Below are 72,089 nucleotides of genomic sequence, written 5' to 3'. Positions count from 1 at the left end.
TTCTGCAAACCATGAGGGCAGGATCTGTTCCCAGGCCCCTCTCCGTGGCTTTATCGGTGGATGTCTTCTCCCTGTGTCTTCATATCATTTTGCTTCTATAGGTGTCTCTTTCTTCTTTCCACGTGGCATTCTTTTTAGGAGGACACCAGTTGTATTGGGTTAGGGGACCATCCATTACAGTATGACATCATCTTAACTAATTACATGACCCTATTTCTAAGTAAGGTCACATTTTGAGGTACTGAGGTTTAGAACTTCAACATATGGACTTTGAGGAGATAAAATTCAACTCATAGAAATGTATATGAAGTGCTTAATTCATAATTAAGCCCCATTAAAAATTAAGTATTTAAGTTTTTAATATCTATCTCTAGCCCTTGGTTCTACAAAATCTGGGTTATAAAAGATATCAAAATGGATGGCTTCTTTCTTACTCTTCTTTGAGGTCCCCAGGACATTGATTCTTTTCTCCAACAGATTCTTAGTCAGCAATTTAGAAAATAAGAACTAGAACAGTTTGAATCGAATTGTAATATTTTATCAGTTGCGTTAAAGTCACACCATTGAGAGAAAAGTGCAGTGGCACTGTATTATATATCTGTGTGCTATGGATGTATGTATATAGACATACATATAGTGACTTGTGCATTCATGTTATATGGACAGACACATTAACTAGTCTGTGAGGTTCAGCATCAGACGGACCTGTGTTCAAATCCTGGCTACCTGATTATTCACTTTGGTCAGTGTCCAATTCATTATCTGTTAAATGATCAACAATCCCCATCTCACAGTATTAATGTAAGTGTTAAATGAAATAAAATACATTGAATTAATAAAAAAGCATCAGCAAAGTTCTGGTGAAGATAAAGCCACTCATTAAATGGAAGCCATAATAAAATAGTTATTAATATTATTTCAGTGGAGTCACATCATTTGCTTGGAAAAGGAGTAAGGGAGGAAGTATGCAAATAGTGATAAGGATTGTCCCGCATATTAATATTCTTTATTACATATTTCTATACTCATTATATGTATGTATTGCCCCATATTGTTGTATACACAAAACCTCAAATACTGTGCTTCAGAGGTGGTATGTCACTTTGTCAGGATAACTCCCTCATTGCCATACGTGCCGACTTCAGAAACTAACAGCTCTTGAGAAGCCACCCATTCATGTTATTATCATCGTGATATCAGACGGTCATTGTTTGTCAGGTCTCTGAGCTTTCCCCCAGCCATCTGAGAATAAACACTTTAAGAAATAAGAAACAATCCTGAACTTGGTTTACACTTTGCTCATTCCTGCCTTTCACTGCAGTCTTAAACATCGTAAAACTTGGTGAAAACCCCTGGATAAACATAGTCTCGAAACTGGTTGAGGTAAGGTGCTCTCCCTAACTGTGCAAGTCCTATTTCTCTTACCTTCATTAATTTGTGCTGATGGGAGTGTCCTCATCACTCCTGCCAGGCCCCAGATTATCCTCCCAGAGAACAGATAGGTTGAAGAGTTTAATCTGTTGGGTTGGAGGACTCTTCCACGTACTTGAATTTGATACATTTCTGTGTCAATTTCAGAAAGAGCTCCAGTTCTAGCTTTGCAGACACAGGATGCTAAAGCATAATTTATGATTTAGTAAACATTCATGTTTACCAAAGCAGGTTGCGACAGTTGACCTAATCTGTTAAATAGTTATTATTGTTTACTTTTTATTTATTTTATCAATGCACAAGACTGCCGGTTTATAAATAAAAAACACACTTCAAATGGATCTGCTGCCTTCATTTCCACTTTTAAGATTTTCCACATTGATTTCTAAAGTTCTCAGTATAATATTTTTCACCTAGTGAGTTCCTTAATGCACTGTGATGATTAACTGACATGAAAGAGGTACACACCAACAAGATTGGGTTCATTTTATTAGTGATTAAGGTACTTGATTACTCTGTAGAGGTAGGCCTGCTGGGTATTTATAAAACTTCTTTAAAATATCATATGCATAGTCAATATCTCAAAAATATCAACAATTTTGATTCCAAGAATATATTACTGAAGCATTTAAGAGATGAGCGGCCACTGATTAAAAACCTTTAGCAAATGATCATCCATAATGGGTTGTATTTAGGCAATTCTAGGATGCCAGTAAGAAAACAATCTTTTGTTTGCTAAAAGCATTTAATAAAATCAATTGCTTAACAAGCTAATGATAAAACCTGTTTAAGACCAAAGCAGATCTTCTTGGAATATTACTTGGAGGATAAATAAGCTGTAAAAGCAGAAGAAATAACAGTTTAGCCACTCAACTCACTTTGTTTCTTTCTTCTACCAACCTACATTATCTGAAAATTGTACCAAGATTTTTTTTTTTTTTAAAAAGGGAATTTTAGGGAAAATTAAGAGGGAATCAAAAAAGGAAAGATACAAAAGGAGATCAAGGAAGCACTTTTGTTTTTCTTCTAAACTAGGAGGAGGTGGAAAAAGCAGAAAGGCAGACGAAGGTCATCAGGGCAGGGCCCTTTACCTGAATTCTTGCAGCTCAGGTCAGATAGGTCAGGCCAAAAGATGCAGTCAATCTCACTGCAGCCCAGCCTCAATCCAGGAAGTTCACAAAGCTGGAATTTTTCTCATCCTTTGTTTTTACTTTACCTGCTATTCCATCCACCCTCTTACTTCACTGGTTTTTCTAGTATCTTTGACAACTGTCAGATTTTTTCCCCCTAAAACTATGAATATCTTTTAAATGCTGTATTTGATTACTGTGAATTTTTTTTTGTAAATATGTTGCCCATATTCTTTCTAGAAAAAGAAAAAGTATAGTATCAGTTTACTGTCTAGATTTTCTAATCTTCTTGTAAATCTGTGTAAATATCTTTGCCTAGCTACCTACTGCCCTGATCTTCGCACAGACACTTTGGTTCACACTCTGTGGGATGCATGGGAACATGATACCTAATCACATTTCCGGGAGAGTTCTGAAATCTTAATTCAGAATCTTTCATTCCATGGAGGACTAACTTGTGGTTTAGCCAAGACGCATTGCCCCTGCCACTTCTCCCTTGCAAATTCAGGTGACTAACAACACAATGCAAAATCACTACTCTAGTCTCACTGCACTTTACTAACCAGACATGAAACTATTTGAAATCTGTTTGAAATACAAGTTAAGTTGTGTTTTAAAATGCTGTCATGAGTCAATAAATTCACTATTCCTTCAAACCTTCTCTGTGACTCTCGGACTGAGCAATAGCAGTGTGGAAGGTAAGCTATGGAATTCTTGGTAGATGTACCACAACTGCAAAGAGAAATACCATTGTCATTCAGTCCCAAGAAACCTACTCTGATAGCTGATGGAGATTTCCCACTGGGTAGGGAAAATTTTTCCTCACCTTCAACAGTCATCGGACAACTGACCGACTTCTGAAACTCAGTCCCATGGATTCACCCATCAGTGACCACAACATTGTATCCATTTCCACTTTCTCTTTCTGGAGAAGAGTCAATGGAAGTCAGAAACAGGAGTAGCCAATTCTAAGAAACATTGCAGAACATCCTTCAAAAACCTCAAGTGAGGGGTGCCTGGGTGGTTCAGTCAGTTCAGCATTTGACTTTTGGTTTTGGCTCAGGTCATGATCTCACAGTTCATGGGTTTGAGCCCTACCTTACGCTCTGTGCTGACAGCACGGAACCTGCTTGAGATTTTCTCTCTCCTTTTCTCTCTGCCCCTCCCCACTCATGCTCTCTCTTCCTCTCAAAATAAATTTTAAAAAAATAATTTTTTAAATAAAAATAAAACCTCAAGTTGTAACACTTGGCTCAAATCAGTCATTCTACTGCTCCAAGTAACTGATAGCAGTAACATGGCAAAATTAACAATCAAGGTAGAGATTTTCTTTTGTCTGGCCTAGATTATTTTCATTCATTTTGTAAAATTTATTCTGCAATATTTCCAGGGGTTCATACCCTGAAAGAAATCAAACAGGCATATAAGAGAAACAAACTAGTTAGCCTGAGTTAGTTAGCCTAACAAACTAGTTGGTTAGCCTGAGAAAGTATTTTACTCAAAATACTTTCTCCATTTTCTTTGTCCTACTTTCTATTTTATTGGTTAAAGACACATTTAATACACTGTGCCTTTCCACTGGGCTATCCTTGGTTATGACTACTCCTGGGAACCTGATTTCATGGACTAAGCCTATATTTCTCACTATTAACGAATGCTTGCATTTACTTACTTTGCTGTAGGAAGAGCACTGACAAAATTAGGAATGGCTAAGAGTAGACCATGAATAGTACAAATTTGGTACTGGATAAAAGTATTCTGAAGGCCAGAAACAATTTCTGAAATCCATGTCAAAGTTTTCTTTCTCAGCTAGTTTCCATTTAACACCTTCTCACTTAGTTAATAACTGTCTCAGACATTCAAGGATGAAACCACATCAAGCATTGCTTTGGAATGTGAGAGCAGAAGTATCTCTATTTAGGAACAAGCAAGTAAACCCTGGAAAATAAGGCAACAATGTAAGCATTACTTCATCTAGCCCCCTAAGTGACTTTATTTGATCCTGGTTATCCTCCCTTATGGTTAAGATGAATGCTCAGAAGTCAGTAAGCCGTCTGTTTTATTCTCTCAAAGATCAAGGATGCATACTAATATTGATAATTCTTGGCATTTTTTATTTGATGGCTTTCTGCTCTAGAATTTTCCTTGTGTAATTAGTATCTAAGATAGTAGTACTCAGAGAAAAACCACAAATTATAGCTAAGAGCAGCAAGAAATGATGTCCTGTTTATCAAGAATGGTGTTTTCCAAAAATGGTTTTAAAGGATTATAGTAAGTATACAAGGCAAACAGTTTTTGCCCTAGCTAATACATTTTTAAAACCATTAAACAAACTAAACAGGTTTTTAACCCTGTTGTAGACTTTGGCACACCTTGGGAAAGATTTAGACTGAGTTTCTCAAATATGTTTGACCAAGAAAAACTTTGTTTAAACAACATCAATTAACAGTTTATCTTTCATGCATTACAATTTTGAAAGAAGCTAGTATAGGAATACGGAAATCCTGAAGACATGAAATACCCAAGTCCAAGAGGAAACATGAACATTGTACCATAGCCCCTTCTAATGTGCCAAAAAGTTCCCGAATGTATCGTATCCAGTGGTACCTGCAACTGTGTCTTCTGTTGCCTGCCCCATGTGCTGAACTAATCCATTCTTTGTGATCTTTCTTTAGATGACCTTCTTCATCTACACCAGTGAAAGAAAGTGGCACAGATAATTTTTAGAACTGAAGATCTGCAAACATCTAGCATCACCTTTGTGTGCCACAGTCTGGTACTTCACAAAGTTAACATCCCCATGACAACAATTAAACTTAGATGTCACTGGAGTGATTGACTACCTTCGATTTTCTCTTGTCCTGCCAACCCACACCTGGTATCAGTGCAGTTGTCCTAACAGGTTGTTTTTTTTTTTTCAGATTTCAGGGGTTTTTTTCTAACATGATCCTCTACAACATTTAATATTTAATAGTATGGTTGTGATGTGATAAATACATAAAGCCTCTTAGAAATCTACAAAGTCCTTCTTCTTTACTTCAGTTTCCTTGTAAAATAATGATAATAATACATGTTTCTTGGGGTTTCTTGAGGATTCAGAAATGTGCGTCAAGTACAATGACTGAGATAGAGCATACTCAAAAAATGTATTTCCCACCTTTCTTCCCTATTCACACTATATTCCCCCTTTTCCAACCAGGCTTTTGCAACTGGTGCAGAAATACATGAGCGTCAGTAATGCCAAATGACTTTATTGCCCCCAATTTTTATAAAGCCAATTATCAACTATAAATAATACTTCTTTTTAAAATTTACATTCATCCTGATTGTTCATTTATTAAATATACTTACAATAAATATTAGAAATGGTTAGGCATAATTCTGGAAAAACAAAAATTTCATGAGTCATATTTGAGGTAGATCTACTAAACATAGAATTTATTTTTTTTTTACTATTTTTAAATTTTCTTGCTGTTTATTTATTTTTGAGAAAGAAAGAGAGCAAGCTGGAGTGGGTCAGAGAGAGAGGGAGACAGAGTATCTGAAGCAGGCTCCGCACTGTCAGCACAGAGCCCAATGTGGGGCTCAAACTCACAAGCCATGAGATCATAAGTCAGACACTTAACCAATTGAGCCACCCAGGGGCCCCTTTACTGGTTTTCAAATGTTTTTCTTTTTTCTTTTAAGTTTTTAATTCCAGTTAGTTCACACACAATGTTATATTAGTTTCAGGTGTACAATACAGTAAAACTTTGGTTTTGTGAACATCATTCATTCCAGAAACATGCTTGTAATCCAAAGCACTTGTATATCAAAGAGAATTTCAAGAACCATTGGGCTCAGTTGTGATCACGTCACATTCGGTATCAGGCACTATTCGTTTTGCAAGACACTGCTCATTTATCAACTCAAAATTTATTAGAAATGTTTACTCATCTCGTGGAACACTCACAGAACAAGTTACCCACAACCCAAGGTTTTACTGTATAGTGATTCAGCAAGTCCATACATCACCCAGAACTCATCACAAGTCCGCTTCTTAATCCCTGTCACCTATTTAACCCATCCCCCTACCCACCTCCCCTCTGGTAACCATCAGTTTGTTGTCAATAGTTAAGAGTCTATTTCTTGACTTGTCTCTCTTTTTTCCCTTTGCTCATTTGTTTTGTTTATTTATTAAATTTACATTAAAGTGAAATCATATAGTATTTGTCTTTCTCTGACTGACTTATTTTACTTAGCATTGTACTATCTATCTCCATCCATGTCATTTCAAATGGCTAGATTTCATTCTGTTTATGGCTAAATATATTCCATTGTGTGTGTGTGTATACATAGTGTGTGGTGTGTGCACGCGTGCGTGCTTCCATATCTTGACTACTGTAAATAATGCTGCTATAAGCATAGGAAAGCATGTACCCCTTTGAATTAGTGATTTTATATTCTTTGAGTAAATACCCAGCAGTGCAATTACTGGATCATGGAGTTGATCTATTTTTAATTTTTTGAGGGGCCTCCACTCTCTTTCCATAGTGGCTACACCAGTCTGCATTCCCACCCACAATGTAAGAGGGTTCCTTTTTCTCTACATCCTTGCCAACATTTGTTTTCTTGTGTTGTTGATTTTAGCCATTCTGACAGGTGTGAGGTGATATCTCATTGTGGTTTTGATTTGCATTTCCCTGATAATGAGTGATGTTGAGCATCTTTTCATGTGTCTGTTGACCATCTGGATGTCTTCTTTTGAGAAATTGTCTGTTCATGTTCCTTTAATCACTATTAAATGACATTAGACAAATGGAATTCTTGCTAATGATTCTGATGTCCAGTCTTACAAATTAGGTAATTCATGTGGAATTATACTTTAATTATAAAACCACATTTAAAAATTTTTTTCATGGCAGCAATGTAACCTGGATTCTAAGAGACTGGTGTTTTAAACCTCTCTATGTGCTTCTAAGCAAATAGCTTCTTCAAGCTATAGATTCTATTTAAAATAATATGATAATATAACGGAATAATATTACCACAGTAAGATCAAATTAGATAATCAATGTACTCCATGAATCTAAAATCCCACTCAGGAGAATCTGAGTTTCACAACTTGATAAAGAGGCCTACTCACCTACTCATGGTCAGATCCAGTGAGTCTCAAGGTACAAGCATAGTTATTGGTAAATAAATACCCCTGATAATGATAGAAGGAGACTCAGAAATCTCAGAGAAGGGAGGATAGAAGGCTGCTTAGACTCCTCAGAAAAGATCCACTATAAACAAGATAATGAAGAGCTGTTGTCATGCTAAATAGTTTGACCTGACGTTGAAGGCAGTGAGGAAAGAAATGATTTGAAAGCAGGTAGATAAAACAGTCATAGTTATTTTTTAGGAAGGAAATTATAAGTTCAATATGAAGAGGCAAAGTGGTGACCCTTTCGGAAACAAAGTGGTGACAAAGAAAACAGCTAGGCAGCTACACATTAGGAAAAACATGATGAAACTTAACCTACAGTGGCAATTGCAATGAAGAGCAAAATCAAGAAACTTGTATGTTGGGACTCAACAGCCAGGTATCATCTCTTAATCATCAGAGCAAAGAATGACTTGTATTCCATAAAGAAATATGTTGTTATGCAAGTGAAGTCTAAATCACAGGCCTTTGCTAAGAGGGTAGTAATAGTTACGAATTTAATAATGACACTCTTACCCACTAGCAAAATTTACTCAGAATTACAGCTGAAATGTTAAATTGCGGAGGGTGGCTATGATCTTGAAAAGAATTACTGGTAAGGCTTATGAGAGTTGAAGTATTTCCAAGAGCAATGTTGTAATGGTAGAATATCTTCCTTTCTTGAAATCTGCAGAGATTTTTCTTCTGAGGCTAGAGACACTAAAATCATCTCCCTCTTGATCCTACTCCATGACTACTCCTCACAAAGCAGAAATGTGGAAGCTCCTAAACACAAGTACAAGTGAATGACAAAAATGCCAGACCCAATGCTTCATTAGGTCAAAATGAACTGCTGCCTCCATTCTGAATTGAATCACAATCCACAATAGGTTCTCCTGACATGTGAAGGCAAGCTGGTCCAAAATATACTGATACTTTAGTTGGATATAAGTGGTAATGGGCTGAAATCAGTATTGGACAAATCACCTATCTTCACAGGCCTGAAGGGTGGGCTAACATGTTTAGGGAATGTAGGAGACAGAAGTCAGTTGATGCTTCTTTATTATAGCGTAAAACTATAGCCACCAAACAAATCCAAGCTCCCTTTCATCCCGAGGCCTTGGCACATGGAGTTCTTCTTAGAAAATTCTTCCCAATGATTACAAGTTACTGATTGGTGCAACTAAGAAGGGCTAGGAGATGTGTACCACAAATCTTATGTTTTGGGTAAGATTCACAGGAGCCATAGCTAGATCTTCTGGAGAATTCTGCCTCATGGGAAATGTCATTATTATTTTTTTAAGGCACCACCAGAAACAATCATTAAAGGACAACTTTAATAGCTGCCTCACCACAATTAAGAAAGCAAATAGCTATGTAGTACTTCTAATTTTAGCTTCTTTAATTCTCAAAACAGTTTTTGAGCTCTCTGTTTGCATTTTCGTTTGAGTATTGCTCTGAGGAAATCACTAATTCCTATAAAGCCATAATCATAAGTGATGACAAATGCCACAATCATCAGGAAACTATATCCTATTGCTGTTTTCAACTCTTCTAATAGTTCAAATTTTACAGACTGTATACTTGGCTCTGAGATTTCAGAATGATATATTTAAATAATTGACTACTTCAAACATTTTCTCTCTGTGCTTAGGTTGATATCTCCCAGAGACCAATGACATATTCTTCTTAAGAGGGAGAGGAATTTTCCTGAGTGGAACATTGTCTTGAAAAATCTCGGCCTGGGTTTTTTCTTCTGTAGTTTTTTTTTCTTCTTCTTACCTTAGAAATGCCACTTACTTGGACTTATATAAAAGACACTGTATTTTTAATGCCTTCAGAATGAGATTTTGAGTTCAAGCATTTTTGTTTAGTTTTGGGTCCATTTATTCTCTACTGTCATTCTAATTGTCTTCAACCAAAATCCACTATATAATTTACTTGTCCCAAAGTATTAGTATTATTTTATTTGGAAACTGAAAAAGTTTCAGTACTACCCCCCAACCTTGAAGCCCAACAACTGACTCAAGATTTATTTACTAGAGTAGAAAAGTATTTTAAACCAACTGGAACTCAAATAAGAATGGAAAATGTAAGAATCAAACAAGAGTATAAACATTGGAAGTGTAAGGGAGGAAAATGTAAAATTAATCCAAATAGCCTTGTTCTTTTCTTTAAAAACAACAAAAAAGAGAGTTTGGGTTGCTGATAAAACATACCAATATAGCACAATTTCCAGGCTACTATGGGAATCTTGCCAGTCTACGTGGCAACAAAAGTCTTTTTGACACCAGTAAGAAATACGTGAGCAGCTAAACCATGGTCTCATTTTTGTCTGCTTTGTCTTTTTATATGTGACTCTTACTGTCAATCTCTAGTATCCTGTGTTCTTCTAGCCCCTTCCTGCATAGCTTTGATATTTTTCAAGTCCAATTTGTTTCAGGTTGGAGCAAACACAGTCCTTAGGAAAGGAATTAAATTGCCAGTACTAAAATAGTGGTACAATTTTGCATTGACAGAAAGCTTCACGGTTCTTTATATGTTTCATATCATGCCATCTGTGGCTGCTTAGCATATTTGATTAAGCCAGTGGTTCTCAAAGTGTATTCCTCAGATCAGCAGTGCCCTGGGACCTTCCCCAGGACCTTGTTAGAAATATAAGTTTTCTGGCCCTACTTAAGACCAACTGAATCAGTCACTGGGGTGGGGCCCAGCAATTTAGCAAGTCTTTCATGTAAAACAGATGCATGCTAATATTTGAGAACCACTGGGTAATAAATCAGTGATAACAAGCTCAATCCCTGTGTGGGTCAGTTTCTGTAACTTTATCTCAATATCACAGACTATATCCCTGTTATGAGCTGAATTGTGTCCCTCCAAAATTAGCATGTTCAAGTCCTAATCCCCCAGTTCCACAGGAGGTGCCTGGATTTAAAGATATGGTCTTTAAAGGTGTAATTCAGGTTAAATGAGGTCACTAGGTCTACTATAACTAGTAACCATATAAGAAGAGGAGATTATATACTGATGAAAGGCCATGTGAAGACACAGGAAGAAGACAGCCACCTACAAGACAGAGAGGTCTCAGAAGAAAAAAACCTTACCGACATCTTGCTCTCAGACTTCCAGCCTCCAGAATTGTGAAGATATAAATCTCTGTTGTTTAAGCCACCCAGTGTGTGGTACTTGTTATGGTGGCTCTAGCACACTAATACAACTCCTAATTAACCCACTTAACCATCTGGAAACTACTGGCCACAGCAGACATCTGGCAAAAAGGGAAAATAGCATTACATAAAATTATGTGGCATATACCTAAAATTCCTTGACTAAAAAGCAATTTAAAGACCATATTCTACTGGTGATAGGTCTTAGGGTCATTGTTGAATCCTAAGGGTAGTATTACTTTTATTATTGTGTATGTCTAGACTAGTATTCCCAACCTGAATTAGTAAGAGAGGCCAGATGAGCTAAGCTCAATATTTCAAAATCCCTAATAAAAGTCTATCCCAGATAAGAGTCCAAGAATACAACTAGAAAAAAAAATGTTTTTTCTAAAATTGTTATCATGGTGTTGGGTCTATTATTTATACATTTGGTATTTAAAAAAAAAAAAGGCAGGGGCGCCTGGGTGGCTCAGTCGGTTGAGCGTCCGACTTCGGCTCAGGTCATGATCTCGCAGTCTGTGAGTTCGAGCCCCGGGTCGGGCTCTGTGCTGACACCTCAGAGCCTGGAGCCTGCTTCGGATTCTGTGTCTCCCCTCTCTCTGCCCCTCCCCTGCTCATGCTCTGTCTCTCTCTCTGTAAAAATAAATAAACATTAAAAAAAATTTTTTAAAAAGGTCCCTATATTACATGGCACAAAAGAAATAAATAAGTGAATTCCATGAAAACTACAAAATCTAAAGATAAAAAACAAAACTCTAACTGTAGAAAATGACATATGGGGATATGTTTATAATCTTTGAGGACAGAATGTCTTTTTTTTTAAGGTTTATTCATTTTTCAGAGAGAGAGAGAATGGAGGGGCAGAGAGAGAGAGGGAGACACAGAATCTGAAGCAGGCTCCAGGCTCTGAGCTGTCAGCACAGAGCGCTATGCAGGGATCGAACTCATGAACCATGAGATCATGACCTGAGCTGAAGTCAGACCCCCGAGCCACCCAGGCACCCCAAGAACAGAACGTCTTTCTAAACAAGAAACAAAACAATGAATCCATGAAAGGTTAGTTCTGCCTAAGTAAATATGTAGAACTCTAGTATGGTGAAAGCTACCTTCAAGTCAGAAGAAAATAGCAGCCTGGGAGAAAAGTTTGTAACACTGGTAAAAAAAATAGGGGCACCTGGGTGGCTCAGTCAGTTAAGTGTCCAACTTCGCTCAGGTCATGATCTCGCAGTTCATGAATTTGAGCCTTGCATCAGGCTCTGTGCTGACAGCTCAGAGCCTGGAGCCTGCTTCAGATCCTGTGTCTCCCTCTCTCTCTGTCCCTCCCCCACTTGCACTGTTTCTCTCAAAATAATAAACATTTTAAAAATTAAAAAAAAAGATAAAGTCTGGTATGGACTGAATGGTGTCCACCCCCACCCCCAAATTCATGATATTAAAGCCTATTCCTCAGTGTGATGGTATTTGAAGATGGGCCTTTGGGAACTAACTAGGTTTAGATGAGGTCATGAGGGTGGGATCTTCATGATGGGATTTGTACCTTTGAGACCTCTCTCTCTGTCTATTCTCTCTCTTTGCCTCTCTCTCTCTCTTCTCTCTCTCTCTCTCCTTCCCCCTCAACTTCCCCCCTTTCTCCACTGTGTGAGGATACAGCAAGAAGATGGCTAGGAAGACAGCTGTCACCAGGTACCTCACTGACTGGCACCTTGATCGTGGACTTCTCAGCCTCCAGAACTGTGAGGAATCAATTTCTCTTGTTTAAGCAGTCTATGGTACTTTGTGATAGCAGCCCAGGCTGTCTAAAACAATATCCTTAAAAACACAGCCCTCCTCCAAGTCAGTAAGAAAAAATAATAGTAACATATTGAAAAGAAAGGTCAGGAACAGAAAATTTACAGAGGAAGTGGAAATGACTAATAAAGGTATGAAAAGATGCTCAGCCTCATTCGCAATGGGAAATACAAGTAACATAACAAAGTATTAAATATGATTTACTTTTGCTAATCACATGGGTGACATAAAAAGATTGCTGAAATAAACAGTAGGTGGTGTCAAGAATAGGGCCTTTTCTTAAGAAAAGAATGGGAGGGAGCGCCTGGGTAGTTCAGGTCACGATCTCAAGGTTTATGAGTTCAAGCCCTGCATTGGGCTCCTCACTGATGGTGTGAAGTCTGCTTGGGATCCTTCTCTCTCTTTGCCCCTTCCATGTGCTCTCTCTCTCTCTCTCTCCCTCTCTTTCAATAAATAAATAAACTTTTAAAAGAAGAAGAAGAAGAAGAAGAGGAGGAGAGGAGGAGAATGGGAGTACATATGTTGCAATATGGCAGTTTCCATGGACATGGAAAATACACATGCCCTTTACCTAGCGATCCCACAGAACATAACAAAGGGTAAGGATATGTGTTGAAATAGCGTTATTTGAAAGAGGCAAATAACCAAAAACAAAACAGCTCTCCTTCAACAGAAAAATTGTTATCTACATCACGGAACACTTGCATTATGTAAGAGTAGTTAGTTGTTAAGAAGAATACTCTGTATGTAACAACCAAAATGGGTTGTTGAAATCCACAAGTTTTACAACACAAGAGTATATCTAGTAGAATCTCATTATTTAGGTGTAGACAAGGATAGGATTGCCTTATTTAACATGGGAAAGTCAGTACTACAACAACAGAAGTCATTTTGTTAGTTTGGGGTTTTACCAATCAGATTTTTTTAAAAATAACTCAAATGTTATTAAATACCTAAGAGTTTCCATGCTTTTGTAAGTGGAAATGTAAAGTGCACTTCAAATCCAAAATATGGTTCCTTTAATTTCAATAATTCTGCCCCTACTGTACTATAAGATGTACAGTATATATAAAATGACATTTTCACTTTTCTTTCATAAACTATCTAGATTGCTAACTAAAAATATGTTTAATGGATGTGAGATTTTTGACAGCATAAAAATCTTCACACTTCTCCTATTGTATAGCGTATCTTCATCATATTGTGTTCAGGTGGTATTTTTGCAGGCAGAAAGGCAGCTCTCCCAGAAATTCTTTATAATTGCAATCTTTGCAATTCTTCCCCTCTGGCAGCTTTGAACAAAATACTTGGTAAATATGAACGTACATCTCAAGATTATGATTTAATTTTAGCCAGGTTTCTGATTTGTTTCTTTTTAATTTTTTTCTTTAATCTTTATGTATTTTTGAGAGAGAGAGAGAGACACACAGACCGTGAGTGGGGGTGGGGCAGAGACAGAGGGAGACACGGAATCTGAAGCAGGCTCCAGGCTCTGAGCTGTCAGCAGAGAGCCTGACGGGGCTCCAACTCACAAAGATCATGACCTGAGCTGAAGTCAGATGCTTAACCAACTAAGCCACCCAGGCACCCCTGATTTGTTTTCTATACTTCATGTTTAGGTTGGAAATGAAGGGACTGTTCTTACTTGGAGAAAAAGAACAGTTTAATCTCTCTCTAGGGCTATTATACTACTTGAGATTTTCTGACCATTTGATAGAATTCAATGGCATGGGATATACAAAGGTAAATATATTCTATCATAAGGAAACTGAAAGTACAAAGAGAAAAATGTATTTCAAGCATCCTCATTTATTGGAAAAGCAGCCATTCCAGACTGAGCTGCAATTTAGGCAATGTTTGGGCAGTGCACAGAAGTGTCTCACTTCCTGCCTTTTTTTAAAACCAAGTTTTTTTCACTTTTTATTCTATAGTGGTTTTTTATCTTCTAACGTTTCTATTAATTGCCAACAACATATGTAGCATTCATTCTCCCTTATCTTTATAGATTATAAGCTACTCAGAGGACTGAATCCTAAATGCTTTCATCCCATGATACTCTTAAATTAAAAAAAAAAATTTAAGTTCAGGTTCGAATTATATTAGGAAGGCAAGAATGAAAATATATAACCTGATATGGAAATCATTTGTGCTGTCTACCAATTATTTTCAGTTCTCCTCCTGGGCATATCATAGTATTGTACTAACCTGCTTCCCTTAAAGGTCGCAGGGCCATCACTTGCTTTGGCCAGAGATGCGTGAACAAAAGTATTATGTCTTACTCTAGGTGGAAGCTCTAAGAGCCAGTTCGCGATTCGCCGTGTTTTCTCCCCTGTAGCATGGCGAACAACATGTAGGATGGTGGTTGCTCTGTCACCTAAGGTCTCTGAGTCATTACAATGAAAAGAGCTCCCTTTCTGAATGGACAGGAACCATAGGTGAGAATTTGGGGGGTTATTTGTTATCACAGACATTTCTCTGCTATTCTGATGCATTTGGAAATTTTCAGATTTCCATCAAAATTACTACTGCTGGGATGCCTGGCTGGATCCATCGGTAAAGTGTCTGACTTCAGCTCAGACACTTGTTAGCTCTGTGCTAACATCTCAGAGCCCGGAGCCTGCTTCAGATTCTCTGGGTCTCTCTCTCTCTCTCTCTGCCCCTCCCCCGCTCACTGTCTGTCTCTATGTCTCTCAAAAATCAATAAACATAGAAAAAAATTTTTAATATGACCTGCTTAGATGAAACACAAAAGAAGAAAGAAAGAAAGAAAGAAAGAAAGAAAGGAAAGAAAGAAAAGAAAGAAAGGAAAAGAACAAAAAAAAGAAAGAAAGCCAATGTCACAGAAAAGTGGAAGGAAGAGAGACATACCAAAGATAATAAAGAAAACAAGTTGAAATTCTTCCCACCGAATAGATAAAAATAGAAGTTTAGATTCAAGAGTTCCAAGCTTTATAGACCTTCCCAAAAATAGATTCTTGATAAACACTAGTCCAGTTTATTATAAATCATTTGTTTGAAGCTTTAAGCTAAAACACTAAATTACATGAGTTGCATACTGATACAGCAACAAAATATACACATCTTAATCTCATACAGTGCAGCACATATGAAGAACACAAAATATATTTATTCACATCACACGTTGCGTCTACTGTTAAAATGCATCAGTAACAAGTCGAAGTCCAACATTATTTACCAGGTGGTAAAATATTCTGGCACCAGTTGAAGAAGCAAGAAATGTCCATTCCCATCCTTCATCTTCTGACCTTAGTTTATTAATTTGGAGCAATGATGGCAATACAGGTGAAGCTAGCAGCAAGTTTCAAAAAAGTTCATCTATGTATTTAGCAGGTGCTTATCTGGGTTCTAAATCAGAACAGACACAATACTAAAGCAGCTCTTTCTTTTACAGACTGAAAATGAGCAAACAAGACCATTTATTCCATAAGACGTGTGTGTGTGTGTATGTGTGTGTGCACGCTGCATTGTTAGCTTTTGGGGTTAAATTCAGCAATACAAACTGTATTGCACTTCAGCAATACAAACAAGTAAAAGCAACTTTGGCCTTTAGGAAAAAATTTAGAAATTTAGAAATTTCTAACCTAGTTAAAGCCTCAGTAAACGTGTGATGCGTTGAGATGCACCTACAACTAATTATGAGTCAGTATTATCTGTCTTTGTATCATAATCATAAAAAACCCACATGCCATTGGCTTTTTTGGCCTTTTTAAAGTCACTTAAAAAAGAAAAAGCCTGTCATTTGCAAGCCATTTCCCCAGAATAAAATAATTTCCCAAAAATAATAAAATCAAATATTATGTGAAGTTGCTCGATACTACTTTACCAATGAGAAGGGAAAGTCAGTTATTCTGGTAATCTAATTATACATTTTAAGTTATACATTTTATAAGTTTAAACAGAGCTTAAAATTTCAAAATTGGTTAACCTGTTGACCACTATTTGTGCTATTTATTTCCACTCATCTTAATAAATGTACTTTCACATTAAACTTTATATGAAAGTTATCGATGGATGCTACACTCTATTATTCAACTTAGGATGCCAAACTCCACTGAAATATATTAATAACAGGGATAAAATTCTGAAATCAGATATATGCATAATCGTGTTCACTTTATTTCATTTTCCTTGAACAAAAAGCCTAAAACAATGTAAATGCATATTCTTTTATTTTTTTCTTTTTCAGTTTTTGGTGTCTATTTCTTGGGTTTAAACATATAAAACCAACTTAGTTGCCCTAAACCTACACTCAGATAATACACATAATCCTTCCAGGATATGCAGAGAGTGACTCACCTGTCATTTCTAACACCTTCCACACCCATGCATTCCCACATATGGTAATGTCACAAATTCTCTTCAATACAGATACACATGGCCAGGGTACATCATGGCAATAGAGCAACCATTATGCCATTTACTTAGAAGCCTTAAGGAGAGAGGCCTGGAATCCTGAGTCACAACACATGGATGTGTTTGCTACAGCATCCTATCCAGCATGAGGAGGAAGGATGAAATTTTGCTTCCTCGTGCCTCAGTTCCCAGGATTGTGTTTCTTGTTCTCTGATACAAAAATGAGAGCTCAAAGTAGAGCTCCTTTGCCAACATTCTTTGTACTTCACTGGGCAGAGTTTCTTAGGATCTGCTACACTGCAAATTACCTGTTTATGTGCTGACATAGAGCCTTTGTTTCTCTAAAAACTACTTACTGTGCACTAGAATTTTCAGAGAAAAAGGAGATTGCTTGAAAACCGTGCAAATCTATAGCTTGCCAAAAAAAAAAAAAACCCAGAAAACAAAAAACAAAACAAAACAAAACAAAAACCTTCAAACAACAATTTACCTCCATAGTAAAACATGCAAGCAGTCATGTTTGTCAAGGATAGGTCATTCTATAGAGGCTCGCCAAGTCAGGCAACCTGACAGCCACACCTGGTGTAAGAGAGGTCATTATAACTATAAGCCACAGTGACTCCCATGTGACATGACCATACATATATAGATAGAAGCAACATAATGAGGGGTGTAACAGACCAGATCAAACAGCGAGGGTGCTCCCCTTCATTGAGCCTCGTTTATAAGGAACAGTTGCAGAGCAGTGACCCCCAAATCAGCCATTTCACTGTGAAGGTAAGTATTGAGATGTTCTTTGTCAGATAGGCTGAGTCAATGCTTTAGGTTTCAACACAGTCACTCATTCCAAAGTGTAAAATAACATAAATAAGCTCAATTTTTTTTCAATTTGACTCCCCCATGGAATTATCCCATCGTGTTTACCTCCAGTTGACAAAAACAAGTGGAAAGATGTAATTATACAGTTCATTTAACAAATTTCAAAAGCCAAGCCTGACAAAAGTGCCCCCAAACTAACTGCTGAGGTCTGAATTTCCCAGTTAGGCTTTCTATTTCTAGCCAATTAACTGAAATACTGACGACGCTTTTAATTTTGTCTAGACCTACACTGACTTACTGTTCTATTAACTAGGTGCTCGCTGATTTGTTTTCTCTGCAACTGGTGACTCAGAAATAGCAGCAACCTTTAAGGAATTTTTAATGGAGCTGAGCTCCCAAACATGCAGGCTGATGATATGCACTCCACAGCAGCGTCTGGCAGTTTGTAGAGGTTCCTAGGACTGCCTTCCGTAGCAGAATATACACCCAGGGATCTAAAATTTGATTCACGTTGCCATTCGAAGAGCAAAAAGCGTGGTTTCACAAGGTCTCCAGAGAATGTATTTCCATTTATTCCAATGTTGGCCATTGTCACCTGAGAAACAAACAAAATAACAAAATCAGTTGATACAGGCATTTTCTTAGTCATATAGTTGTTTAGCCTTAACTAGCTAGGCTACAGGGCATCATTTCATTTTCCACAAAGTGACGTTATTTTGCAAAATACTGACAGAAAGAAATGAACAGTAGCAAAAACACCTGATGTAGACATCTGGATCCTTTGAGTTCAAATTGACATTAGAACTACAACAATGATAACTTATTTGGCAAGTCAAATGTACACAAATAGAATGACCCAAGAGAGGACAAAAAAATGAGACCAGGAACAGACCTTTTCTTACTTTTGGGAATAGTAAGTTCAAAGCCAACATACATTTGGAAGTTTCAATGAAAAAAACTAAAGTTTATTTATGTAAACCATAAAGTTCAGATAAACTAAAGTGTAGATAAACTATAGATAAGAGGTTCTTAAAATTAATTTAGAGCATCTGATACAATTTGCACATGGAAATGGTATTGTTCTGGAATGTACTTTTAGAATTTTCTGCTTTTGTAACCACAATACCGGTAGCTTTCTTCTTATTTCTTATTCCCTTCTCTGATTCCTCACCCTCGCTTTTAACTTGGCTAAAATATTCCAAAAATGCAATGGAATTTTCTAAGGGTTCTGAGGAAATGAGTCCCCTCTATACTACCACTTGGTCAACAATAACAATGTAGATTTTGGCCTCATGTATCATTTCCTGACCTCCGTGATATAAAGAGATCATTTTGTGGAATAAGTTCCATAAATGGCCCCAGCTACATGTCAGAACTGGTCCAATCACTGAGCCCAGCTTTGACTTCCAAATAAACAGTTGCAGAACAGACAAACAAGAGGGCTTTGAAAAACCTTGGCTATAAGAAAGAAAAAGAAGAAAGAAAAAGAGAAAGAAAAGAAAAAAGAAAGAAAAAAAGAAAAAAGAAGAAAGAAAAGAAAAGAAGAAAAGAAAGAAAAAAAAGAAAGAAGAAAGGAAATGAAGCAAAGGTGAAACTGAAAAATTAAGGGAGGGTCAGACCACTATACCACCAGCATTAAGAGAGGGTATAACAAAGTCTAAAATCCAAATGAAAAGAAAATCATCTTTCTTGTCTTCATAATGGACCATTATCAGAAAGAAATGTCTTAATTTGGCCTGATATGAATGGTTGAAGGATGAACATCCCTCATCCAAACCTTCATCTACCTACACAACAAAGTACAAACTCCTTATCTGGCTGGCTCCATCAGATACATCTGAAGTCTGCTGCCAATTTTATATGCTATGCTCCAACTGCTGTGAAGTCTCACCTGTCCCAGGAGCACCCTGCCCTTCTGAGCTTGGCTTGTGCAACTCTATTTTAAACTCCTATGTCCCTTTCTCTGCCTGATAAACCCCAATCCATCCTTCAAGCCCCATGGAAATGAGCTCATCTCCATGACATTTTCCCCAACTTTACAAGATGAATTAGCTCCAAGATGAGTTGCTCCTTCTTCTGTGCTATCACAAACCCCCTGTCCATAGCCAATTATATCTCTTACCCACACTGTGTGATAATCATGCATTTATCTCTATTATCTGTAAGCATCTCTTCTTTTTTTTTCTAATATCCAGTACAAAAGCTGACACCTAGAACGTACTCAGTATTAGAATGAATAAAATTGTATTATTTTCTATTCATTGAGGCTATTTCTAGAAGTACAGCAAAATATGTGATCATCCATCATAACCAACTAATATTTTGAGGCTTAAATGTTTCTGGAAAGTTTTAATACAACAGCATCCACTAGTGAAGGATTCAAAATGCTTATTGTCACTCAAAGGAACAGGATCTTGCATACATGCTAATTCCTTGGGAAATGGCTCTTTCCTTCTGGGTTCATTTCCTAGGGGAATAATGTATCAAACGTTAGACCTAACCATTCTGTAGCTAATAAGGCCAACCAAGTTTCAACATAGAAAAAAAAATCACAGTCCTTGGGATGTCTGGGTGACTCAGTTGGTTAAGCGCCTGACTTTGGGTTAGGGTTAAGGTTAGGGTTAGGATTAGGGTTAGGTCATGATCTCACAGTTCATGAGTTCAGGCCCCTCATCCAGCTCTGTGCTGACAGCTCAGAGCCTGGAGCCTCCTTCATATATGTGTCTCCCTCTCTCTCCCTGTCCCTTCCCCACTCTAACTCTGTCTCTGTCTCTCTCTCAAAGTAAAAAGATTGAAAAAAATTGGAAATAAAAAGAAAAAAATAAAAATAAAAATCCTCATCCAATAAGTACCTGGGTCAAGTATAGGCTCTATGTCACTGTTCCCCAAGTTATCCAACAGCATAGAACAAATAAACCTTTATGAGCCTAGTCCTCTTAGAAGAAAGCAGGGCCAAGACTCAGGTAGTTGGATTGAGATATTTTTCACTTTATATTTTTTCTTTACTAATCAAATATTTATTGATTATCTGCTATGGGCCAGGCAAGGATGGAGTGGCATACAAGTAGACGTGTGCCTTCCTCCCACAGAATTTGCAATCTATTGCTGGGGTTTGGGAGATGGGGAGTTGGCTCAGGATGAATGAATAAGTATTTCTCTTGCCTTGTGAGTATTAAATGAATGTATTTTCTATTAATGATTAGATATGTTCCTAGGAATCTCAGAGCCCAGACAAGACACTGGGAAACAAAGTTGGGAACAAAGATGCTTCATGTAATTGCCTAGAACAGCTGGGCCTTGTTTAGAGACATGCAAATTAAAAACACCTGAATAACATGACACATGCTTCTCGAACTCTCCTCTCTCCTTGCAGTGTGGTCACCAGCTGTGCAAAGACATTGTGTCCTCGGCTAGCGGAAGTATATTAATATATTTATTAGCATATTATTGAAAATTCAGGAAATAAGTAACCCACAAAAGATAAATTATGGTAATTTATGTAATGGAAAAGTATGTAAGCATTAATGTTTGTGATCCAGAGTTAACTTTTAAAAAGCAAGTTACTAAACTGTATCAACTAAGTAATCCCAATTTGGAGGAAAAAAAAAACAAAACCAAATATGTAATTTTGCAAAAGTGTAGAAAAAGACTAGGGTGCATATCAATTTTCAATTGGTTATATCTAGATAGTAGAATTACAGATAATTTTGATTTTTTGCCTTGGTTTAAGCACTAATTTACTAATATTTTAGGTAGGTCATGCATTGCTTTTGTAATTCATGCATTTTCCAAGTAATTAGTTGAAATATACTCTTGTACTAAAGAATCAGAACTTATGTGGATTATTTATGTATGTCTGTGTGTATGTGAATGAGGTGCCACAGAATTGCCCTGAACAGGGCAAGACCTGATGACCCTGACAGAAGTGTGGGGGCTGGGAAGTGAATGAGGAAGTATGCCATGTTCCCTGGGCTTGGTCTGTCAATAGTCACCTCATAATCCTTGAAAGACTTCTTCTCTGGTCAGCCCACCAAACTGGATTCCAGAGAGCTGTGTACAGATTAGATTCTCATTACACACTCCGCCTTTCATCTAATTTCCAAGTGCTATCCATCACATGGAACTAGAGGAATATTATGTATTATTTTTCTAAATATCTTCCTTTTGAACCTTGACATGTTCATCTTGACTTAGAATTCTGAGAAATGGCAGGGCCAAGTGTTTGCATATTCTATGGAAAAACCAACTGATTAACATGATCCCTCTAAGCACTCACACTAAGATGAAAGACAAATAACGAAGTCAAAGAAGTATATGGGGGAAGGGATTATGTTCACTGCTGGTTGCAAAAACCAAAATAGATAGATGGTGAAATAAATCATCCATTCATTTGGACCATGTAATACAATTATATGAATTGTTAAGGTCACCGAAATTATAAATCTGCCAGGCTATTTACTCATAGATAACAGTTTTATTCTGGAAGCTATTTTATCATCCTCTACTGTAAGGTCTATGTATCTTTGGGCCACTATCAGGACCCCAGTGGCTGTTCACAATTAAAAGCAATGGTAAATTCAAAAATCATGCTTCCTTTCCTCTGAGCAATCATAAAAGTAAATTAATCTAGATCTCACATATATATGGAATTTAAAACAAACAAACAACAGCAACAAAACAATAAAAACCTAACTCACAGATACAGAGAACAGACAGTGCTTGCCACAGGTGAGGGAATTTTGTGGTGATCTTAACTAGACTTATTGTGGTGATCATTTTGCAATATACACAAATATCAAATCATTTATGTTGTAAACCTGAAACCAATATAATGTTATATGTCAGTTTTATCTCAGTTTTTTTAAATAAGTAAATCCATCTAGCAGGATTAGCTTTTGAGTGTTTACTATGTCCAGTATTGTGCTAGATAGTAGTGATGCAGAGATGAATATTTATAGAGAAATACCATCTAACATATTTTGCATATGAATCTAGTTTTTACTTCTGTCTCTCACCACCAAAATGAAATCTTCTAGAAGCATATATTTTTCTTTGGTTGGTTCTCTGTTGTATCCCCAGCACCTGCCATACAGTAGGGCAGTAGGTATTGTTGAATGCATTAAATGAAGGATGTCCCTATGAGGAGAGCCCAACGAGGAAAGCAGACATTATAATGTCGTAGTGTAATACAGGCATGTAAAAGATGCCATAGGCAGGGCTATTTACTGACATGTGAGCTCAGATGCGGTCATTGGAAATTATAACATTTTGCAATCTTCCCAGTATACCACAACTATAGTTATTCATACTTGACTAATTTTGAATTCATGGTGATTCTGCTGCAGTTTGTCAAATTTTCTTTGTCACTAGTTTTTAGGAAATTTAAATGAATACATAATCAAAACCATTTCTGGTGGATGTCCAACTTCTGTAGGACAGCAAACATTTTTCTAGAATTTTATCATCTATTTGCATATGAACAATGTCTATGACAATATACAGGGTCTCATCTAGTCCCTGAAGCAGGTGTTTTCACACGTAATTATCTTATTCCAAGAAGCAGACCATAACTTCCGTCCTTTTCTGTCATCACAGAACACCAGTTCAGGGACAGTTTCTTTGGGGAATGATAGTGTATACAGAAGTACAATCCACTGATTACAAGTTACTATCCCTTATAATATTATCAACCAAAACACTGATCTTTAGGTCTGGCACTTGAATAACCACAGAGATAGGGGATAGTTGTGAATATGCATTACAATCCAGCCTTATGGATGACAAAAAAAAGTTCCATCTGTAAGCTTTACCAATGGACCATTCCATTCCATCTCCATGTTTGAGAAGTTTAGCTTATGTTATTGGATGACTAGTGACTATAAAGAACTAGGTAAAGATAATGGATTATTAAGTGCCCACAGCACCTAAGAGTATCTTCAAAGGAGAAATTCCATTTAATTCAATTGTAATGGCAATTTTGGAAAAGGAAATCATATAAGTTACTGAATCTGTCTCAACTAACGGGTGACTTTTAGAGTTAAATATATTTGTGGTGATTTAACCAGATAGCATTTATTTGGAACTAGAATAGTATTGTATCTCTACAATATTGACTACAAGAGCCTTCAGGGAAAAAAACAAACAAAACTACTCTTGTGCAAATCTAGAAAAATAGGTTTAAAAAAACTGTCAGAAACAGAAACATAGAGGCTCTAACAGGATACTTCTTTACAACTATGAATTTTTTCCATACTTAAATTTACACCATGTAAACTTTTACACCCATTAAATATAGAAGGTAGCAATATTTCAGTCATTTCCCATTTACAGACTGCTCATTGAAATTTTTTTTAACAGTATTTTTGCACATGGTAGATGATTTAGAGATAAGTAAAACTAGGAATACTACAATAGGGAGAGGACAAAAGTCGTATGGTATTTCTTATACCCCCAACTGTAGAACAGCTACAAAATGTTGCCACCCCCAAAGTACAGATCAGTGCTGCAAAATACAAACATTTGTGCAGATTAAATTTTTATTTTCTACTTGATTTGTTGACAGAATATTAACAAGGGGCACTGGATGGCTCGGTGGTTGAGCGTCTGGCTCTTGGCCTCAGCTCAGGTCATTGAGCTCATGATTCGTGAATTCGAGCCCTGAGTCAGGCTCCAGGCTGATAGTGTGGAGCCTCCTTGGAATTATCTTTCTCTCCCTCTCTCTCTGCTTCTCCCCTTCTCTCTCTCTTTCTCTCTCTCTCTTTCTCAAAATAAATAAGTAAAATGTAAAAAAAGAAGAAGATTACCGAAGACCCAGTCAACAGCACATTCTTGCACCTGCCTAAAGACTTACAAAGTTGTAAACAAATGAGAGAACAGGGAGTGCTGTATAGATATTGCCCCCTTTGGAATGGGTGCAATCCCAACCATAATACCCATAATACTTCACATGCATCCTTGCTCCTTCACATCAGCTGAAGAAATGATGTGTAAAATGAGCAATGGGAAAAAATTTTTAACTAAACAGTACACAGAGACCAAAAAAAAAAAAAAAAAAATGTGTGCTACCTGAAAAATCCAAAAGCTCATCTTTCTAAAGAAGATTCAGTTGTAGAACCCATGTATTTTAATTTGCTATTGCAGTCTCTTCTACAAGGTCTGCATCATTTTTTAAATCTGTTAGTGGGAAGATTTTACCAGACACCTAAGGTATAACTGTCCATGTCGTCCTTGGCTGTTAGTACTCACAAAAGAATGCTGTTATTTTCTTCTTTCTGATACTTTTTAAGGGAATAAAACAGTCATTTATCCCAAAACACCAATATCACAAAATTTAAAATAAATAAATTATATATCAGTTATGTCACAGGTGATCATGTCTTAAGAAAAAATATAGAAAATGTAAAATAGGGGCCTGAGTGGCTCAGTCAGTTAAGCATCTGACTTCAGTGCAGATCATGATCTCACAGTTCACGGGTTTGAGCCCTGAGATGGGGCTGACACCTCAAGGTGCTGACACCTTGGAGCCTGGAGCCTGCATCAGATTCTGTCTCCCTCTCTCTCTGCCTCTCTCTCTCTCTCTCTGTCTCTCTCTCTCTGTCTCTCTCTCAAAAATAAATAAACATTAAAAAATTTTAAGTAAAAAAAAAAGAAATGTAAAATAAATACAATCAAAAGATATGCTCTAGAGACCAAAGAGATTGTACTGAGTTACAATAAAAGTAAATTATTCATAACTGAATGAAAATCAACTACCCAGTTAAGAGAACATCCTTATTACAAACTGCAGACCCTCATAGAACTTGACCATTATCAAAACCCAGGCTGGCACTAGTCCATAAGGACTGGTCATTCCAGCAGTTATGGGATCCTGGATCATGGGAAAGACATAAAGTCTCCTCTAAACCAGACATGCCACCTAGGAGTGAGACACATAGCCATGAATACTAACAACAGAAACTAAAACTGAGTATTTCCTGTGCTAGGAAAGCTCTTTTGATATACAGGTCATATCATCTTCCTAACAACCCTGTGACCTGTGTATTGTTATCTGCATCTTACAGATAAGGAAAGTATGGTCCGGCAAGATAAGAGACCCAACCATGGTAAGTGTCAGAGCCTGAATAAAAGCCTGTCCAAGGCCTGTCTTCTTAATTACTACCTCCAGGCTCTGCAGCTTACTGGCTCAATTCTCTGACCAAACTTCACCCCGGAAGAGTAGACGAAGCCCTCCTCAGGACTGGGACACACTCAGGAAGGCACTTGCCTGAAGGAACAGAGACCTCACAGCAACCACGCCAAGGAAAGGACGCCGTTAGAATCTGTTTCAGTATCAAGAAAAGTGCCTTTCCTGGCCTTGTTCCTGCCACTTCTTCTGCCACATCCCACCCACCTTGAGGCAGTGGTGGGGATAGGAGAAACAATGCTGAATTAAGGCCCTGCTCCAATCATAAAATGCCTTAAGAAGTCCTTCTCTTTCTCCCTTCAGATTAACACAGATATACACACCTTGCCCCTGAGATAGGACAAGGATGACAAGGCAGAGGCTGGTAAACAAGATTCCAGATTGAGGTCTCCTAGTCAGAGGGGGTCCAGGGAATTCCGTTTCAAAATTCTTGGCCCAAAGCTAGAGATGATGTAGAGGGCACAACTACGTGTTCACGGGGATCACTACCACCAAGACACAAGTTCATACTTCAGAAAGAAAAGCAGGAATGTCACTGAAGGGATTCTAAGAGCAAAGGCAAACAAAATCTGCTTTGTTATTATATACACAGAAACTGTCTACATCACTTCACATGAGAAGACAGAATCACAAAATCTTAGAGTAAGCAGGAAACCTTCCTTCATCTAGTCCAATCCTCTATATAATGTGGAAATTCCTTGCAGGTGTCTTTAAGCATCTGGTGGAGAAGACTCACCCCTACTCATGAGAGAATCTCTTCCATTTAAACTGTGTGAGTTGCTGAACATTCTCTATTATCATGAGCTGAAATTTATGTATTCTAGGTTTGGTTTCCAGAGCACCGTAGGATAAGTGCTGTCAGCTTTTCACAACTTTTATAAATAACACTTTTATCTGTTTCTTCCCTTTCTTCTACTGCTCCTCATACACATGGCTTGCAAATGCCTTGGCTATCCACCTCTTATACCTGAGTTTCTCAACCTCCCTTTTAAAAAAAATGCACTGGTTGGAAGTAAAATTAACACTTTCTTATATAGTCTGACAAGTACAGAGCTCAGGGGAACAATCACTTCTTGAAATCTGGAGAAACCACTCCTATCTGTGCCTCCAGGATTATGTCAGCCAATCTTCCCCTTGTGAACAGATCCTGGCTCATTACAGGAAACAAGCTTCTTACTTACTAAAAGTACTCCTAATGAATATGTGGAGCAAGACAACCATCATATTTCCCTGCTTGCTTCCAAATTATTCAGGCTTATATGTAAGGATGTATAAATATTTAGACATGGGGGAAAGCTCTCAGTTTTTCCCCATTGAGGATGATATTAGCCTTGGGTCATTCATATATGGCTTTTATGATCTCAAGGTATGCTCCTTCGATCCCTATTTTCTTGAGGGTTTTTATCAAGAAAGGATGCTGTATTTTGTCAAATGCTTTCTCTGCATCTATTGAGAGGATCATATGGTTCTTGTCCTTTCTTTTATTGATGTGATGAATCATGTTGTTTTGTGGATGTTGAACCAACCCTACATCCCAGGTATAAATCCCACTTGGTCGTGGTGAATAATTTTTTTTAATGTATTGTTGGATCCAGTTAGCTAATATCTTGTTGAGGATTTTTGCATCCATGTTTATCAGGGAAATTGGTCTATAGTTCTCCTTTTAGTGGGTCTCTGTCTGGTTTGGAATCAAGGTAATGCTGGCTTCATAAAAAGGTTTGGAAGTTTTTCCTCCATTTCTATTTTTTGGAACAGTTTCAAGAGAATAGTTGTTAACTCTTCCTTAAATGTTGGTAGAATTCCCCTAGAAAGCCATCTGGACCCTGGACTCTCTGTTTTTTGGCAGATTTTTGATTACTAATTCGATTGCCTACTGGTTATGAGTCTGTTCAAATTTTCTATTTCTTCCTGTTTCAGTTTTGCTAGTGGTATATGTTTCTAGTAATTTGTCCATTTCTTCAGATTACCCATTTTATTGGGCATATAATTGCTCACAATATTCTCTTATTATTGTTTTTATTTCTGTTGTGTTCGTTGTGATCTCTCCTCTTGATTCTTGATTTATTTATTTTGGTCCTTTCCTTTTTCTTTTTGATAAAAACTGGCTAGTGGTTTATCATATTCCCATTTATAGTTGCACCAAAACCCGTAAAATACCTAGGAATAAATATAACCAAAGAGGTGAAAAATCTATACACTATAGAAACTATAGAAAGCTTATGAAAGAAATTGAAGAAGACACCAAAAAAAATGGAAAAATATTCCATACTCCTGGATAGGAAGAACAAATATTGTTAAATGTCAATACTACCCAAACGCAATCTACATATTCAATGCAATCCCTATCAAAAGTAACACCGGCATTCTTCACAGAGCTAGACACATAATCCTAAAATTTGTATGGAACCAGAAAGACCCTGAGTAGCCAAAGCAATCTTGAAAAAGAAAACCAAGCAGGAGGCATCACCAATCCCCGACTTCAAGCCTACTACACAGCTGTAATCATCAAGACAGTATGGTACAGGCACAAGAACAGACACTCAGATCAATGAAACACAATAGAGAACCCAGAAGTGGACCCACAAACGTATGGGCAGCTAATCTTTGACAAAGCAGGAAAGAATATCCAATGGAATAAAGACAGTCTCTTCAGCAAGTGGTGCTGGGAAAACTGGACAGCGACATGCAGAAGAATGAACCTAGATCGCTTTCTTACACCATACCCAAAACTAAACTGAAAATGGATGAAAGACCTCAATGTAAGACAGAAAGCCATCAAAATCCTCGAAAGCAGGCAAAACTTCTTTGATCTTGCCCGCAGCAATTTCTTACTCAACACGTCTCTAGAGGCAAGGGAAACAAAAGCAAAAATGAACTACTGGGACCTCATCAAAATGAAAGGCTTCTGTGCAGTGAAGGAAACAATCAGCAAAACTAAAGGCAACCAACAGAATGGGAGAAGATATTTGCAAATGACATATCAAATAAAGGGTTAGTATCCAAAATCTATAAAGAATATATCAAACTCAACACCCAAAAAACAAATAATCCAGTGAAGAAAGGGCAAAAGACATAAATAGACACTTCTCCAAAGAAGAAATCCAGATGGCCAACCAACACATGAAAAAATGCTCAACCTCACTCATCATCAGGGAAATACAAATCAAAACCACAATGAGATACCACCTCACAGCTGTCAGAATGGCTAACATGAACAACTCAGGCAACAACAGATGTTGGCGAGGATGCGGAGAAAGAGGGTCTCTTTTGCATTGTTGGTGGGAATGCAAGCTGGTGCAGCCACTCTGGAAAACAGTATGGAGGTTCCTCAAAAAATCAATGGATGAATGGATAAAGAAGATGTGGTATATAGACAATGGAGTATTACTCGGCAATCAAAAAATGAAATCTTGCCATTTGCAACAACGTGAATGGAACTGGAAAGTATTAGGCTAAGTGAAGTTAGTGAGTCAGAGAAAGACAAAAATCATATGACTTAATTCATATGAGGACTTTAAGGGACAAAACAGATGAACATAAGGGAAGGGAAACAAAATAATATAAAAACAGGGAGGGGTACAAAACAGAAGAGGCTCATAAATGTGGAGAACAAACTGAGGATTACTGGAGGGATTGTGGGAGGGGGATGCTAAAGGGGTAAGGGTCACTAAGGAATCTACTCCTGAAATCATTGTTTCATTATATGCTAATTTTTATGTGTATTTAAAAAAATAAATAATTAAGTCAAATCAAAAATAAATATTTAGACATAAATATGCACAGTTATAGCACATATCTGTGGCTATCCTAATGGATTTGTTTTGTGGTATAATACCCAGTTCTGGAGCTTCAGATGTCAACCCCGTGGTAGGACCTCTGTATATGCTCTTTGATCCACTAGCATGATGTCTCTCAAACCAACACCTGCCCTCTCTTGTTCAGTGTCTGATCACTTAAAAACCAGACCATTATGTTGTAGGTTCCTAACTTATCCTCCAGACACAATTTAATTATTCATTTATCTTATTTCAACTTGTTCATTTTATTTGTCAAATATTTCATAAATGCCACAACAGGTCATTTTCCCTGTCCTTCCCTCACCAGGCAGGACCTGTCTAAATCCTCCCACCTTTCCTATCCAATCTTCTCTGGGAAGTCTTTCCTAAATCACTCTATGGCTTGTACTCTCTCATTCTACATTCCCATTATGCTCTCACCATCCCACTGGTACCATGTGTAAAATATAACCAAATCAAGTCAGCATAATAGCCCTTCAATTATATTCTAAATGCCTTGTATCTTTAACTTTCTCAAATCCTTCTCCTCTACTTTTGACAGGATAATTGGGGAAAAGACTCCCACAGTTGAGAGGAGAAAGACAAGAAAAAACAGGTAATTCTGAGCACAGAATTTTGGAGGGTTAAGCAGAAAGTAGGTCAGGCAGTCCCAGATCCAAGAAGTCAAGGATTTACTGAAAAATAAGAGAAGTAAATGAAAGCTTATGTGGACTTGTGTCTCAAAGAATGCCTCAGGCTCTCTGACCATTCGTCTATAGCTTACCCAGAGCACCCATGTATTTAAGACTAAAAGAACCTGGTACAATTAAAGTTAGTTTTAAATTTTTAATTATTTTGGGGCACCTGGGTGGCTCAGTCCGTTAAGTGTCTGACTTCAGCTCAGTTCATGATCTCACGGTCCATGAGTTTGAGCCCCACATCAGGCTCTGTGCTGACAGCTCAGAGCTTGGAGCCTGTTTCAGATTCTGTGTCTCCCTCTCTCTCTCTGGCCCTCCCCGACTCATGCTCTGTCTCTCTCTCAAAAATAAATAAAATTTTTTAAAAAAATTAAATTTTTAATTATTTTAATGTTTATGTTGAGAGAGAGCGTGAGTGGGGAAGGGCAGAGGGAGAGGGAGACAGAGAATCCCAAGCAGGCTCCACACCATCAGCACAGAGCCCAATGCAGGCCTCGAATTCAAGAACCAGGAGATCATGACCAGACCAGAATCAAGAGTTGAACACTTAACCTACTGAGCCACCCAGGAGTCCCAAATTTTTTATTTTTTTCAGGGGATTAACCAAGCATTCCCCCCGGAAGCCTTTACGGTTCAGAGAAATGTCCCTCATCCTCTGGTCAAATTGAGAATCATTGCAAAGGGTAAAGAAGCAGGGCAGATGCAGAGATTCCCACCTTGGCCAGACCCCAGGAGGGTTTGGGGGCCTGGGGAAGGGCAAGGGGGTACATTCAAAATGCTACACCAGAGACCTCTCTGTCTTAGAGGTCCTGACTAAAGGGCTTCTGCCATCCCTGCACCTCCTGCATCAGCTGTTAAATCAAACTCGCTGACTAATCAATGAGTTTGGTCTAACTTGAGAGAGGCTTTGGCCCACCTACAGCTGGCCATTGACAGCTCCAGCCACAGGGGGCTGCAGGAAGACCAAACTAGTCCACTGGGGTGACTTAGTGCTGTAGGAATGATGGGATTCCTTTGCCCCAACGTGTCTACAAGAAAGGAGAGAAAGGGAAAGGAAAAGTCCTGTTGGCACTTTATATATTTTAACTATTTCATCCTCACAAAATTCACACGGATTGTTACTATTTTTCTGATAGTCCAGATAAGAAAACAAACTCAGAGAGACATTAACTTGCCAAGTTCACACTGCTGGTTGGTGGAAGAGGCAGGATTTAAACCCAAGTCTGGGGCACCGGGGTGGCTCAGTTGGTTAAACGTTCGACTTCAGCTCAAGTCATGATCTCGCAGTTCACGGGTTCATGTCCTCATCGGGCTCTGTCCTGACAGCTCGAGCCTGGAGCCTGCTTGGGATTCTATGTCTCCCTCTCTCTCCACTCCCCTGCTTATGCTCCGTCTGTCTGTCTCTCTTTCTCTCTCTCTCAAAAATAAATAAGTACACATTTAAAAAAATGTTAAACCCAAGTCTATCTGGCTTCAAAACTTATGATCTTTAATAAACCATTTCCAGTAATGAAACCAATAATTGTATGATACATTTATGAACAAGATGATAAAAAGAAAATAATAACAAACACTTATGAGTACTTACTATGTTCCAGGCACTGTCTTAACATATTTTGCATCTATCATCATATTTAATCCTGTTACCAGTCCTTGAAGAAAACAGTGTTATCTCTATATGAAGATGAAGGAGCTGAAGCATGGAGAAGTATAGTAACTTGCCCAAGGTCATGGCACTAAAATGTGATAGGGTCAGGATTTGAAGAGCTGCAGATGGTGAGTGAGGATGAACGTGTTGGTCTCCTTGGCATTCACAGATCTCATTTTGAACTCACTAGGTTCCTATCTCTTTCTGTCCATATCTAGTGTTCTTTCTAGCTGATTCTGTGGTAGGGACCCTCCCTAAGGAGAGAAAAAAGGGAGAGAAAACTTCAAGGTAAACTGGCTAGGTGCCTACGTGACAACATCCCTCAGGACCTTATAAACTGAGACTACTTAATCAGACTACATGTTTGTGTGTGTTACCATATATGTGAGACAAAGAAACAGAAAATGTATAAAAAACTATGCCATGTAACGTTTGGTGCTCAGTTTTTCAGGTACGAACACAACTAAGCGGTGCTGGCATGAATGAAGTTGCTTCCTGGAAATTAAAAAGCCTCAGTGTCATGACTCTCTGTGTGAGAATCCTGCTACAATTCTAGCACTCTCTCACTCAGTATTTCTATTAATGCATTTCACTAATATCTTTTGTGAAAATCAGGAACATATGCTATTAAATACTTTGCTCCAAATCTCTTATGCCCATGACAACAGATGTAAGTGACAGGTAGGGTCATGTACCACAGGTGGATTATGCTTTAAACATTGGCAATGATAGACACTTAAGACATTTTCATCCTAATCAAGAATTTTTTATCTAAAATGTCATAACTAGAGTAATTATTAGCAACTAATGTGTGAGTTAAAGAGAAAAGACCTAGTTGGAAATTAGTGGTAGTATTGGAGGCACACTGTTTCAGGAACGAAAAACTACTCTGACTGTTGGCAAAACTGTTTCAATAGCAAATGCAGACTGTAGCAGTAAGGTGATTCAGCAAATGTCTGCTCTGAAGCATACCATGTTTTTCCAAAGAGATGTTTCCAACTGGCAAAGTTAGTTTATTATTACAGAAGTTCAGAAAGATTTTCTGACGCACTCTAAGTTCTAGGACCATAATTTGCAAGTTAATGACAATTTTTAATGAAATGAGTGTGCTTTTAAAAAAAAAAGATATCCATTGTCTATTCTTCAACTGTCTCAGAAGCAGATACTACAGCTCCATCTACCCGAAAGAGAAAGATTTAATCTGTCTTGTGGACTTCTTTATCCCCAGAGCCACACTCGATACTTGGTACATAACAGGCACTCAATAAATACCAAATAAAGAAATAAATAAATTAGAAATTTTAGGGTCCATGGAGGTCCATGATTATTATTGCACACTGCGGGGCACATAGTGGGTGACTAATTATTAATTGGCATACAACCTTCTCTATAATGCACAAAGCTATTCCAATTTACTTCAGTGGCTACACCACCATTATAAATGAATAGCTAACATTCATAATGTTCATACCATTATGTTCAACATCCAATAGAGGACAGATTTAATGAGTTGTGGGGTCTTAAGTGAGGGTGAGGGGAGATCTTTCAAAAAAAATTTTTTTAAGTTATTTATTTGAGACAGAGAGTAGGGGAGGGGCAGAGAGAGAGGGAGGGAGAATCCCAAGCAGGCTCCACACTGTCAGCACAGAGCCCAATGCAGGACTTGAACTCACCAACCACGAGATCATGACCTGAGCCAAAACTAAGAGTTGGACACTTAACGGACTGAGCCACCCAGGTGCCCCGAAGGGAGATCTTTTTAAATTCATTTTATTTTACTTATTTACTTACTTATCTATTCTGGTTAGAGACTAAGTTATTTAAAGTGGTAAAATCGGGCCTTGAAAGTTTAGCATAAGTATGTCACTGATGTATATCTTTGGTATGATTTCAGGGATGCAATTATGATGACATTTTTACATTTCATTAATCGTTACTTCCCTAAGACTTCAAAAAGTCAATCATTTACTGCTTTATCAGTATAATAATAATAATAATAATAAATTTCACTAAATTCTTTTGTTAGTTACAGTTAGTACTGAGGGACCAGCAATCACTGTCTAAAAATCAAACTTACTAAAATATGAAAGCTTACTGCCTTTATGCCATTTAAATTTCTAAATAAAGATTCCCATTGCTTTTTCAGAAATCACAAAAACTCAACTTTTAAATAAAAAGAACCGTTTTACAATGCAGAATATACAGTCATTAGGTTGAGCTGATCTTTCTGGAAAAAAAATTACTGATTGCCTAAAAGTTCACAGTTGCTAGTAAAAATCTGTATATCAGCTGCCTCTGTAGCTGAAGACTATGGCTTGTATGAAAGTGTAAGAAAACTTTTGAGAATGTGTCAAAGTGGTCTGTGAGAAAGGACACATCAGCCATGCTATCATTTATCCTTAACAAGGGATTCACAGTCCTGCCAGACCTGGCTTTTATGAAGTAGATTGAGTCCACCATCTATTTTATGGGTAAGTCCTGGTTATTTCTTCCATGAGCACAAGTGCATTCTATCCCCTTTAATGTGTTACTGTAACCCATCCATGAAATGTTTCCTAATTCACTACTGACCCCAAACTTTTGCTTCACTGAAGGCACCTCATTCCTGTTCCTCTCACAGATCACAATGCCTGTCATGAATATTGCCTTGCTGTGCTACTGACTAAGATATTGTTTACTGCCTCACTTGTAGCTTGCTCACCAATTATATACGTGGTGATCTCATTCTTTTTATTCGTCCAATCCTGAGGACCTCTATTATAAAAAGCCCATGACTTGGCTTCATTCCAATAAAATCACTGGTGTTCTTGCCCTGCACCACGCTGTTCAGGAAGATCTGTACGTAAAACTGTTTGGGACCCTAGATATCTGTGGCAAATGGGGTGTTTGGCTTATACAAGTTATACGTGTCAATTTATACCTCACATCTGCATCATTCATGCTGACAAATGACACCAAACAAAACAAAAGGCAAAAGCGCCAGCACATGTCTAGTAGGATGCAAACATCTCATGTAAGACAATCTCTAGAAATGAGTCATGCCCATAGAGGAGGTTCAGGAATGCTCCTGCGTCCTAGGATCTCAGTATAGTGTTGGCTTGATGTTACATTAACCCTATACTTCAGTAGCCTCTCAGAAAAAAAAGTATCAGTTTGTCTTCAATTTTCTGTCACTTGAATAGGATATCGCTTTCAAATACAGGTCTAGCAATAATGTTCTAGTTCCAATGAATAACTTAATTATGTATAGTTCTTGTAGTACAGAGCAGGACCTGGGTGGGTTTTTTTTAATTTGTTTGTTTTTGTTTTTTAAAGACATACTGTTCATCTGGTAGAAATTAATCACAGTAACAAACCACATCTCCTTGGTATAATCATTATGTGAAGAATTATTATATAAGCATATCACCAATTTCAGAAGACTGCTTCCAATTTACAACTATTGAATTGGAACAGTTTCTAAGATTCTAAAGCAACAAACAAAATATTGTTATACTGCTTTTAGTACTGTGGTATAATAAAGAATTTGGCTGGCCATTGTCCCTGATTCTTGGGAGGGAGCCTCTAAACCCTTGGAATTTCCTAAATGGTGGGTATGTCTTTACTATTCATGGTGGACCCCTGGAATCATGGGTGTTTTGCTCATTAGGTGATTCCTGGTAGACACCTAGATAATTTCAGGATGAGGGCAGGCCATGCTGGAAAGACCCCTCATGTAGTTACAGATGGTCCCTAAATTATGATGGTCCAACTCATGATTTTTCAACTTTACAATAATACAAAAGCTGTACACATTCGGTAGAAACGGTATTTCAAATTCTGAATTTTGATCTTTTCCCAGGCTAGCCATATGCGGTATGATCCTTTCTTGTGATGCTGCGCAGCACGTGGCAGTGAGCCAAAGCTCCCAGTCAGCCACTCAACCACCAGGGTAAACAAAATGATACACTTATCACCCTTCTGTTCCATACAACTGCTCTATTTTTTTTAATTTCAGTACAGTATTCAATAAACTACAGGAGGTATTGAAGGCAATTATAAAATAGGTCGTATGTTAGATAATTTTGCCCAACTATAGGCTAATGTAATTGTCCTGAGCATGTTTAGGGTAGGCTAGGCTAAGTTCATGGTCAGTAGTTTAGATATAAAGCATTTTGGGGGTGCCTGGATAGCTCAGTCAGCTAAGCACCCGACTCTTAATTTTGGCTCAGGTCATGATCTCATGGTTCGTGAGTTCAAGCCCTACACTGGGCTCTGCGCTGACAGTGAGGAGCCTGTTTAGGACTCTCTCCCTCTCTCTCTGCTCCTCCTCCACTTGTGCATTCTCTCTCTCTCTCCCTCTCTCCCTCCCCCAACCAAGTAAAATAAACTTTAAAAAAAGGAAAAATGTTTTAAACACATGAAAGCATTTTTACTTATATTCTCAACTTACAGTGGGTTTATCAGGACATAATCCCCTCCTGAGTTGAGTAAGATCTGTGGTGGGTTGAGGCTTTGAGCCACGAGAAATTAGCCTGACCTCCTGGAGATGGACACGATCAATGATTCAGTCACTCATGGGTAGGTAATGAAACCTGATGAAAGGTATTCTCCTTCATACCTTTCAGGTATGATAGGTACCTCCAAAATAGGCACCTCCACATTAAAGGAGGTATCCTCCACAATAAAACTGTAATCAGGAGTATAGTATTTTCTGAGTTCTGTGAGTCATTCCAGAGAATTAACATATCTGAAGATGTAGTGGTACTCCTGATTTTGTAGTCAGTTGGTCAGAAAAGCAAGGGGCCTGGGAATCCTCAGGCTTGCAGCTAGTGTCTGAAGTGAGGGCAATCTGGAGGGAGAAGGTGCCCCTATCTGTGAGATCTGAAATAACTCCAGGCAGTTAGCACCAGAACCGCTTTGCAGGTACCTGGTAACATCTTTGAGCATGTCAGAGTAACAAAGTTAAGTAACACGGGAAGTATTGCAATAGCCCTGGACTGCTTCAGTTTAGGCATCCTGATATTGATCTTGCCAGTTGGAACTGCATACCATTTTCATACCATTAGGAAGCACTTGGGAGGATATGCATGAACTTTTCAATTAAGCCATCTGGTTAACCTAGGTATAGCTAGCAGTAAAGGAAAAAAATTTTTAAAATAAATAAAAAAAAAATTCTCAGCATTTTGTTCCAAGTGTAGGGTTTTGAATGGAATTCAAAATCCAGTCCCAGGTTGGGACTGGAAAGAACCTTCAAATTGGTAGCCTAATTTGTTCATTTCACAAGGACAAAAACAACTGAGGTGAGGGAGAAAAGTGATTTGCCCAACAGCTATTTTAACATCCAACTGGGACAAGATAAGATCTGTAGTATCTAAAATCATACTGTGATTCTTATCCTCCTGTGGTAACACATTGTTCAGGAACTAAGGCAGATAAATTCTAGTCAGGTTGCCTTGCCACTGAGACAGATAGAAAAAAAAATGGCACGCAGGATAATCAAATGTCATGTCTTTCTTCGGTTAATCATTAAAGTAGCACTTTTAACATCTTCTTTACATTTCTGCTGACCTCCATAACAAAAGGGGTAGCCTATGCAGATCCGCACTCATTCTAGAAGCATTTGTAAAGCATCTATTATAAATCAGTACTAGGCATTTAGAGATGTCAAGAAGAATTATTAGGCCCTTCTTTTCTAATGGAAGGAACTTCATCCTCATAAAAGCATAAATGGAGCTATGTAAGTCCTGTAATCAAAGGCCACAAGAGAGCACCGTGAAGACAGCTGGGGGTATCGTGAAAGGACTTCTCTGCCAAAGGGATTTGGCCATTATTCTACAGACATGTCAAGTCATTCAAGGATTTTAGGAAAAGAAAGGAAAACCAAACTTCCCTATTGCATACATGGGGCACGACCTTGCCAACTTGCTTGAAGCTTTTGACAGGAATGCTTTATCTTGTTGCTTTCCTCTCTACGTGGCTCAGTGACAATAGTGACTTTGCCAAAGCCATGAAGAAGGCACACTTCTAACTTTGTATTCATCAGCCTCTATTATAGAAGTCTTGTGGTAAAAAATGTAGAATTGATTCCTTGTCTGAACAGTTAAAACTCAGTTCTAATTCCTGGCTCCAGTGAGAGGCAGGAAGGAACTTGAACCAGATAGAGAGAATCAGACACCCACAGCCAACATGTAAGCACATTCAAGGACAACCCCTCAGGCCTCCAGCCCCTTGAGTGGCCAGGGCACCATCTGGGGAGAAAAGCAAGTAGGAGATTCTGGCTGCAGAGGTCCTTCTAGAAGCAGCAGCAGAGGGGATGCTACTGCCTATACAAACTTCTGCTCCTCATGATCCCAGGGACTCAAAATGATACAGTCCATCAAAACACACAAATATAAACCAATTATGCAAAAATCATATACTCATCTAGAAAACGGAATAAATCTTTATTGACAGGCCTGACAGTGAAGAATATCAGCTTTATTATCAGGCAGAGCCAAATTGAGGAGTATCCTACAAAATAATGCAAGAATTCTTCAAAACTGTCCAAGTCACAAAAGACAAGGAAAGGCCAAGGAGACATGACAATGAAGGCTGCCATGATAATATAATGCTGGATCTTGAATCGGACACTGGAACAGAACAAAGACGTAAGTAGAAAAGCTGGTGATCCAGATAAAGTCTTTATATTGTACTAATGTGATTTTCTTAGTTTTGATAATTATACTATGGAAAGGCAAAATGTTAATATTAGAAGAAACTGGGGCACCTGGGTGGCTCAGTCAGTTAAGCGTCTGACTTCAGCTCAGGTCATGATGTCATGGTTCTGAGTTTGAGCCCTGCATCAGGCTTTCTGCTGACAGCACAGAGCCCACTTCAGATCCTCTGTCCCCTCTCTTTCTGCCTCTCCCTTGCTCATTCTCTCTGTCCCTCTCTCTCTCTATTCCTCCCCCAAGAAAAGAAAATATTAGAGGAAAATGGGTAAAGGACATACAGGAACTCTCCATAATAATTCTGCAAACTCTTCAGTACCTTTAAAATTATTTTTTAAAAATTTTAAAAGCTTACATGTTTTTTTAAAGAAATAGAGATTTTTGAGTAGTCTTGGGTTTAAAACATGGTTCAATCACTTACTAGCAATGTGACCTTGAACAATTCCTTAATCTCTCTGTGCCTTAGTTTCCTCATCAGTAAAATGAGAATTTAAAAAAAATTTATAAGTAATTAACTCAAATAATGTATTTAAACACTTAGTATTGTGTCAGGTGCATAATACGTTCCTTAAAAAGTATATCTAGCATTTGCATATGAACATTATCATAATTATTATAATTGTCATTATTATAGTTGTTACTATTAGTATTTTTCTGGTCCTGGAGTCACTTCAAGAACTAATAAAAATCTTGGGGCGCCTGGGTGGCTCAGTCGGTTAAGTGTCCGACTTGATTTGGGCTCAGGTCACAATCCCACGGTTTGTGAGATCCAGTCCCACATCAAGCTCTGCACTGACAGCATGGAGCCTACTTGGGATTCCATCTCTCCCTCTCTCTCTCTCTCTCTCTCTCTGCCCCTCTCCCACTCTTTCTCTCTCTCTCAAAGTAAATAAACTTAAAAAAAAAGAACTAATAAAAGTCCAGTACTATTGTAGATAGTATGCATTTATCCTTTCCTTCACTTAGTTGGAGCCAGACGGAGTAACCCTGCCCCAATACGTCTGGGACAAACTAACTCATCCAGTGTATGCAGTTGCTGAGTGTGGTGTGAGAGGGGTGGGAGTTGAAAGGGACAAGTACAGGGATGGAGAAGTTCTCGCTCACTTTGAACAAGTGCCCTCATCAAGTTACATCATTCTGTTAATGAGCAGCTGCCTGAAAGGCAACACCAACAAGAAGGCATCCATACACTGCTTATATGCTGTCAGCCACAACTTTATCTCTGCCTGCCAGAAGTGTTGCTGAGATCTTCTCTTCAGAAATCTGGTGTTAATACTTTTGCTGGATCAGATGCCACTTTTAGATATGTTAGGTATAGAATTCCCAAGAGTTAGGAGTGTGTCAGTACATGTGAACATGAATGAAATAAATGAATAAATAAAAATGGATCTCTTTTTTAAACAATGGCATGCAGACAGTGCCCGATTTACAAACTTTTGAAATATCATTCATTTGTAAGTTATCATTAAGAGCCCACCATTTGTAGCTCACCATAGCAATGCAGTCTACCTATTGTGTAAGCTAGTTTAAAATAGTGTGCCACTGACACAAAAAATTAACTGAAGTAAAATACTGTTGCAATGTTAGTAATCCTCACCAAAAAAAAATATTGCTTTCTAAATTGAACTTTATGTCCCATCTGAACGCTATGTAGAGTTCCAACTCCCAGATTCTTCATTTCCTTATTAGTCCAAAGGTACTTATATTTGTCTTTCACATTCTCCTTTCCCCCAACTCAGACTTTTCTCCAACTCAGACTTTTATTCATGAGAACTTCCCCATGAGCTTCAAATTGAACTATTTCTCCTCCTTCCACTGTTCTAAGGTAGTTATTTCTAGGGCTCACTCTCTAACAGTATTATTCCATCATTTAAAAAGTGAGGGTGGCTCAGTCGGTTAAGCATCCGACTTAGGCTCAGGTCATGATCTCACAGTCTATGAGTTCGAGACCCGCGTCAGGCTCTGTGCTGACAGCTCAGATCCTGGAGCCTGTTTCAGATTCTGTGTCTCCCTCTCTCTCTCTGACCCTCCCCTGTTCATGCTCTGTCTCTCTCTGTCTCAAAAAAATAAATAAACATTAAAATATTTTTTTAATTTAAAAAATAAATAAAAAGTAAGTGAAACTTCTGGGGGTGAGGGGAAAGAGAGGGAAATGTGCAACCTGGTTCAATCTTTCTGCGGGGCAATTTGGTAAAAAACATCACCAGCCTTTATAAGGTAGTTCCCCTTGAGAAAAAAAACAATTCCATGTCCATGAATTTATTCTAATCAAGTAAACAGAAATAGTGTGCAAAAATTCACAGGATATTCATCTCAGTGTTGTTTATAAAATAGAAAAATAGAAGCAACCCCCAACAAAATTGGTTATAGTATATCTACACAATGGGATAGCTTGCAGCCATTAAAATGGCATTGCCTAAGGATGCTTGCAAATAAAATATGTTACAGTTAAGAAAATAAAGATTATTAAATAATAGCATTTCAGTTTGATTAACATAATAATTATCACAATAGCTAGAACTTATTGCGTAATTACTATGTATCTTCTGAGACAGGTAGTACCAGTATTCCCATTTCAATGATAAGGAAAAAGAGACAAAAGAAAGCTGATTAACTTGCCCAAAGTCAAATCATTAGTAAAGATAATCTGGATCCCAAAGCCACACTCTTAATACAGCCTCTCTAATACATGTGTATATGCTTTGAGAAAAGCATGGAAGAATATAAACAAAAATGTAACTGCTTAACAGAGGCCGGGTATGTACTTACGGTTAAAAAAAAAAAAAATCTGAAATGGCCTCATAATGCCCCAATCCCTGTGGATTTGTGAACGCTCCTGATCCCTGGATTTGTGAATATAAGACATAACTCCCATCATAATTATGCTATATGACACAGGTGACACAGTGAGGCTATCCAGTTGGGTCTAATCTAATCACATGAGCTCCTTTAAAAGCAGAGAACTTTCAGGGCTCCAGGGTGGCTCAGTCAATTAAGCATCCTACTTCAGCTCAGGTCATGATCTCACAACTCGTGGGTTCAAGCCCCACGTTGGGCTCTGTGCTGACAGATTCTCTCTCCCTCTCTCTCTGCCCCTCCCCTGCTCACGCACACTCTCTCTCCCAAAATAAATAAATAAGTTTAAAAAAAAAAAAAAAAAAAGCAAACAACTTTCTCCAGCTGGTAGCACAAGAAGTCAGAGAGCAGCTACCAGCCGACCAGAAAACAGGGACCTGAGGTCTTCAGCTGCTGGATTCTGCCAACAACTTTGAAGAAGATTCTTCTCCCAGGCCTCTAGGTTAGAGCCCAAGCCTGCTCTTACCTTGTTTTCAGTTCCCTGGGAGAGAACCCGGATGAACCTACCCAGACTTCTGACTTACAGAACTATGATACTTTAAAGCTGTTTCACACTGCTAAGTTTATTGGAATTTGTTAGACAGTAATAGAAAGCTAATGCCGTACTTATGCAGGACTTAAAATTAGGAAATAGTAGAAATCTCCAGTCATTACACTTAATGGAGAAAATATGGATACATTATAAGATCTGGAACAAGACAAAGATGCCCATTATTACCACCAGTGCTTAACATAGTATGGTGGGGCGCCTGTGTGGCTCAGTCAGTTGAGCATCCGACTTCGGCTCAGGTCATGATCTCCCGGTTCTTGAGTTTGAGCCTTGCATCGGGCTCTGCACTTGTGATGTGGAGCATACTTGAGATTCTCTCTCTCTCTCTGCTCCTTCCCCACTTGCATACTCTTTCTCTCTCTAAATAAATAAACTTAAAAACAAACACAAAGCATGGCAATTCCTGGCTAATGCTTTGAGAAAAAAAAATGAGTTTATAAGAATTAGAAAAATATAAACTTTTGTTATCTAAAAATGATTAGAATCAATAAATGATTAAAACCAGGGGTGCCTGGGTGGCTCAGTCGCTTAAGCATCTGACTTCTGTGTTGACAGCTCAGAGACTGGAGCCTGCCTCAAATTCTGTGTCTCCCTCTCTCTCTCTCTGCCCCTCCCCCCCCCCGTCTCTCTCTCAAAAAAAAATAAATAAATAAATATTAAAAAAATGATTAACACCAATAAAAGCATTCAGCAAGTTTCTGAATACATAACCAACTTAGATAAGTCAAAGACACTTCTCTAAACTAACATTACAAACCACAGAATATAATAAAACTCCCATTCAAAATAGCATAGAAATTATAAGGTTCCTAGGAATTTACTTAAGAAATAAACAGGACCTTTAAAGGGGCTTACATTTTAATTCATCTTTTTCTGTACTTTTCAAATTTCACATAATAAACACACATTACTTTGCTAATAAAAATATAGCAGTGGTGATATTCAAAATATGTAGAACACTGGCACCAATCAGTCAGAATGGCACCGGCAATAAATAGGCAGTTCAGCCTTGCACCTTACAATTGTTAATTAAATGATTATTATATTTCTGTCTCTGAACTGTCTGGGAAGATAAACTTCAGCCTTCTACCTTCTCTGAGAAATTGCTCTGAATTAATTATGTGTACTGTCGTCAGGAAAAAGGGAACACAGCCCAAGAAGATCAAGAAGGCAAGATGGTTTACTGAAAAGATTTCAGAGAGCAAAAAACTGAGCTGGCATGGAAAGTAGGACATGTCTATAAGGCTGGAGAATGGAAAAGCAGGAAAGGGAATTAGCACACATGGGCTGCACCTGACCATCCTGTCCTTTCTGAAGGGACAGAACAAAAAAGTGCATGTAGCTCATATTGCAACTCTCTGTATGAACTCAGCTGTTCCAAGAATGAGAACACTGGGGACCTTGCCATTACCTGATTTCAAATTATGAAACAACAGGATTAAAAATCCCTCATGGAGTTTGATTCTCAGATCCCAGGGGCAATCAAAAGATAGTGATTAATGCACAACATACTTAATAAGTACCTTTACAAAATGCACCACAGCAGTATGTAAATTTAATGCAAAAAGCAGCTTAGGAGGTCAAATTATTTTCACCTTATGAACATATTCAAGGTAGGCAATGGAGAGAAACACCCTCTGTATATTTTAACCATGATCCATCCCACAATGAAAGCCAATCATCACAAATTGCCCAAATGATTCACTCCCATCACTAAGAGAGGTCTAAGTAATCCTATGAACAGGTCTGAAAATGACCACCAAAAACACCAAGACTGTTCTCCTTCCCTTAGGAAGTTTTTGCTCAGGAAATTTCCTCCTTGCATACTGTAAACCTGTGGCTCCAATTCCACTCCCTTCTTTCCAGTACAAATTCTATTATTTTTTCCTTTGTGGTGTTATTTGCAATACCAGAAAGCCAAGTCCTTCCTCTGTGGTTGTACAGAAGACACTGTGATCTTACGAGGTTTTTCAAATAATACCCCAAAAATGGCCTCACTTAAAAGACCATGACTTTTTCCAGAAATAAACAAGAGGTAAGAAACATCTGTAATCAACAAGAAATTAGGCTTTGCATTCAGGTAAGTGATTTGATAAAATGGCCTTAAGTAGCCCTCAGATTTCCCTGGTTGGATTAACCAGTGAAAGATACAAGGAGCCAAGACTCCTTTAGACCTGTAGGTAAAGGTCCAAAATCCCAAAGAGTAAAACAGTGTCTGGTTGGCATCTTAGAGAAGAACTGACCTTATTAAACACATTCATATTAAGAAGCACATCATGAAAAGAAAGGAGGAGGTATAAACCTAAAATGGCATTGACTACAAGTCTATGGAAAAGAAATCAGTGTGAGGAAAAAGATGAGGTCATTTAATCCAAGGAAGAAAAGAAAACAGAAAGTTTATAAATTGATGATTAAATCAAAAGACAGGAATTGCATTCCTAGGAGAGAACTGGCGGTTAAGAGCCTACTTCACTAAACCCAGAGACCACCAGAGACCACAGTGAACCTGAACTCAAGGAGGCTTCCATCAAGAACTTACTGCCCTTCGCCTCTTGGCATAGACTAAACACAGATGAAGTTTCTGCTCACACTTGTTCTTTTGTAATACAGCCAGTTCTGCTCATGCGTCCCCAAATAAACTACACATTCCTTTGAAGTTGGGATCCCATTTTAGTCATGTTTATATACCCATGCATCACTTGTGCGAATGCCCATGCTAGACACTCAATAAATGTTTTTCAAATTACCTCTGGGTTTCACTATGGTACCAAAGGGAATAATGGTCATAACAGTAACCATTACACAGAACCTTTTACTGGATGTTCACCAGGTATCATGTGAAAACTCATGTTACTTGATTAAACCACTGATGTGGTCAGCATTACTATTATTCATATTTTACAGAGGTTAAAACTGAAGCTCACAAAGATTCTTAGTAATTTTCCAAAGGACGTGTGTCTATCCTGTCCAAACTCAAGTAGTGAGAAATTTCTGCATACCACAATAGGCTATATGAGTTCACCTATTAAAAGTAGAGATTCAAGGATAAGCTAAGGAGATTCAGTAGAGTCATATGTTGTGGAGTCAATGCCAATGAAGATGCTCATTGGTGCAGACAACATAGATTGAGGTATCTTTGCATATGATACATGCCTGCTAAATATTTAGTCGGTGAATGCAGCACTGAAGTTGGAAACTCCACCAGTCTTCCAAGTTAGGGAATCTACCGAGATCCTAACTATGCCATTCAACTGGGAGTCAATACCCATCCTTTCTTCCCAATAACAGAAGGTAGAGAATAGTTAAGCACCCTGACTCAGAAAGCACAGCCTTTTCTCAAGTCAGAATTTGCTGAGGTTTGTTACAGTGGGGTCAGCTGTCTTTCTTTGCCCAGAAAGATTCACTTCTGCAGGGTATTCAAGTTTTAAAATATTTTAGGGCCCTGTAGTAAAAGTCCACAAAATAAAATTATATGCCCTGTTCATATTTGACACAGTTTAAATGGGGGGAACTGTGGTATTAAAATCAATTGCAAAAAAGAAAAATTGGCTTTTATTCCAAAGTCAAACCCTAAACAAGGAATATATAAACTCCTTGTCGATGGTCCATCTGGCACGTAATACACACTTTCCTATAAATGCATGCACATGTGTGTCCTTCATGCTATAATTACATATGCCGTAATGACTGAACATTTCTCTTTTGTAGTAAAATAATTATTAGAGCATTTCAAAGCTGACTTCTCAAGAGCCAAGAAATAGAAAACCATTTGTTTCTATTTCTAAAAAACATGAAGTGATTTAATTGTGTGTGTGCGTGTTAGGCTGTGCAAAACCAGAAACAAAAAATTAATAATAATAAAAAGAATTTAAAAAGAGCCAAATAACTTCATTTCAAGAGCAAACTGCAGATGTATAATTGCATATTCTCAGTCAAATTAATGCCCATCAAAATGCCCTTCGTTAAACCATCAGAGAAGATATACTGAAATTACTAATCAAGCAGAATAGATAAGGTATAATTAAACATTTTCTTTATAATTATACTTCAAGCCTTATGGAGAATTATTTTGAAAATGTTTCCTTTTTTAAAATTTTTTTAACGTTTATTTATTTTTGAGAGAGGGAGAGACAGCATGAACGGGGGGGTGGGGGTCAGAGAGAGAGGGAGACACAGAATCTGAAACAGGCTCCAGGCTCTGAGTTGTCAGCACAGAGCCTGACGCGGGGCTCGAACCCACGGACCGCGAGATCATGACCTGAGCCGAAGTCGGATGCTTAACCGACTGAGCCACCCAGGCACCCCAAAATGTTTCCTTTTCTACTCACAAGCTAGCCTTTGTTTAATAGTGACTTATTATTTGCTTTACTTCCCAATATAAGTTCAAGAAAAGTAATTTATTCATATTCATGTGTCAAATGAAATGTCAAACAACTTTCTGCTATAGTTCTTCTCCATTGTAACCCATTCTATATCTGGCAACCGAAGTGATCTTTCTAAGCCATGTATCAGATCATATCTTTCCCTCGTTAAGAAACTCTCCAAGGGTTTCCAACTGAATTTCAACCCAAACCCACCACAGCTTATCTGGCCCCTGCCTTCCTCTCCATCATCAGATCCTATCACCCTTACCTGGGTTCCCTTGTTCCAGGTAATGGCCTTTGTTTTGTCCCTCATTACAAGCAGCTCATCCCCACCACTGGGTTTTTGAGCTGGCTGTTCCCTCTATCTGCCCACCCTGCCCACCCTCTCCCCATGGCTGGCTCCTTTTTGTCATCCAGGGCTAACCTCATGGTGAGGCCGTCCTTGACCATCCAATCTAAGAGTCCTAGCCCCACCCTCAGTTAAAGTACTTATTGCTATTTAAAATCATCCCATTAATTTACTTACTTATATTCTCCCACGCGCGCTCTCTCGCGTGCTCTCCAAACAGCCCCTAGCCCTTGGCAACCACTCCTCCAAAAGAATGTAACCTTCGCAAGAGAGGGAATATCGCCTGTCTTGTCCAGCACCATAGCCTAGCACCCAGAACAGTGTCTGAAACTTGGAGCCAAGAAAAATATTTACTGAATAAGTGAATGAGCATTTCTAAACATATTATATTTACGGACATGTTTTAATATTTATTGAATAAATAAATGAGCATTTCTAAACATATTATATTTACGGACATGTTTTAATTCCTTTTTCATAGTGAATTCTCACTAAGGCCATATCTTTGGCTCTCTTTAAAAATCAAGGACTATGGCATCCTCCAGCTACAAACATGCCTGGGTATGATTGCAAACAGTAGTGTTCTGATACCAAAGCCATCAGATTTTGCAAGACATTTGGAATAAACAGGCTGTTCAGTGAAAGATGAAGATATTTTCAACATAAAAGTTTGTTTTGTTGTAATGCTCATGGCACCTTCTGGTTTTAATCAAAGCCTCACTAGTCCCTTAAAACATTCAGTGAAGACTTCTTTCTCCTGGAAGGGGCTTTTACCCTTTCAATGACAGAAGAAAAATAACACTTCTCAAAGGGTAAAAAAAAATTCTGCACAAAATCCAGGTTATTTTTAATATCCAATACCAACTAACAAAGCTACCATATTTGTTCTAATTTGGAATTTATAATTTACACAGATAAATTAGGACCTTTTAGGTTGGGGACAGGAGAAGGTAGGAGACTAAGGGCATTGTTAATGTTCTAGAAAGGAGAAGAGAAGCAAAGAAATTTTTTTAGTTTATTGAAGGCAGGCTTTTTAGCAAATTTGTTCAAAGATTTACTTTCAATCAGGCCTGGGTCAGTACAATAAGAGTACAAAAATAATCTTCCTTTTAATCATGTTTATCTTTCTCCATCACAAGCAACTCAATGTCTTTGAACTGTCTTCCTATCAGAGGTCTTTTTCATGAATCTTGGCTTAAATCTGAAGACATCTTAATTTTAGCTAAAATTTCACTTATAACACACGGCCAAGAATGTAGTGTAACTGCTCTTGATGCTAACTGCAAATAACATCAAGCCTTCTATGACTGTATCCTTTGGGTAAATCCTCTGCACATAGAGAGTCATGGCTGAGAAAATATACAACCGAAAATATAATAAAGATTCAATGGGTTGAATTCTCCATGAAATGCTGAGAGCACTGTGTCTGGCATATGGTAGGAGTTACAGATTTACAGGTTTTTAAATTAGTTAATCCTTACACTACAAAACAACATTTCTAAGCAAGGAAGAACTTTACATTTAAAATGATAATCACCATTAGAGTTTTACAGCTATATTTCCAAAATTTTACTTTTTTTCAAAACAATAACATTTAAAAAATAAAATCTTTATATGATATTCATAGGCATTTAATAACCATAGCTATAAGGATATTGTTTCATCACTAATTTAATTGTGATTAAAGAATTCTATTAGATGAGCTGCATTTTCCTTGAACCTTTCCAAGAAGTATACCAGACATCACAGGAAACATATGACATTGACTCGGTCAGTAAAGAGCTCCCTATCCATTTAAGAGATTAGACAATCACACAACAAACAGTGTGAATTTTATGATTACATAGAATTAGATGCTATACTTTATCCACAGAAAGAGATATATATGTGGGATAGAATAATCAAAACAGGTTTCATGGAGAAAATTATTACAAATAAAAACAAAGAACTTCAGAATTATGATTCCTCTAATAAAAAGAAAATCAGACTTGAATCAGTGTAATGTGCTATAGTAATCTATTCTTAAAGACATGATTTTTAGCCACCAGGTATGTACACATTTGATGACATTTCATGCTAAACTATGGAACTTTGGCATTTTATCTATGAAACAGCCTTTCTTCGAGCAAATTTGAAAGGAAAAATAGTTAATCAGCGTTTATATATGAGCACTCTTTTTATTTTTTTAATAATTTATATATCTATTCTTTGAGAGAGAGAGAGAGAGAGAGAGCACAAGCAGGGGAGGGGCAGAGAGAGAGGGAAACACAGAATCCAAAACAGGCTCCAGGCTCTGAGCTGTCAGCACAGAGCCCGACGCAGGACTCAAATTTGTGAACCATGAGATCATGACCCGAGCCAAAGTCAGGCACTTAACTGACTGAGCCACCCAGGTGCCCCTGAGCGTTCTGACTTTAATTATAAACATTATTTAAAGAACAACACTTACCTATTATTAAAGCCATGGCACAGGGGCACTTGGGTGGTCCAGTCAATTAAGCGACTGACTCCTGATTTCGGCTCAGGTCATGATCTTGCAGTTTGTGCATCCGGCTCTGTGCTGACAGCATGGAGCCTTCTTGGGATTCTCTCTCTCTCTCCCCCTCTCTCTCCCTCTCTCTCTGCCCCTCTCCTGCTTGTTCTCTCTCTCTCCCTCAAAAAAAAATAAATATTAAAATGTAATAAAATAATAAATTTAAAAAATCAAAATAAAGTCACTGCACATTCATCCCTCCCTCCCCTCTTCAGACTGTGTGGGGTACTAGGTCTGTCACTGAGTAAGAAAGCCTAAGGCTGGGTTTCTCCCTCTACCCACCACAAAGAGTGGCCTTCAGTAGCCAGGAAAAATGAAGTTAATTCCAAAACAGAGATCTTTATCTTTCAAACTAAAACATTTTTTAGCGTTTTGGCCTGACTGGGGAGGAGAGTAGGGAAGGGAGGCCAACAGAAATTCCTCAGAATTCTTTGGGTTCTATTACTTTGCTCAGTACCTGAATACATAGGGCATCACTCAGAAATCACTGGATGCGTGATTTTTGAGTTCTTGGCTGTTTCTTTATACTGTTTAGCAGATAATCTCTGGGTGAGTTGAATTGATTTGAACTTGAGATTTCAGCAACCATATAAAACAATCCAAGAAATTCAAAAAAATGAAGGCGTCAACAGTTTGGCTACATCTTAGTGTCAATTTATACACAAGGGAGGTATTAGAGGCAAGGGTACCAATATAGATAAAAGAGGTTATCCATTCATCTTTACAGCCAAATATAAATGGCATGCTAAATCGACCATATGGAAATCCACATCAATCGAAAACTATCTAAACAAGCAGAAATGGCTTTGTATTACTACCATTTAGCTTACACAGATAAACCTAAAGCATGCAATTAGGAGAAGGTCAATATCACACAGCGGAAATTATTCCCGGACAGACTACTGGATCTGCCACCATCCAGGAGAGCCTCTAGCAAACTAGCTTCAGCACCCAAATCCATAGATCAGCCTACCATAAGCTCCAGGGGATGAACTAAAAAAACAAAGATCTCTTCTAAAAAGCGTGCAGTTAGAACTGCTTATTTTTTTTTTTAGAAAGTCTGTATTCCTTTGAAATAAGAAACAGTCTGCCTTTGGACTTTCGGTAGAGAAAAGAATCACCACACATCCTACAATCATTTCAAAATCACGGCATGTTATCAAAGTTTATAAAGACTCTAGAATTTTTAAAAATTCTTTGGTATGTCAGGTAGTTTTTTGATTCAGAAATAGTGTATGAGAGAAATAGTGAAATTGTCAGTCGCAAAAATATGTAGTTATAGAAGCATATAAAGATTAAACTGTATCAGAAACTAATTCTCTGAACTACAATGATCACAAGCATAATAATAAAGACATCTGTTGCTACTTTCTGTTGCAATTTGGAAATAAGCTTTTACATTAGGAAATGAGGAGTAAGAAGGCATTCACACAGTTCTTTCTTTCTAATTTTTTTTTTAACTTTTATTTATTTTTGAGAGACAGAGAGAGACAGAGCATGAATAGGAGAAGAGCAGAGAGAGAGGGAGACACAGAATCCGAAGCAGGCTCCAGGCTCCATGCTGTCAGCACAGAGCCTGACGAGGGGCTCGAACCCACAAACTGTGAGATCATGACCTAAGCCGAGGTTGGACGCTTAACCGACTGAGCCACCCAGGCACCCAACAGTTCCTTCTTTCTATATGCAGCTCTAGTCCTGCTTTTCTCCAAAGAGTGCATTTGTAATATCAACAGACCCAAAGAACATGTTATGTTGGAGGAATATTCTCAGAAGCTTCTTCCTAGTGCACAGGTCTTGAGCAATTCTAAACCAAAACCTCAAGCAGGACTGGATGGAGGACAGGCCAACGGCAAGTGCTGATGCCCAGAGTTGTCAGTAGTAGATTCCTGGAACTAATCAGAATTGATTTGCTTTCTAAACTGCAGATTTTACCATGTCCTTCCATACACTGACTCCTTTCTGATTTAACTTCATACTTCCTAAGTTAGCAAAACCAAAGCAGCTAACAGAATACAGGTAGCAGAAAATGAGAAGAAAATTTACTCCCCACATTATCTTTTTTTCAATGTCAGGATTCTGAAGCCCAACCAAGAGGTATGGGGGCATGACAGAGAGGGGGGAGAAGTTCTACTTGTTCTGTTTGAATGTTATGATGATGCTGCATCCTATTAATAAGAACGTGCCTAAAACTTTCTTAGACTATATCAATAATAGTAAATGCACAACAAAATCCAAAATATACAAGAAGTCTAATGCTACTATTGTAATCATAATTGCTTACCTTAGAAAAAAAAAGAAGAAAAATAGAATTCTATAAATAATAATCTTGATTTAATAGCTATGTATTTAACTTTATAACTTAAAAAAAGAAAATGTAGATTCTTTTCAAATGCCCGTGAAATATTTACAAAATCTGATAGTAAAAAGTTAACTAATTTGAAGAGTAAGATTTATAAGTCGATACAAAAAATTTTAAACTATTAAACTATATAACCCTCTGAAAAGCCTAATTTAAAAAGAAAAAATATAAATATTATATAAAATGTTGGTAAAATAAACACATATAAATGTATATATAACTTTTATGTATGACAAATATAAGTTAATAGTTAAGAATATCTTCAATTATAAAGAAATTCTCAGTATAAAAATTTGCTAAGTTTATATTCTTGATGAAATTAAGTTATGTGAAAATATGCCAATGTTGGCTCAAGAAAAAGTAGAAAACTCAAACCAAAAATCAGGAAAAAAACCCTGAAACCCTATGAAAAAAACATCAAAATGATGCAAATCACCACAAAACAGCTAACATCCAAGTTACTTAAATTATTCCAGTACATAGAAATAGAATTTCCCTATTGATTTTTTAAACTAGTATAATTCTAGTATCAAAAGCTGAATACAATAAAAGAAGAAAATTATAGACTTTTTTAAACACAAAAAAGTTGTGCATGAACAACTTTCCCCCCAAATACACAAATGCTCAACAAGCCTACGGAAGGATGCTCAACATCATTAGTCAGAAAGGAAATGAAAATCAAAAGCATAATGAGCTACCACTAGATATCCACTAAAACAGCTATTATAAAATTTTTTTCAAAAGAAAATAACAAGTGTCAGTGAAAATATAGAGACACTGGAACCCTCATACATTGCTGATTGGAAGGCATAATGGTGCAGCTGTTGTGGAAAATAATTTGGTGTTACCTCAAAAAGTTAAACCTAATATTACTACATGACCCAGCAAATTTCACTCCTAGTTATATACCCAAAAGAACTGGAAACAAGTGTTCAAACAAAACCTTGTATACAAATAGCAACACTATTTACAATAGCCAAAGCTGGAAACAACCCAAATGTCCATCAACTAATGAATGGATAAACAAAATGTGGTGTATCCATAGAAACAAATTATCATTCAGCCACAAAAAAGAATGAAATACTGATACATGCTACAACTTGCATGAACCTTGAAAACACCATGCTAACTGAAAGAAGCCAAACAGAAAAGGCGACATATTTTAAGATTCCGTTTATATAAAATAACCAAAATAGGCAAATCCATAAAGGCAGAGAGAGATTGATTAGTGGTTGCCATGGGCCACAAGGTGGGAAACAGGGTCTGGGGAATGACTGCTAAATGGGTATGGGGCTTCCTTTTGGGATGATGAGAATGTTCTAGACATGATAGTGGTGATGGTTACATGAAATTTTAAATGTAAAAAATGTCATGGAATTGTACCCCTTAAAATGGTTAAAATAGTGAATGTTACGTTATGTGAATTTTGTCACAATAAAAATAAATTATTATTCTAAAAATGACTTCAAGTATGGGAGATCATGATCATGGAAAGGAACATTGTAATTAATAAACTGAAAGTACGCCTAAGTAAAATGTGAAGAAGATTGTAATTGTACATAAAGTTAAAGATGGATCAGTAGGGTAAAATAAAGGGTCCAGAAAGAGCCAAACACATTTACGAATTTCATACATACTAAAGGTGGAATTTTAAACACTTGCAGAAAGACCATGGAATAAACTATTTGGGGACAGCTAGCTAACCATTCAAAAGAAAATTCATATCACTAATGTGCAAACTAAACAAAATAAACTATAAATGTGTTAAAAACATAAATACAAAAAATGAAAAAGCAAAAAGAAAAAAGCTACAAGAAAAAAGAGATGAACACCAATATCATCTCAGCCTGAGAAAAGTATTTCTTAACGTGAATGCAGTAACCACACAAAAAAATATTGATTCATTCACTACTTATATAAATTAAAATACTAAATTAAAAGGTTAACAATAAATATGGAAAAACAATTGTTTTTATAATAACTGATTTTAAAATTATTTTTATATAATAGAATTATCTGTTCTTTATTATCCAAAGAGTTCTTGCAAATGATTCACAGAAACCTCATATTCTCAAAAAAAAGAAGATAATGCCCAATTATATAAGAAAAAGAAAGTTTATTCTGTCAATCAAAGAAATTAAATCAATATATTTTCCCTATCCGATAAGTAAAAGGATACACTCAGAATGCTAATAGTGGTTATCTCTGGAGAGTGGGGATTTGGGACATTTTTTCCTTAATTTTAACTTGTAGTTTACTATATTTTTTTACACTAAAATTTTATACTAAAAAAAAACTGCATTTTTAAAAATAGCTTGAGAGAACACAGTACACAAAATTTAATATTCCTCAATAAGGAAAAGATACCTGTGGAAATAAACAGAAGCCTTTCCTTTCCAACGGAATTCCTAGGACACTGGAGTGCCTCTCTCTTCACTTACACTCCTACCCTGGGCTTTCTGCTTCCTTCCCTGCCTAGTCCCTGTTTCTCTCGCAACTCCTGCATTCTGTCTCCCAGTCCTTCCTGGGCATTCCTGTGGGTTTCGTTTTCCTTGTTTTCTGGTCCTCTGCCATGAACATAAATGCAAGAAGCAAAATAAAGGAATACGTAATCATAATAACAATATCAACCACTGTTGCTGGACTGCTACAGCACTGTTATTATTTAATACTTATTAATGCACCTTTGGGCCCAGATGTTCCTCCACTATCACTAGAGCAATCAATAAAGCAATCAACCCTTTGCCCTGCCCCCAGACAAGGCTGGAAAAAATGCAAACAGTTATATTTATATCACATTACATGTGGAAAGAGAAGGAAAAGGAGGATGCACATACGAGCAAGAGATTGAAGAACGGAGTGCAAAGAACATGGGTAAAATGAAGAAGCTAGAAAATATGATTCCTAGTGTGTGCCTCAGGAGTACTTTCCCAGGTCAAGTCTCCATCTCGGCTTCACCCTCCACCTGGAGAGACACCCCACGTTTTGCTCAGCAAATGCCTGCTGAATGAACAAATCAATGAGTAAAATAACGAGTACATTAAAGCATCAATGAATTATTTTATTTTCTTCCTTTCTATTATGAATGTTCACATTTTTTTCTTTATTTTCAGTCCTTTCCAACACTTTCTTTATGTATAATCTCAGAAAGAGTTGGTGGTTTCTGTAATGCTTCACTTCACCATTTATTTCTCTTCTATATCTTGAGTCACTTTTCTTATCAAATGATAGCATAAAATACTGATTGGAATTATTAACTTGTTATGATAGGATTTAATTTTTCTGCTACTCCTGTTTCATTACTTGAAAATTCTTCTAGCTTTCAATATTAGTTTATTACAGCCTGCTGTATTCTTATCTTGTTCAAACCTGTCCAAATACTGTCTTATTTGTACATTTTTATATCGCTAGGAATTATATGCATTATGATCTCTCTTCTCCTTGTTTTTCACAGTTTACATGACCTCACTTAGGATCACATTTACTTCCAGTAATTTTTCCTTCTAAGTGATATACTATAGAAATTTTTCACCTTCATGTTATAAAAAACAATCTCATCCACAAATATTCACAACAGAATACCTGTTACTCTGTTAGAATAGAAAATATAATCAAGTATCTTCATATTTCAATTTGCTACACATACCCTTTCTTCTCATCGTCTACAAGTATTGTTGCTTACAGCACAGATATTGTGACAGTTAAATCACAGAGATTGTTACTATAGTATCTAAAACACTGCCTTGCACAATGGTAGGTGCTCTATAAATATTTGTCAAATAAATAAATAACTCGTGGACAGCCATCTACTATAGCATCCATTATTCATTTAATAACTAAAAAGTGCCTTCAATCATCTCATTGACAAAGTTACTGTCTGGCAACATTAATGTTTTGTTGTTTTTTTTTTTTTTTAATTTGAGAGAGAGAGAAAGAGCACACGAGCTGGGGAGAGAGGCAGAGGGAGAGAGAGAGAGAGTGAGAGAGAATCTTAAGCAGACTCCATGTCCAGCACAGAGCTACATGGGACTCAATCTAACCACCGGGATCATGATCTGAGCTGAAATCAAGAGTCGGATGCTCAACTGACTGAGCCACCCAGGCACCCCTGCATTAATATTTAATCATAACAGCAACCATAACAATAATAGTATAATAACTGAAGCATATGATACTATGTCAGGCACTATTTTAACTTGCATTATTAATTTATTTAGTCCTCACAACAACCCAAGGAAGTTGAGAACTATTACAACACCTCTTACATATGAGGAAACTGAGGCACAAAGTGGTTATGGTCACACAGCCAGGAAGTGGAAGAAATAAGATTTATCTTAGCTCTCAGGGTGTATCTTTTCCTCCAAGCTATAAGCTCTTTGAGGAAAGAGCTTTATCTCTCACTCTCTAGAACTACTCACAACCTGGGCATAATGTCTTATACCTAACAGTCTCAATCATTTTGAACTAATTTTAACTTGATTTAAATAATTTGTACATTAATACCTTGTAAATTATTATAATTATAAAATATTAGAGAATTTGAATAAGATGCAAAAGATTAGCAGGCGACATCTTTACTTCTTATGAGACAGTGAAATAAGGAACAGTGACCCGAAACTTCAGGTGGAAATGTCCAAGAAAAGTTTTATGAAGCTGCGAGCTCCCTATGCTCCTTTCCAGTGCAAGCAAAGCTTCTTCATAGAGGAGAACACGGAAAACATCTGAACTAAACAGGGATGATCTTTTCTAATTGAGATGGTGGGTGGCAGGATTTGGGGATTTTAGATTTACTACGAGCCAATCACTGTACTATCGATGTAGGGAGGTCAAATCATTTTTTCTGATAGCACTTTTAAGGAAATAGCATTATTATAATCGGTTGACAACGGTACAGAATTGGCTTAGAGTAGCTCCATGTGACAGCTAAGAGGTGGTAGGGCTGGGATCCTGTCCCCTTCCTGTACTTGAATAACTACAGTACCTAAAGAGAAGGCTTAATTTGAAACTGTGCACTAAAAGCTAAAAATAAATCCTTTTTCATAATCCCATTGTCTCTGTCTCCTTCACCACCATACCACAGCCACTCCATTCTGACATTCCACTGTCTGAATTCTTTTTGAGGATTTATTAGCCAAGGGGGAGTGAGAAAAACCACCTCCCCATCTGTATGAAGCCATAATTGTACCCACTCTTTTGTGACACTACCATACTTACACCCAGGACAGAGGATGGACAGAATGACAAACTTATACAAGCTTTGAAAAGTAATATTTGCAAATATCAAAAGGCAGTTTTTTTCCTATTGGATGAAGTCCTCTCTAAATATAGATAAACAGCATTGATATCCGAGGTAAATTTCATGTGATTATAAATGCCTTCCAGAGCAAATATAAATGGAAGGCATTTTATATACCCCCCTGTAAGGATACAACTAAACAAATAAAGTTAAAACTGGCAACCTAGAGAGATTCTGGGCACATTAACATCTTGAATTGTTCTTTAAATGTTTGGGAGCTTAATAAAAACCCCAAGACACATTAAGCCAGAAGATTTTTATATCCAAGGGAGTATAAATAAATCCACATGTTTCTGATTCATTTACACTTGAATCACTCAAGCAATGTTTTTAAGTGCCGTCCCAATGTCTATGGTATCTTTGGGCATTTTTATAACTCTTTCTCCTTAAAAACAGGAAATCATGTTTTGTTAAGAGTAAATGAACTTAAAATACCAAAATTATTCCACACCACTGTACACATATAAAGCAGATTTTTATGAAAATCGTCAGCTTAGCAATGTCTTTTTTAATTGATTGACCTTTGCAGGACCAATTTTACACTATATGCTCCATGGAGGGAGATAATAAACTAAAAGGAATTCAACTCCAAAGATGTATACATAGCTCAATATGTTAGTCGAATCAGACTGTAAACCTATGTGTAATATATGTTCTATTTAGATAATATATGAACAAATGGGCTTCTGAAAGACTGTCTTAAGCTGGACTCTGCAGGAAATAAACTTTGAGACAGAGATCTGCAAGCAGGGAGTGGTTCCGGGGAGTGTGGGATGGTGAGGGAAGCAGGGTTTGGCAAAGAGGGAAGCAGAGTTCAGTGCATTTGCAACAAAGGCCTCAGCCAGTGAGTTCTGAAGTATGGATGACCCTTCAGAAATGTCCTAAATGAGGCAAGGGGGTAAGAGTTCTGTATCTCTACAACCATCCATCCCTGCAGACACAGTGACCAAAGGGTGCACCACAGTCAAGGCAGCTTCCGTTGGCTAAGGGTAACTTCCCGGAGAGAAAGCCTCACCTATCATTTGCCATTAGCCCTCTAAGACCTGTTCATTATGATGCCAATACCTTTAGTAATTCAGTCAAACTTCAATCAGCTACCTAATTTTGTTATTTATATCTGACAAACATCTTAGTGACTAAATGTTTAACTACATTGACTAGAAACACTAGCGTAAGAGTAATAACCTTTTTAGAAATCAAGTTCAAAATTTATATATGCAAGAGAACACATTTCTTGGGTAAACCCACCTACATAAGAAATCTATGTACTTTCCATATACTTTACACTTCTTTTCCCAAGTCAAAATTATCTTCTATCCCTGAAGAGAAAGTAAACAAACGTATGGCCTTCTAGTAAAAGATTGTCGAAGTTTAATAGCATCTACAGTTGCTGACTTAGGGAACAGATTAAAAATTACCACTTGGTTTCAGTATTTGCTTAATTAACTCTTACCTACAAAACTGCGAATCCACATTCTGGTCAATCATTTGCAATCTTTTGACATTCATATTACTTAAGTTACAGTCAACCAGTCAACAAGTATTTATTGCTCTGCCAAACTGGTTAAATAAGCATAGCAATAATAATAAATTCTTTTCAGGGTTACATATTCTAGAAATGGAACATTAAAAAGAATCATTACTTGTATAAAGGCAAAAATAATAAGAAAATGTTACTTGAAGTGTGGATAAATGGGTTTTTTTTCCCTCACTCTAGAAACAACGAAAGAATGTCTTTAAGATTTATTTATTAAGGAGAAGTGATTCACCTAGGATATGCACAAGACAATTTTATAACTGCCATTTGACTCTTAAAGACTTTTGTATTAATTTGTTGCTAAATGAAATCATAAGCTAATAAGCTTATAAGCTAATAAGTGCCCATTGTAGTTTCCTGTATTTTTCAGTTGGGATTGTAATTAACCGAATTTATATGAGCTCACCATGTTTAAAACTATAAAATCCAGATATCGTAAAATTTTTAATTTCAAAATTTTAATGAGCTATATTTTAAACTAATACTATTTTTGTACTACATTTCTGAATCTTAATTCCTGAAAACACACATTTCCTCCTTTGGAAAAATAACACATTAAATTTAAAAATTAAAAAAAAATGGGATTTTTAGGGCAATGAAACTATTCTGCATGATACTGTAATGGTGGACACATGTCAATATACATTTATCAAAACTCACACAATCTACAACACTAAGGTAAAACACTACAGAGTTTAGTCAATAAGAATGTAACGGTATTGACTCATGAATTGTGACAAATGTACCACACCCAGGTAAGACTTAATAATAAGGATACCTGGGGGTGTGGGAGGGACATGAGAGGGTATATGTGAACTCTGTGCTTACCACTCATTTCCCTGTAACCCTAAAGGTACTCAAGAGAAATAAAGTCTATTAAAAACACAAAGGAAAACTCAAACAACAGGATCATCTTACGTTGTATTGACTGAACCTAATCATCAAAATTAATAAAGTATTCCCTTTGTCATCAGCTACAAATTTAAATAATTTTAGAAAGTATGCCTCTATTGATAAATTCTGATGCACTAAATCTTGTCAAGCACAAACACTATCATCTGCTCCTTTTCATGAGTGCACCTGTATCTTTTTGTTTCAGTTTGAGGCTTGAACATGACAATGATAACAGGTCAGAAAATGTGTATAGATGTTCATTCAAATTATAAATCCAAATGATTTATTGGGTTTAGATTGTATGAATCCAGTTGATTCATACTCATCAATCATAGAAAGAAGACACATGATGTAAAGTAGGGCACTGTGGAAGCTGTTAGCATTATAGTACAACTATGGGAATCCAGAAGCTTGATTTCAGAGGCACTTTAAAAATGGACAGTAGACATATGTGGAATTGAAACAAAACAGATGAACATAGGAGAAGGGAAGGAAAAATAAAATAAAGAGAGAGGGAGAGACAAAGCATAAGAGATTCTGAAATACAGAAGACAAACTGAGGGCTGGTGGAGGGGTGTTGGGTGGGGAGATGGGCTAAATGGGTGATGGGCATTAAGGAGGGCACTTGTTGGGATGAGCACTGGGTGTTTTATGTAAGTGATGAATCACTAAATTCTACTCCTGAAATCATTATTACACTATATGTTAACTAACTCGGACTTAAATAAAATTTAAAAATTAAAAATATAAGATAAAATAAAAATGGAGAATAGAGAATGATGGCTCAGTCATTAATATCTATGCACTTTTTCTAAGCACTTAAGGGAAAAAAAAGAGAAATGTTTCAAATGAGATATTAGTGTTGGGTGCTATTTGGCATTCCCAAACCTGAGTTTTTTATGAGGGCTCCATTTAGAGCTGTCTGATGGCCTTAACCTAATGCCCAAGGCACATGTGTCCAGACCACAAAAGTTATAAATCCTTTAGGCAGAATGTGCTATGAAGACCCAGGTCTCCACAAGAGAAACCAGGAATGCAAAGAATGCTTCAAATAAAAGGAGTATGCATCTGTGGTATATCTACCATGCATCTCACACAGAAATAATTCTCACACTAAAAAGTACTGATACATTGGTGTCATAGATGTATTGATAACTTGTAAATAGAACACAGATCTCAGAAATAAAATTATGCTTCTACTAGAAATATGCTCAAAATATGAATTAAATTATATCCAATTTAACAGTGAAGGAAGCCAAGAATTCAGAAAGAGAAATTAAAGAAAAACATAAGTTCAAAATATCCATGATGAGCATGAAATTGTGCTACCTTCCACCGTGTCACCGCAGCTAACCTGTCATTCCTATTTCCCAGTCAGAAGCCAGAATGAAGCAGGATTTTAAACGTGACTGGAACAAACAAAAAACCAAAGCACCAGTGATTATCTCAGTTGTCCAGACTATCTTGTATCTCACTGAGTTCACTATTTTGTTGTTTTCAGGTTCTCTCCAGCGCTAGGGCCCTCATTTAAAATTTTTCTTTAAATATTTTCAGGTACCTCTTTTCTCACCTTCTTCACATTCCCTTTCCAACCTCCAAATTAATTTCAGTGCTATTCATACTCACTTTTTACTTGGAAAAGTTACTGTGTTTCAAAGTTTAAGGAAAAAAGAAGAAGCATTGTCCAAGGGAAATTCCCTTTGTTGAGTGGTGTAAATTAAAATCTCCAAGAATGAGCACTAAAGTGATTCTAAGTATTGATAGAACTGCTCTCTGCTATTCAGATTCAAATAACTAGACTCTGAGCACAGATCAGATCACTACTTGGGTTCACCCCAGGCCTCCTAAACTGACAACAAGCAGGCCTCAAAATGTTGACCTGCCACTGACAATCTCAACCTCACCCCCATCCCCCGTGGTTGGGTTCTTAGGACCAGTTCAGGCACATCATGAAAAAATATTTAAGTGATTTAACAATTGAAGATGCTAAATTCAAAGTGTGAGGACATAATATGAATAAAGAAATATTCAAAAAGTAGAAATCCTTTTGTAAAATAAAGTCAGCCGTCACGGAATCTGTCAGCCACAGAAGCTCTCCCCAACTTTCTTGTGCATCAGGATCAGCAGGATTGTTGATTAAAACTCCACTGGCAACAATTCTCGGACAGTGGTCCTGCTGGGGGCCTAGGAAAACTGCATCAGTAACAAGTACCAGGCAAAGTATGACCACAACCCCTCTGTTCCATCTACCTTTGTCTCCCCGGTTTGCCTTACCTCTGCCTGCGGACCACCTATATTATTGTCTCTAGCCCATTTCTTCACTGGTACAGAAAAAGGAATAAAAATCATCTTTGCTGCTTTCACTCACTATGTACAGAGGATTCTTTTCTCTTTCGTGACATGTTGTCGACCTTTCTGTCATAAAATGATGAAGGGAGTTAAGGCCATACTTACCAATTATAAGTATTTTTTCCTTCTACCAAGAAGGTAATATAAATGACTTATGTTTGTTGCTAATTCCTTAACTTTAGCCTTCATTTACAAATAAAAATATCAAGCTGCGAAACATAGCTACTGGCTACATTAAAAAAAAAAAAAAGGAATGGAATGGAATGATAAGGGAAGGATCCTTGGCTCTCCTGAGAATCACACCTCTCCCTGAACTATTGGCACTGCTCTTGGGTTGGTGTACTAGTGATCACTTCACCTAATCTATCCATAGACTTCACCTGCACTATCCAACTATTTCAACTCATCACCTCCTTCCTCTTGCAAGCCGAGACCTAGTCTTATATGTTTAGAAAAACTCAGTAGCTAATATGCCTTTTCTATAAGTTAAAAGTCTCTGTGACTTGCTACCAAGACTTGGTTGAGTCCACTCCAATACTGTATTATACTTGGTCATTTTTGTTTCACACTTTAGAAACCAATCCTATTAAGTATATTAAAACTATGTTACTCTGTTAAAATTACTCCCTACTCTACTGCAAGCAGGTTACACTATGGTTAGAATTGTTTAGCAAGACCCTTCTTTCAACTCAGGACTTGTGGGAAAATAACCACATGTACCATAAGTAGCTTAATTCTAAGCCAGAGCTGGGTGTTGACATACGTTTTGAGTAGGAATAAACTCCAGCATTTAAAAGATTGAACACTGTTGCCCATCAAGACTAACAGCTTCAAAAAACACAACAAACCCTGTATTAAACATGGAAAAATGGAAGAAAGCAGAAATTGTCAAAACGTTAGACGCTTACCAGAAATGGACTCCAGCAAATGCAGGAGACACACATTATAGCCAGGAGCTGGATGACCATTTCAAAATGATGAGACCTGCCTTGTCTGTGCTGACTTTTAAATTTAACTCTTAAAAGTGTAATTCCCGTGATGGCATTGCACAGGAATGAAACGCCAAGGGCTAAGAGCCCCAGAAAAGAAAAGAGTAGAAGATAAAACCTATCTTCCCAGTCTTTGACGTGTTCTGTTTTGTAGAAACACCAGGTCTTCGATGCTTGGATTTTATAGTTTCGATGCCCAAGGATGGGTAGCAAAGCTATGAAAACAGCAAACAAGCACACTCCACTCAACATCATTTTCACATGTTTGGATGTAATTTTCGTTGAATGAAATATTGGTTTGGTGACTCCAATACATCGCTCAATGGCCATCACGCTGCCTAGAAAAAGTGGGCACAGACCAGAGAATACCATGCAGATACCAAAAATACTGCAAAGGATGTTCGACTGGTCAAAGCGGATCCACTCTTTATCAGAAGCGTATACAAAGACTGCTATAGCTCCATTGATGAGGTGGCCAAAGAAGTCTGTGATTACCAGGGCACTAGCGAAAAGCAGAAATGATGCCTTGGACTTCTGTCTAAATCTCTGATAGGCCTTCATGAGAATAGCAATGGCAAGGCTGTTTGATAAGATTCCCACTGTCATGAAGATTACTGAAAAAAATACTGAAACCCGGTTTTCCGTCTGGCAAGTTGTATTTGAAAGGAGCCCAGCTTCAGGAGACACTGGCTGTTTGGAATTGTTCATAGACATCGTTGTGGAGATAAAAAGCTGGCCACTTAAGTCATCTCCCTCTCAAAACAGTGCAGGCTTCTAGTCCGGACATCTGCAGCATAAAGACAGAGGAATTATGAGCCCTGGATAACTGCTCATCTGACATTTAAGACTGAAGCGCCCCAGCACCCTGTGGTGAGAATCAGATTTATCTGGCCTATCATAAGCAAGGTTGCATCATACCAAAGCAGCACACATCTGCCTGCGGTTCCACATTTCATGTTCAAGGTAAAGAGGCTGCCAAACTTGAGACCCTTTGGTTAAGGCTGTGGCCCCTCTGCAAATGGGTTCCTCCTAAATCTCCTCCTGACACTTCACAGACACCTTAAAACTTTTAAAGCTTACAAAATCACTAACAAGATTAGATTTAAACCCAAGAAAATTTGTAAAAGCATACTAGTCTGTTTAAATAATTAAGTGACCGTTTCAAGTTTTGCTTTTTTTTTTTTTTTTTTTTTTTTTTTCTTTCATACGCTTTGTCCCCAAACTGCAGATTATTCTTTAGGTAAACTACCTGTTTGTCAGGCGGACAAAACCATCTTCTTCGAACTTTGGGAGGGGGCCGAGTGGACCGGCAAACTCACTGTTGTTAAACGGGGCTTCCCACAGTACGTTCTAAGACTGTTGAATTTAGATCAAATAATAGCAAACTACACGGTCTGGAACCCCTGGAAGGTAGACTGGTGGGTCGCTAAGAAGCTTTTCTTGTCGAGCCACAACCTGTGCAGAAATCCCGGCTCTCTCGGTAGGAAAGGAGGCAGGTCATGCACATTGTGAGCACATGCTGTTGATCAAGTGACAGCTTCAGGGGAGCGACATCTAACGCGAAGTATCCATTTGTATTCATTTATCGTCCTCTCCGTAGTGTGCTGAGATCTGAGTCACAGACCTTGATACCCAAGACCACAGCCACCCACCCGCCCCAACTAATTCGATTGGGGTTTCCCCGAGCCGCTTTCCGGGAGGCTGGGAATTACCGAGCCAGCCTTTCCTGGGCCCGGCCCGAGTGGGGCCGCCCGGGCTGCCCCGAGGGCGGCCGCCTGCTCCGGGTCTTACTCACAGCTCAACTTTCGCCGTTACTACCCCTCTGCCCCTAAGCCTCCGCTTGCAACATCCTTCCCAAACCTAACTTGCTGAAACTTTCTGCTATTGCTCAAACGCCAAAGGGCCGGTTCCCTTCCTCCCTGGGGGGCGCCAAAGGCCTGCGCTTGCCCCTGCGCGGGACTCCCAAGGGTCGCTGGCCGGGAACCGCAGGACGAGAAGAGAACTCCCCCTTGGCCCGGCTCCCTCCCTTGAGACCCTTTCCACCCGCTTCCTACTCGCGCAGCTCTAAATCGGTTCGCGTCGGCCCTGAATACTCTTCTCTCTGAAGATCTCCCCAGCTCGGGCCATCTGGTCCAAACTTGTTGCCAAGCTCAGACTAAGGTGCCCTCCAGTGCGGCTGGGTGAGCGCGCCGCCTCGGTCGGGTGGAGCACCCGGAGGCCGACGCGCGGGAATCCAGCCCCTGGAAAGGTGGTTACCTTGGCCTCCCGGGCCGCCCGCAGAACTGTCGGCGAAGGGCGCGCGGCTCCCAGTGCCATCGCGCGCCCGGCTCCTCTCCCGGCCGCTGCGGGCTCCTCTGGCGCAGCGCCGCGCTCCCGCTCGGCTCCGCTAGGCACCGCAGCACGTCCCTCCGCGCGCTGCCCCAGCGCGGAACCTGCGGGCGCGCTGGGCTCCTATGGTCCCTCAGCGCCCAGCGGCGCTCGCAGCCTGGGCGGGATGGAGAGCGCGGGTGACCTCAGCCCCCCTTCCTCTCGTCGCTCCTCTCCGCCCCCTTTTCCAGGAGCCCAGAGCCCCAGCGCGAGACACCCGGGCTGCGCGCCCCGGTGCAACCGCATCCCCCCTCAGCATCAGAGCTGCCCTTGCAGCAGCCCCACCGCTCAGGGAAAAGTTTTGCTTCAACCTTGTGTTCAAGCTAAAGGCGCCGCCTCTAAAGCTGCAAAATGGGAATCGGGAGAGTTGAGGAGAGCCTGCAGACAGCTGTCTTGGCAGCGTGTTGTACTGTCAGATTGTAGTTTGCAGACTGAATTCGCCCCAAATCCACCTCGAAAGGGGTAAAGAAACCAAGGAGGGAGAGAGCGACGGTGGGGCTTAGCCGATATCCCCAGGGGGTTTAGAACAAGTATTCAAGCCACGTGTTGTAAATGAAAGCAGTCGCTGCCTAAGGGTTCACTGTCACTTAGAAGACTGGACTACTTTCTAACTTTTCTAATGTGCGAAGGAGAAGGGAAGGGAAGTATTCATGAAGGACACCTGCAGATAAGGGATTAGTAACATTTTAATGATTTTAAAAGCCCAATGTTGACAGTATTTCTAATGGTGCGTTTACCCAGCGTTGTGAATCTAAATTTTGTGGAGATCGTTTTATGATCAAGTGAAGAAATACCCACTACTTCCTTAGGAATTATGATTTGAGTCATTTTAACACTGTAACTGCTTTTTTTGCTAATATTGTTTGGATCCATACCTGCTGTGTCTCATTCTTCCAGCGAAACACTTAAGGAAATCTATTACCGACCCTTGCTCTTTTTTATTTTAGTAAAATGTTGCCACCACCTATGTGAAAAAACAGTGCTACGTGGAAATAAACCCTCTTTTCTGTTCTAAAATCAGAAGGGGCCTCTAAATTCCTGGAAATTGAAAAGGACCATAAAACGCTAAAGTAAGATAAAATAAATTAGTCATTAACTATAGAAAGGAACAACTGCACAGTTTTCCCCTGTGGTAGATACTGAGATTTTTTTTTTTAATGATATGATCATAACTTGTAAAATAAACTGTTACTCAGGTATGGTCAGGGACTTGAACAATTTGATTAACCAAATATTCTGGTTAGTAAAGGAATATTATATCTGGGTAACCAGTATCCAAAGAACAACTCTACTAAACTATGCTTAAAACATGAATGCCATAGAGCAATATTCTTTTCTTGAATGATTAAGAACACTTAATCACATTACATTGCTATTATCTGTTTATTTATGTCTCTCCCACTGAAATTAATTCTGCAGAGGTCTTGTTCATCTCTCCATCCTCACCTAGGACTGTGCCTGGTCATTTATCTGCTGTTTGCATTTATCAGTGTTACAACCAGCATTTCTAGTATCATACTTTTGAGACCTTGACAACTCTCCATCTCTCACTGGAGCACCTAACTAACATCAGCTGCTCTATCGTGTAAAAACAAAACAAAACAAAAACTCATTAAAACTCGCATCATAACATTCTTTATGTGACATATTCAAAACAATAGCAATTTATTTTTCAAAATACTACATAAATCCCACTTTTTTAAAAAAAAGTATCTACTTTGCATGTATTCTTGGAGTTTCTTTTTTAGAATCCAATCCTTAATCAAGACACATTTCACTTGGGATTCAATAAAAGATTCTAAAACACCAACATCTCTTCTCCTCAAGACAAAAACAATATGTTACTCTTGGTAGAGCCAGCTACTAATCAGTATGGAAGATTAAACACCTAACTTTTCTTTAAAAATTACACACATACACACACTTTGGCCTTATGGGACCCAAATCTGATCGTCTATTCCAAGTTCCCAAAGGTAGCCTTTGGCTGCTTATATAAGGAAGAATAACATGTAATTCCACAGACAAGAAAAACAAACAGGTCAAAAATGATTGGGGCGTGGGGAATGGCTGATAAACTCTTCTGAAACATAGTAGTTGGTATCCTGAGAAGTGGATACTCTTATAAAACTATTCATTTACACATGCATTCAACAAAATTTTTGAGCACTTACTTTGTGTCAGGCACTGTTTCGAGGTGGCAGAGATGCAGCTACATGAACAAAACACCCCTGCTCAGGTGTGACTTCTAGGCCAAGAGAAGGCACTTACTTTTGTGGCACCTGTGCTGGAAACTTTAAAGTGATTTTAGATGTCCAGGATTCCCTTTGTGTGAAATGGAGGCAAAGCTGATGTCAGCCGGTCTACAAGGAGATAACATACCGGGACAGGTGCGTACATGGCAATCCACCTTCACTCAGAATTCAGTGCAGGACACTTTGCTAAGGAGACGTGAACACTATAATTAAAGTCAGAGAAACGGGGACTCAGTGACACTGAGGCGGCAATAAAACCTCCATAAAAGTTAAAGGGAGTGTTGGAAGTGGAATTTTATAGTTTTAATAAAACTGTCTAGAAATCTTTTCTGGAATTTGCCATTGAGATTAATAGTAGACACATGCCCTGATTTGGAAACTAATAACTTCTTTCGTTTTTTTATTTTTATTATATAACCATTTGATACATAAAAAGTAATACATGTAACACATTGGTTAATTGTGAATTATAACATAATATAAACACCCATGCACCAACTACCTAATATAAGGACAGCATTCATTTCCTACAAAGCACCACAAAGTCGAGGGGGCTTAAACAATAGAAATTTATCATCTTACAGTCTGGAGGCTAGAAGTCCAAAACCTCCTTCTATGGGCTGTGAGGGGGAATCTATTCCATGTCCCAGGCCTGCCTTCTGGTGATTTGCTGGTAATCTTTAGTGTTTCTTGGTTTGTCGATGCATCACTCCAATCTCTACCTTCATCAGCAATCTATGCCATCCTCCCCATGTCTCTGATCTCACAAGGGGTCTTTTAAGGACCCCAGTCACATTGCATTAGGGATCCACTGTACTCCACTATGACCTGGTCTTAATTAATTATGTCTGCAATAACCCTATTTCCAAATAAGTTCACATTCTGAGATACTGGGGGTTAGGACATCAATATATCTTTTTTGGGGGGGAAGCAATTCAATCCATAACAAGAACCATACTAGAACATTACTGATATTGCTACATTTATTTATATGTTTCTGCCCCATTCCATTCCTCTGTATCTCTCTCTCAGGAAAAATAGACATAACCACTATCCTGAATTGTGTGTTTGTCATCATTCTCTTGAATTTCATTGTTTTATCACATAAATATGCAGATGAACCAACATATTATTTAATTTTCCTTATCTTATAACTTAACCTTCCATAACTTGCTTTTTTCATACAAGATTTATAAGATTCATGCATATTGTTGTATGCAGTAGTAGTTTATTTTTTAACAAAGTTCTATAATATCTCACTGTTTGGATATCCAAATTTTTAAAATATTATTCTGTCAATAACCCTTGGGTTTTGTCCTCAGAAAATATTCTGCTATGAGTATGGTCTCATACTCTTCACCTTATGTAGGAGTTTCTCTAGAATATGTACCTTGTGTGAAATTACTGGATCATAAGGTGTGAGAATGTTCAACTTTACAAGATAATGCTGAAATTTTGTATCAATTCATACTCCTTAAACAGTGCATAAGGATGTCTTGCCAGCCACATTTCGTGATAATGCTTGGAACTGTCTACCTTCTCATTTATTGCTAGCCAGATGGTAGTAAAATGATATTACATTGCAAACCTAAATTACATTTCCCTTTACATTTATGTTTATTCTTCTATGAATATCTGTCTCTTTCATCCAATTTTTTATTGAGTTGTTTGTCTTCTCATTAATTCTTTTGTGTTCTAGATACTAACCTCTTTCAGTTATACATTTTGAAAACATCTTTTTCCAAATCACACCTTGTCTTTTCATTCTCTTTATGCTATCAATTTTTATGAACAGTTGTTCATTTTTTGCATATTTTTACTTTTTATCTTTTGTATTTTTAATGGAAGTAGAGTTGACATTTAATGCTGTGTTAGTTTCAGGTGTACAATATAGAATTACCATACAATTCAGGAATTCCACTTCTGGGTGTTTACCCAAAGAAAATGAAAACACTAATTCAAAGACATGTGCACTCCTATATTTACTGCAGCATTATTTACAATAGCTAAGATATGGAAGCAATCTAAATATCGATCAATAGATGAGTGGATAAGAAAGATGTGGTATATACACACAATGGAATATTACTTAGCCATAAATAAAGAATAAAATCTGCCATTCACAACAACATGGATGGACCTAGAAGTATTATACTAAGTGAAATAAATCATACAAAAAAATACACAATGATTTTACTTACACATGGAATCTAAGAAATAAAATAAATAACAAAAAGAGAAAAAAACTGATATAGATAACAATCAAGTGGTTGCCAGAGGGAAAGAGTATGAAAGGAAGGGCCAAACAGGTGAAGGGGATTAAGAGGTACAAACTTCCAGTTATAAAATAAATAAGTCCATGGGGATGAAAAGTACAGCATAGGGAATATAGTCAATAATACTGTAATAATTGTATATAGTGACAGATGGTGACTACACTTATCCTGGTGAGAACTTTGTAAACTACGTAATTGTCAAATCGGTTTTTAAGTTTAATGTGACCAAATTTAAATATTCTAAATCTTATCTTTTGTGTTGCCTTTTAGCATTTTTGTGTCACTTTTTTTAAAATATTAATTCCAGTGTAGTTAAGATACAGTGTTATATTAGTTTCAGGTGTACAATATAGTGATTCCACAATTTTATACATTACTCAGTACTCAACAAGATGACTGTACTCTTAATCCTCATCACCTGTTTCACCTCCCCTCCCCCCCGATTTCCCTTCTACTAACCATCAGTTTGTTCTCTATACTTAAGAGTCTGTTTTTTGGTTTGTCTCTTGGTTTTTCTTTTTTTTTTTTCTTAAATTCCACAGATGAGGGAAATCATATGGTATTTGTCTTTCTCTGACTAATTTCTCTTAGCATTATAATCTCTAGCTCTATCTATGTTGTTGAAAATGCAAGATTTCATTCTTTTTATGGCTACATAATATACTATATCTTCTTTATCCATCCATTTATTCGTAGACACTTGCTTCCATTATTATACTAAGCAATAAACATAGGGGTGCATATATCCTTTCAAATTAGTGTTTTCATATTCTTTGGGTAAATTACCCAGTACTTCAATTACTGGATCATAGAGTATCTCTATTTTTAATTTTTTTAACTTGTTTTTTAATGTTTATTTGTTTTTGAGAGAGAGACAGACTGCAAGCAGGGGAGGAGCAGAGAGAGGGGGAGACACAGAATCTGAAGCAGACTCCAGGCTCTGAGATGTCAGCACAGAGCCCAATATGGGCTCCAACTCACAAACTGTGAGATCATGACCTGAGCTGAAGTCAGACACTTAACCAATGGAGCCACCCAGGCACCCATCTATTTTTAATTTCTTGAGGAATCTCCATACTATCTTCCACAGGCTGCACCAGTTTGCATTCCTACCAAAAGTGCAAGGGGTTTCCTCTTTCCCCATGTCCTCACAACACTTATTGCTCCTTGTGTTTCTGATTTCAGCCATTCTGACAGGGGTGAGATAATATCTCATTGTGGTTTTGATTGCATTTCCCTGATGATGAGTGATGCTGAGCATCTTTTCGTGTAACTGTTGACCATCTGGATGTCTTCTTTTTAAGTTTAAATAAACTTTATTTCAATAACCTTGCCTAAGTCTGTAAGTCCATACGACATTTTTTTTTTTTAATTTACATTCAAGTTAGTAGCCTATAGTACAACAATGATTTCAGGAGTAGATTCCTTAATTCCCCTTACCCATTAGCCCATCCCCCCCATAACCCTCCAGTAGTAACCCTCTGTTTGTTCTCCATATTTAAGAGTCTCTTATGTTTTGTCCCCCTGCCTGTTTTTATATTATCTTTGCTTCCCTTCACTTGTGTTCATCTGTTCTGTGTCTTAAAGTCCTCATATGAATGACGTCATATGATATTTGTCTTTCTCTGAATGACTAATTTCACTTAGCATAATACCCTCTACTTCCATCCACGTTGTTGCAAATGGCAAGATTTCATTCTTTTTGATTGCTGACTAATACTCCATTGTATATATGTACCACATCTTCTTTATCCATTCACTGGATGTCTTCTTTAGAGAAATGTCTGTTCACGTCTTCTGCATGTATTTAATTGGATTATTTGTAGGTTTTTGTGTGTTGAGCTGTATAAGTTCTTTATATATTTTGGATACTGACCCTTTATTGGATATGTCATTTGCAAATATCTTCTCCCATTGGGTAGGTTGTCTTTTACTTTTGTTGATTGTTTCCTTGCTGTGTAGAAGCTTTTTACTTTGATGTAGTCCCAATAGTTTATTTTTGCTTTTGTTTCTCTTGCCAAAGAAGACATACCTAGAAAAATAATGTTATGGCAGATGTCAGAGAAATTACTGCCTAGGCTCTTTTCTAGGATTTTTATGGTTTTCTGCCTCACATTTAGGTCTTTAATCCATTTGACTTTATTTTTATGTACCGTGTAAGAAAGTGATTCAGTTTCATTTTTTTTGCATGTAGCTGTCCATTTTCCCGACATCACTTGCTGAAAAGACTGCCTTTTTTCCATTGC

General features: G+C 37.8%; 1 protein-coding gene across 1 annotated transcript; it reads right to left on the bottom strand.

Moving 5' to 3' along the window:
• Positions 1 to 16,459: 16,459 nt before the first annotated feature.
• PTGFR (prostaglandin F receptor) lies at positions 16,460 to 63,727 on the bottom strand. Its single transcript, XM_032594327.1, is given in 6 exon segments — positions 16,460 to 18,326; positions 18,328 to 18,385; positions 18,388 to 18,421; positions 18,423 to 18,437; positions 18,439 to 18,471; positions 62,868 to 63,727. Coding segments are annotated over 6 exon segments (1,080 nt in total). The 5' UTR covers positions 63,663 to 63,727; the 3' UTR covers positions 16,460 to 18,181.
• Between the last annotated feature and the right edge of the window lie 8,362 nt (positions 63,728 to 72,089).

The sequence above is a fragment of the Lynx canadensis genome, chromosome C1 (genome assembly GCF_007474595.2).
Source record: "Lynx canadensis isolate LIC74 chromosome C1, mLynCan4.pri.v2, whole genome shotgun sequence".
NCBI classification, from domain to species: Eukaryota; Metazoa; Chordata; class Mammalia; order Carnivora; family Felidae; genus Lynx; species Lynx canadensis.
The sequence above is the reverse complement of the archived record's forward strand: the minus strand, read 5'-3'. Positions and strand labels throughout refer to the sequence as shown.